This window comes from Silene latifolia, chromosome 5 (assembly GCF_048544455.1).
Source record: "Silene latifolia isolate original U9 population chromosome 5, ASM4854445v1, whole genome shotgun sequence".
Classification (NCBI taxonomy): Eukaryota; Viridiplantae; Streptophyta; class Magnoliopsida; order Caryophyllales; family Caryophyllaceae; genus Silene; species Silene latifolia.
The window spans coordinates 86,517,116-86,589,204 of NC_133530.1; the positions used below are offsets into that span (position 1 = coordinate 86,517,116).

A 72,089-nucleotide genomic window follows, 5' to 3' on the forward strand; every position below is an offset into this window, starting at 1 on the left:
GTTTACTTCGGTATTTGAAGGGTACTTTAAATCTTGGTATTCATCTGCTCCGTTCGTCCCCGTTGATTTTACATGCGTTTTGTGATGCCGATTGGGGAGGTGATACTCATGATTTTGTCTCCACTGGTGGTTACATTTTGTTTCTCGGTTCCAATCCCGTTTCCTGGTCCTCTAAGAAGCAGCGTGCTGTTTCCCTTTCCTCGACCGAAGCTGAGTTCAAGGCCGTCTCTGTTGCCACGGCTGAAATTCTTTGGCTTCGTGGTTTATTATCCGAAATTGGTGTTCCTCTTACTGTCACTCCTACCGTTTATTGTGACAATTTGGGAGCTACGCATTACTCGGCTAATCCGATCTTTCATTCCCGAATGAAACATTTAGCACTCTCTTTTCATTTCGTTCGCGAGCATGTTCAGCAAGGTTCCTTACGTGTGCAACACATTAATGGTTCTGATCAGCTCGCCGATACGCTTACAAAGCCGCTACCTCGTTCAAGGTTTCTTACTCTGATATCCAAGACTGGTCTTACTCTTCGACCGACTGTCTTGCGGGGGCGTGTCAATAATATCTCGTCTCCTTGCTCTCCAAGTAAATAATCTTCCGTAAATATTATGTGTATCTTGTATTTAGGAAATTGTAATTTCCTCTAGCTACTTTCCTTATTCTCGTCTTGTAATTAGGTCATTGCTTTCCATATCTCGTATCTTGTATTAGTATATAAACCGATGTATTCTTTGCAATAAAAACACACATTCAAACATAATCTTACATACTTGTGTTAACCAGTTGGCTTTTTCGTATGGTACTATGTGTCTTTTGGGTGAGTTTTACTACCTTAAAATTCATTTTTGCTTGGATAGCCAATAAAGAATGGACTGTTTACAAGAAAACCAGATACGGAATGAGAAAGTTGCAAGATTCCGTGATAGTTGCAATTTCTGCACCAAGTACAGGTCAGTTAAAGGTGTACACTCTTATTTCAAGCTTGTTAGTTCAATGTGATCCTTAATGCACACCCTGATAAACAGTTACAAATTGTTGGGCAATCCATTTCATAGCCGCGACATGGTGATTTTAAACCACGCGCTTTATAATAAAATACAAAAGAGAGCAGTGAACACCTTCACTATTACTCTCTATTATATATGAACACAAAGAAAGAAGGTAAGAAAAAAAAATGACAATAACACTAAAAAGAGATTCATTTATATCTCATACTTCCAACTTGTTATAATGTCTTTAAAAGTGGTCCTCAAACAAAAAGGAATATAAGATATGTCGTGTGTGGTCAAAAAGAGCATTTTTATGTCCTAGTCGTAAGAATTGTCACTATTATAATCATGTTGCATGATAAAACAGAGGAAAGACGAGAAAACATAAAGTTTATTATCATATACTTCCTCCATTCAACTCCACTCTACCACTTTCTTTTTTCACGTTTGCCAACGCGTGTTTTACGCGCTAAATATCGTTGACTACGTATTTGCAAAAATTATAAAAGTTAGATATTTTTAATGTACTCGTAAAGACGAATCAAACAAGATCCCACATGAATATATTACCGCTTACGTATCGAGAGAAAATCGAAATTGAATACACAATCGTGAATAGTGCACAAAAATGAAATAGGTAGATTGGAGTTGAATGGAGGAAGTACACACTTAAAAATTGTCACACATTCCAATAAATTGCGAACTTCAAGATTAGGCAATATGCCATAAAAGACAAAAAAAAAGAAATCAAGATATAAAGTTTATTCTCATGAAAACCACAAAACAACATGAAGGTCACAAGTCAGAAAATGTTGGTGAGATAAAATAGCATTCTAGTTCATTCTTCAGGAAATAATTTGCTACATTTACCCTTAACTGATTTGTGGATGAACTTAAAACTTAAAATGGCAATTTAAAAATTATGTACAAGATGGAACGGAACCCCTCTCATAGTGATATCGATGAATCGTATGACAGGCTTCACCACATGATGTAACGAAAACTTGTTACTCATAACACACAAAAGCTAAATATAATAAGGAAACCCAAAGATAATTAGGGCCCCAATAATATGGGGGCCGAGTTCTTTGAGCCTAATTGAACACCCTGTTAAGTTGCCATACTGATTGTGTAGGATGTGGAAACTCACCGTGCTAGAGATGCCATAGTAGCTTAGCACAAATACAGATGGCAGGAAGTATACACTGACAATATTAAACTCATGGCTCATCCTTACTGTAGTCAAAGCAATGTATCACAGTTATACAGCTCATGTCAGTTCACTAGATTACTATTGGCCCTACATAGACGGTATAGAGATTTACAAGTAGGCTATGATCCGTATTGCTTCAATGCAATTGATCAAAGTTGTTTTATACTCCTCCCCAAATTCGTTATAATGTTAAAAAACTTTGATATGGGCGCGTCTTGGGAAAAGTATTAAAATATTAGTAAAAGAGTTGTGTGGGGTTGGTGGTAGGAGAGAGGGATGAATTATTAGTAGTTAAATAAAGAATTGTGGGGCAAAACATAAAGGAAAGTAATAAAATAGGAGTAAAAGAGTTGTGTGGGGTTTGGTGATAGGAGAGAGAAATGAATAAAATAAGAGTAAAAGTTTCTAAAAATAGAAAGGGGAACATTACTTGAATAATCCGTTTTGGGAAAGAGGGAACATTATAGTGACTGGGAGGGAGTAGTTATTTAGCCTTATAAATTGTGGAATATAATTTTAATTCTAGACCTTGCATAACAATATAGAGGTTTGAAAGCAAGAGAGTGACCTTAGCTAACAAGTCTATACGACATTTTTCATAGCCTTGAAGCCCTTGATGGTTCGACATAGTGTGCATTTGTGCTATACCATTTTGGAATCTTTTTATGAAATGTAGATATGAAGAACATGTAGAGAGAGATATGAGAGAAATTAAATTGTAGTATTCTGAATTGTGTGTATTACCATGACATATGATTTGTTTATATAGTACTTTGTTACACCGACATATGCTCAATTATGGTTAGGTAGAATTCTCTAACTAACTCAACTAACTGGTTGTTACAACTATAACAACCTTAACCAACTATATATGTCTATAGCCCCCCTTCAAGCTAGACTGGTTGTTAACAACAGTCCTAGCTTGAAAGAAAGTGCCTTGTGTTGCTCAGCTCCTAATGGCTTAGTCATCAAGTCTGCAAGCTGAAACTTGGACTGTACATGTTTAGTTTGTAAGAACCCTTCATGTTGCTTATCCCTCACAAAATGACAGTCAATGCTCAAATGCTTTGTTCTTTCGTGAATCACTGGATTCAAGGAGATGTGTTCTGCAGCTTTGTTGTCACATAGTAAGGGTATAGGCTTAGGAACTGCTGCTACCTTCAAATATGCTAACAGCCTGTCTAACCATACCAATTTTGAAGTAGTGTAAGACATGGATCTATACTCTGACTCTGCAGAGCTTTTGCTCACTGTTTGTTGCTTCTTGGTCTTCCAAGATACTAAAGATTGTCTAAGGAATATGCAATATCCACTTAGTGACCGACAACTAAAAGCACATTGCCCCCAGACTGCATCACTGTATGCAGTCAGGGGTAAATCAGAGGAATAACTGTAGAAAAGACATGTGTTAATGGTAGACTTCAGATATTTCACTACATGGACAGCTGCAGCAAGGTGTGGAGCACGTGGTTGGCTCAAAAATTGATTTAGGTGCTGAACTGCATAGGAGATGTCTAGTCTGAATATATTAAGATAGAGTAATGTTCCCACCAATCTCCTATACTGTTCAGGTTTCTCAAGTAAATCACCATTGTCAGTGGATAACTTCAGACCTCTTGGCAATGGAAAATGGACTGTGGAACAATTCTCTTTGCATATCCTTGAGTATATCCAAAATATATTTCCTCTGGTTTATGAGCAACCAAAGTGTGATTCCTAGATATTTCTAATCCCAAAAAATATCTCATCAACCCAAAATCCTTGATTGTAAAGGTACTATTCAGGCCTGCCTTTACACTTTTGATCTCTTCTTATGAATTACCAGTCAAAAGGACATCATCCACATATACTAAAGCAATGGTGAATGTGTTGGTGATGTTATCAGTTTTGGTAAAAAGGGAATAATCTTGCTTGGATTGAACAAATCTTAAACTTTGCAAGTATTTGGTTAATTCTTTATTCCATTGCCTTGAGGCTTGCTTAAGTCCATATAAGGATCTCTTGAGCTTGTAATATTTACCATCTATTAATGAATAGCCCTCAGGTGCTTTCATATAAATGTCTTTATCCAAAAAACCATGGAGAAATGCGTTATTAATGTCTAATTGATGGAGATTCCATCCTTTTGCAGTAGCCAAAGCAAGAAGTGTTCTGACTGTAGTTAACTTGGCAACAGAAGAAAATGTATCTGTGTAATCTTTGCCTTTAACTTGAGTAAACCCATTTGCTACCAAACGAGCTTTAAACCTTTCAACAGTCCCATTTGCCTTATACTTGATTTTATACACCCATTTTGACCATATAGGCTTCTTACCAGGAGGCAAATCTACTAATTCCCAAGTCTGGTTTTCTTCTAATGCTTGAATTTCTTTATTCATGGCTTCAACCCACCTAGGATCATTCTTAGCCTCTTTATAATTGTATGGTTCATATTCTTATAAAACTGTGGCAATGGCTGCTACATAAGAATCACCAAAATCATGCAGATCCCTCAGTATAGAAGCATGAAACACATCTGAATCAGAAGCAATAAAATGATGTGTAACACCCCCACACTCCAAGTGCCTTACCAGGACCACTCGGGTATAAGGATGCCACCATCTCGGTTACCCGGGCATGATATTCATAAGACAATAACGAAACAACTTTAAAAGTAAATAAAGTTTAAAGTGATTACATATCAATTCCAAACTGATAAAAAGAAATACAAGATTCTCAGACGGTCTACTGCTAAAACTATCAAAGCTATAAAACATCGTCGTCGACACAAATGAAGACTTCTAATCGCCACGTGATGACTCATCCCAGCTATCCCATACGCGTCATATCATACTCGCTCAATAATCGCTCACCACCTCCGAATGGATCACCACGATTTTTAAAACATTTAAACGGGGTCGGTTAATAATCACACAACTCAATATATCAACAATAAGATAAACAGACAACTTAACCGTCACACACACACAATCACACCAATCCCAACAATCTCAATCACCGGCTGTCCACTGGACCGGCTACGCGATGGGGACCGCAGCCGTACCCACCAAATCCCCGCTCCTCATAATGAGCGATAACCCTGTCCATTAATGTGCACATCCGTTCTGTGGCGGGTTCCACAGAAGGCGAAACTAGGGCGTGAAGCCACTCCCGCAATTGACTCCACTCAGCCGAGGACACGCCTCGAGAACCAGAGACAAACAATCACAATCAACAAACCATCACAATATAATTACTATATTATTCAATCAACCACAACACATCAACAAATCATCCCATTATGGGACTAATACGAGTAGGAAATCCTACACGGAAAGCACAACAATGATCGGTATCAACAAAACCGTATCAAAAGCCTCTTCTACAAAACCTCCTCCTATCATACAAACACATAAACACTACCAAATCACAATCTACACAAAACCCCCAAATCCCCATATTAGGGTTTAACCAACTTAAAGGAAAAACAGTAAAAAGGGTACATAGATCTTACCCTCGACGCAAGGATCTCAACGGTATAACAAACGATGAAAACAGACCTTCCAAACTCCGGGATTTGCTAACAATGCGATTAAAGGGATGAACGTACTTGCTTTCTCTCTTTGACAGTAATTTAGGTTTTGAAAAGTGTTTAGAATGATGACGGAAAAGATTATATACCTTAATCGCATAATTAACAAAACCCGAGAAATAACTCCTCAGAAACCGCTTACTCGATCGAGTAGCTAAGGTACTCGATCGAGTGCCCCCTTACTCGATCGAGTATCCTAGTTACTCGATCGAGTACCCAACGGGTCATAAACTATTTTAAAACGCAACTCACCCTTACTCGACAGAGTAAGGCCTACTCGATAGAGGACCCAAAGACTCATAAATACGGAGTATTACAGTCTTCCCTCCTTAAAAAGAACTTCGTCCCCGAAGTTCAACCCATACTCAAAAACAAACATACTAACTCGATCAAGACACAACAACGTGACTAAGAACTCAAAACAAAACTCCAACCCAAACATGAACTCGTAACACCAACTCCACTAACTATTCCTACCTCCACAACATGGCTCACGATATCGTATCGACTCCATTATATCTCTCTCAACACTAACTCCATACACTACCAACTAGCTCCGTAATACATCATCCAGAGCCAATCCAATATCAAAATACCCCTAACATCAAACGGAATGTTACATTCTACCACCCTTAACAGGAACTTCGTCCTCGAAGTTTACTTACACTCATAAACATCATCATGCCACTATCAAAACTCTCGAACTCCTAAACATCACACTACTACAAGCACGGCCATGGCCTTTTAACAACATCAACCACAAAACAAATCCCTCTTTTACGCTATGCTAACACTCTACTTCCAATTATTTTACAACACGCACAACCATGAAACTCACTTTTATCGCATCCTACTCCTCTTAAGACAAATGTTACGTCCTCGTAACTCACTAATACTAAATCCTTAGTTAAATCATCTCATCATCCTCATCACCACCACATGTCAAAGATAACCGCCTATAACCTCATTTCTATAACCGTTCCTATTTCTAAGGCTTTCTTACTTAAACAGTTCTCATACTTCAATTCACTCTGCACTCCATCTAACTAATACCGCAAAACCCATAGCATAACCAATACTCCAACTCTTCCACATTACCGCAACATGACATACCTCTCTATATAGACTATATAAAACTTCTATCGCCAAAAGCATAACTCACGATCCACACGCGTTACGTACACTCACACAAGATCTTCAAGTTCTTTTCTTTCATCACTGCAAAACTCATACATGACTTAACAAGACACTAAGTCCAAACACCCTTCCCTCACTGGCCCAACGAAAGATTAAAACCATCTGCCGCTTTCAGATCATTACCACACATGTTCTACGAATCACTTGCCATGACTATGTGCACCGATGTCTCATCTACAACAAGGTCAAATGTTCTGTACAACCTCTTACAACTGTGCCCTATCAACGAAAAATCACTATACCATCACAACAACAAAACATACACAACTTTCTCCCATATCATACTCTACCCTCACACCCAAGTTGAAACTGGTAAGAAACATCAACAAACAAAACAACAGTCAACATGTTCAACCAAAACTCACAAAGAACAACAGCAAACAAAACAACAATCTATGTATAACTGGTATTCACTTTCGAAAACTCGTATCATAATCATCCCGCCTACTCCACCACAACCGGTGACGGCATCACGACACCGTCACCAACAACCGCACCGCAGTGTGAAAATACCCGCATCACAACACGAAGTACCGTGCCCGGATCACCACCCGAGGCACCACAACCGCACCGATAGACATCACAACTTACTCAAACCCATAAACACTGACTCAGCATAACTTCTCAGACAAGAAAAACTTACTCAAATCCACATTATTAAATCACAACGCAACATATTATATGGATAAACAGATAAGCACCTCATGAACATCATCTCTACCATTTCACGGAATACGCATGTGTTATCAATACACATAAAATTATAACTAGCCATGCCAAATCAATCAAATTATTACCTTTTTAGCCTCATTCCATCAGATTGTCGTACCCTACATATATCACAAACATTCATATAACATCTTTATAACTATCACACCATACCGCTTCTCGTGAGGTCAGAACCTCACACAAACATTTATACACATCATAGACCCATAATCACATCCAACTAGTCAATTCTGATCACGTAAGTTACCACTCGATAAAGGTTACCTGTCGCCCGAGCTTAACTCATATGCCCCTCATAACATATTTTCCCATTCGCATGACCATCACCTCATGCCATACCATTAATATTCGACAACTAGCGCTTGCCTCGTATAACCACATCTTATACTCCTTTACAACCATACATATCAATCCGGCCTTTGTAAAATCAACCTCTCTAGGACTGCTGTCTTTCTTATCTATCATCACCCTTAACCACTAGTGACAACACCACAATACCACCACTGCTCGTATATCAAACCTCTTACACTCGTATCAAAACAACACGGTTTTTCTCCTATCTTTGGTTAACATCCCCAAATAAAGAACATCAAACCCATCAACAAAATTACCTCAACATTATTCCCAATACTATCTTAATTGTATCGTCATCTAACTTTCCACCAAAAATCTCATATCGTGTAAATACTCCACCAACTCTTACTCCCTTAATTCCTCGAAACTCATTATTAATCATGTTGTCCTGAAGCTCCCATATAACCATTAACTAACATCCTCATGATAATATCACACATTTCGATGATTCCTTACCTTTATATCACATAACTCCGGTGAAAATTTTTCTTAGCTTACTTTTTACTCTTCTTTTCTCTTCACATTCAACAATACCATTTAATAGCTCAACTCCTTATTACTTCTATCTAATTCTTTAGTGCTCCTAAGCATACCTTCTCATTCCGCCAAAGCTCAAATCTCATTATTTCATGTCGATATCATCTCACTCTTTCTTACCAGGGATCTTCTCTTATTATGCTATCGCTCACACTTGTCACTAACCTATCCATAAAATCAACGTTCACTGTTTAAACAACTTCATTTCATGCCGTTAAATGCCCAAAGAAATCACACGTAATTTCACCTCTTAATAAACCAAATCTCCCAAACTCACTCACTGTCTACAAATCCACCTCGCAACATGTCTCCATAAAGTTCACTATATACTACTCTTCTCAACCCCTTTAAAACGAACTTTCACTGTGTATATTCTTAACCCACACAACTCCTAACCATCTCACTCCATAATTCTTTACACATCTCAAGTTGCCACTATCCAAACCTTCCTTTCAATCTTTTCATTCTCACGTTCCTTAGACCCACATCATCCCTTACCCACTTTCACTTAATTTTACATCACTCAATTTCGCGAATATATCACTCACCACGTCTCACCAAAACTTGCACCATGCCTCAATCAGCTCATCAATATTCTTTTTCTTTTTCCACTTCTCAGCACAACCACATATAGCTCATCTCCTCCCACCAAACTCATACTCACCATAAGGTGCCACTCACCACCCCATAAGATTGGGTAACTTACGTATCAAGACCAACTTACATGTAAAACAATGCATAAAGAAGTAAAATAACAACTTTGAATTAAACATAATATGCAACGAATGTCAAAAGATAAGCATATGACCCAAAACAGGGGTCACTAGATCGAGTACAAGCCACTCAATCGAGTAAGGGACTTACTCGATCGAGTAGGTGAAGATCAGAAGCACGTAAAACAAATCACCAGGGCTACTCGATCTAGTAGCTAAGGTACTCGATCGAGTGCCCCCTTACTCGATCGAGTATCCTAGTTACTCGATCGAGTACCCCAATTCTCAAAGACTCCCGAGTTTTTCGTAAAAAAGTCATAACTCACTCATTACTTGGTCGTTTTGGGCGTGTGACCTATCATTAGAATCGTAAAAGGACAAGCTATCACCTCCAATTGGAATCACATCAAAATAATTTATGCATCTCAAGTTATAACAGTTTAAAGACAACTTCTTTATAATCGAAAAAAACACAACTACTTGATTTTACTTCCAAACAACTTAAACAACAACCAAGCAAACAAAACCAGTCCAAAACTCATAAAACCAGTATTCATAATCATATGTTACTATTTTCAAAAATCAAGCAACAACATCCATCATGCACATATATTATTTAACTCATTAGTCATGTACTAACCGCATACTTTAAATTTTATAACTTTTCGTAACACGACATTCTCATACATTACAAATCCTATTTCCATGTTACTAATACAACAACATTACAAATACACTTCGTCACTTAAACATATTCATAATCACAAAATTCATATTCTCATGCAATTGTTATCCCATCTTTTCCAACCAATTCATCCATTTCCAACACATTACTCATCATTCTCATACACTTTTCTAACAATTCCAACCAACATTGTAAACCAACTATCATGCAACATGCTTTCAATCAACAACATACGAAATCACATTATCACCATCTTTTCTACACATTCCCCATTCTCCACATACATACATCCACTGATTCATGCCACACATCACCATATAGGTACACAATTCACAGGATAAACACATAGCGATCCCGACTCATATCCCATGGTGACCGGTTCAAATTTGTAGGGCGAGTTCGCGACTTTAGGACGTCTCCCAAGTCTTTGCATTAGCTCCTACAACCTCTACCCCGGGTTCATTTTAATTGACTCCCTATATTCATTGGGTTCATTGGTTACAGGTTTTAGGATCGTCGCTCTGATACCATTTGTAACACCCCCACACTCCAAGTGCCTTACCAGGACCACTCGGGTATAAGGATGCCACCATCTCGGTTACCCGAGGCATGATATTCATAATACAATAACGAAACAACTTTAAAAGTAAATAAAGTTTAAAGTGATTACATAGAAATTCCAAACTGATAAAAAGAAATACAAGATTCTCAGACGGTCTACTGCTAAAACTATCAAAGCTATAAAACATCGTCTGACACATCGGAAGACTTCTAACTGCCACGTGATAACTCATCCCGGCTATCCCATACGCGTCATATCATAATCGCTCAATAATCGCTCACCACCCCGAATGGATCACCACGCTTTTAAAACATTTAAACGGGTCGATTAATCACACAACTCAATATATCAACAATAAGATAAACAGACGAAACAACCGTCACGCACACACAATCACGCCAATCCCAACAATCTCAATCACTCGGGTCCCACCGGACCAGACCACATGTCGGGGACCGCAATTAGTACCCCCACCAAATCGCCGCTCCTAATAATGAGCGATAACCCTGTCCATTAATGTACACATCCCTTCTGTGGCGGGTTCCACAGAAGGCAAAACTAGGGCGTGAAGCCACTCCCGCAAGTGACCCCACTCAGCCGAGGACACGCCTCGAGAACCAGAGACAAACAATCACAATCAACAAACCGTCACAATACAATTACTATATTATTCAATCAACCACAACACATCAACAATCATCCCATTATGGGACTAATACTTTGAGTAGGAAATCCTACCCGAAAGCACAACAAATGATCGAGACGGTATCAACAAATTTGTATCAAAAGCCTCTTCTACAAAACCTCCTCTTATCATACAAACACATAAACACTACCAAATCACAATCTACACAAAACCCCCAAATCCCCATATTAGGGTTTAACCAACTTAAAGGAAAAACATTAAAAAGGGTACATAGATCTTACCCTCGACGCAAGGATCTCAACGGTATAACAAACGATGAAAACCGACCTTCCAAACTCCGGGATTTGCTAACAATGCGATTAAAGGGATGAACGTACTTGCTTTCTCTCTTTGACAGTAATTTAGGTTTTGAAAAGTGTTTAGAATGATGACGGAAAAGATTATATACCTTAATCGCATAATTAACAAAACCCGAGAAATAAATCCCCGTAAACCGGCTACTCGATCGAGTAGCTAAGGTACTCGATCGAGTTCCCCCTTACTCGATCGAGTATCCTAGTTACTCGATCGAGTACCCAACAGGTCAGAAACTATTTTAAAACGCAACTCACCCTTACTCGACAGAGTAAGGCTTTTTCGATAGAGTACCCAAAGACTCATAAATACGGAGTATTACATGATGAACTGGCAATTTCAGAGAGCAATGAAAATCATTAAGCCATGTGGACACTTGTCTTGACCTTGTAGATTTGCGAGGCTGCTGAGCTACTGGAATAGATCGTGATCTTGCTGGCTGTCCTAGACCTGCAGTTACTGCAGGTGAATCTGCTAATGGAGTCATAGATGAACCAGTTGATATACTCTGCTCAGTATTCTGAGTGTCAACATCAGTTGCAGTTGCAGTAGTATTGTTATGTTGTTCTGTTGGTAATGACGTATGAAAAATAGCAGTACTGTCTGCAGGATTGACCATAGGAAACTCACAACCAGAACTGGTGCTGGATGTTTAAATGGGAAATCAAATTCCTTGAATAAGACATCTCTGCTGATGAAAACCTTATGAGTATTCAGGTCATAGAGCATGTAACCCTCGACATTATGAGGGTAACCAAGGAATACACATTTCCTTGCCCTTGAACCAAACTTATTCTTGAATGCAGGTGGCATGGTAGAATAGGCAGTACAACCAAATACCCTTAACATACTGAGATCAGGTGACTTGCCAAAGAGAAGCTCAAAAGGAGTTTTCATATTGATGACAGGAGATGGCATCAAATTAATAAGGTATGTGGCTGTGAGAATACAATCTCCCCAAAATTTAATGGGTAAACCAGCATAAAACTTTAATGCCCTTGCAGTGTCGAGAAGATGCCTATGCTTCCTCTCAACACGACCATTTTGCTGTGGCCTTCCAACTATACTTTTTTGATGGATGATACCTTTCTCTTTGAACAATGAATCACAAGTATCTTGGACAAATTCTGTCCCATTATCACTTCGAATAATCTTAACTACTTTGCCAAACTGAGTGAACACATAAGCTAAAAAATCTTTGATCAAGCTATAGACCCGATCTTTTGTTTGAAAAAGAATGGTCCAAGTATTCCTTGAATAGTCATCAAGCAAGGTCAAGAAATACTTGGCCCCAGACATAGCAGGAACCTTGTAAGGCCCCCAGACATCCAAATGCAACAAATCAAACAAAGCAGATGCCCTAGAAGAACTTCTAGGAAATGAAAACTGATGATGCTTAGCACGGACACAAGTTTCACAAAAATTATTGCCTTTTATTGATGACAAGAACCTGGTACAAATTTTAATCTATCAAAAGCTATATGGCCACATCTAGCATGCAGTAATTGAGCATTATTACAATTTGAAACAGTAGGAGAAACACTAGAGGTAGATGTTGTATTAACTAAGATTCGTTTAATTTCAGAAACAGCTTTATTAACTAAAGAATGCACATCAAAACTCCGAAATCTGTAAAGATCTCCAATCCTTTTCCCTTTGCCTATAACAGTCTTACTGGAAAGGTCCTGAAAAATGCAACATTGAGGATAAAATACAGCAGTTATATTAGCAGAATCAATCAACTTTGGTACTGATAATAAATTGTGTGAAACCAGGCACAAGAAACACATTGGTGGGTGTAATTTTATCAGTTAAATGCACCTTACCTACTTTAAAAACCTTTTTAGATGATCCATCTGGTAAACCAACCAGAATGGGTTTAGAAAGCACTACTATATCATGAAGCAAAAGCAAATTGAAAGTCACGTGATCTGATGCACCAGTATCAATGATCCAATCATGAATATGCAACATAGAATTGACAGAAAAAACATGAGAAAGTTCAGGAATTATACCTGCAAAATTGGAAGAAGAAATATGAGATTTATCATCAGAAATCCTCTTAATAACCTGATCAATCACTGATGAAACAATCCCATCAATCACAGAAGATGATCTTCAAAGTAATCAAAACCAGAAGACGTTGAAGTTACTGTGTCAGGCAAGATGAATTGATGTTTGGAAAAAGATGAAGAAATGGTGAAAAAGAAGAAAAAGATAAAGAATTATTGATTGATGACTTATGCGGAAACGAAAAAACTTTGAATCCTTGATCTTTGTCAAGAATTTTCACCAAAAAATGGCCAAGATTTTAGAACCTGGTAACTGATACCATATGAAATGTAGATATGAAGAACATGTAGAGAGAGATATGAGAGAAATTAAATTGTATTATTCTGAATTGTGTGTATTACAATGACATATGATTTGCTTATATAATACTTTGTTACACCGACATATGCTCAACTATGGTTAGGTAGAATTCTCTAACTAACTCAACTAACTGGTTGTTACAACTATAAAAACCTTAACCAACTATATATGTCTATACTTTTTGTACCATGTAATGGTCACGATCACAAAAGTAGGGATATGTGAATTAATCTCCACCAGGCTTAAGATTAGTTATTAAATATCCATGGGATATTTTCATCATTATAAGTTGAGTGAGCCTTAAGATTAGTTATTAAAGCAAATACAAACTAAGGTTCAAGTTTAGCTATTATGTTTCCAATTATAGATATAAATTCTACAAAGTAGTAAACTGGTGAAATATGAGTGCTTGACAAAGCAATTTGGATGTTTTCTTTGTATCTGATAATAGGAGCTACTGAATGGAAAAACCATAAGCTATTTCGAGTCTTTATACTCTTTGGGCTGTTTAAATGTTGCTGGCCTTGAGAATTTATTCTTGGTTTTACTGCTAACTAGTTCTATACCCGTGCAAAATATTGCACGGGAGTAAATATCAAACAATTTCACTATATCTACAAATAATTAACATTTGGAAAACGTGTCAGTTGGTGTTTGAATTATTCGGGTTTGCGAGAATTCGGGCCGGTATTTTTTTTCTTTTCATAAATGTATAGAACATATGTTCAATTTATTTATGAAAACTCTTTATTGATTGTTCATGAATTTTTGGATAATATTTTATTTTGGTTACAAAATTTGAATAATTTATACAACACCCATATGTTAAGTTGCAAAATAATTTTCCTCTAAGTTTAAGTTATATATTATGGAAATAATTTTTGGATGAAATTTGGGAAATTGTACAGATTAGATGGAATTCTAGAGTTCTATGCATTTTCATTTTCACGTACTTCGTATATATGTGTTGTATAATTAATGTAATGTAATGGCATAAACGGGAGAAATTGTAGAAATAGAAATTAATTGTTTCTTCAATTGGGTCATACGCTCCTACCATTATTATATCATCAGACTATATATATTGAAATTGATTTTTTCCGAATTCCATGCTTTTAATAATGAGGTTAAATAAATATGAGGGAAGTTTGTGGTGGGACCAACTTTAAAAAATAATATATTTTTCCCTTAAAACAGGGAACCAATAAAAAGTCTTTAAAAGACTTGGCTTTTATACTAAGGATATTGTTCGAGGGCAAGTGTATTTCCACGGAAGTAACGAACCCTTCCACTGAGAAGATGTCGAGAAAGGATGTGAGGCATTAATTTTTTTAGCTTACTCAAATCTTCCCCATCATCTCCGTCCGTTCCTGGCTCAAAGCACGCCTTAATCTTTTACTTTTAAGTTTATAACTTAACAATTCATTAATTGTTATATTCACTAGTATAGACCCCGTGCAATTTATACACGGTATATATGAAGCTTTACTTTTAAGTTTATAACTTGACAATTCATTAATTTTTTAGTGTGTCATCTTTATATTTTGATTTGAAAAAAAAAAGATCAATATTGAAAAAGTAATCAAGAGGATTAGGTAATGTTAGAAATGTTTATTTTAATGAGATTATTTTTCATAATCATTTTATTTTTAACATTTTATTTTATTAATATTTAATTTTGATCCACAATTTTTTTTATATTTTCATAGAAAATCAATGAATTTTTTATCATAAAAATCGTGGAGGCAAATCTTCTGCAGAAAATTTGTGCAGATTGTGAGTATTTCAATTTTATAAATATGTCTAATTAAAAGATAATATCCATTTATAGTGTTCAAAATATACCTATAGAATAAACTATAATAATAAACTCAATATTAGATTCTAAAAATTTTGGGCGGGAAAATTTGGAGATCCACCTATTCTTTTAGTAGATAAGGGGTTTCCAACAATGTTTAGAAAGAGAGAAGATACAAGGCAGATACAGTTGACTTCCTAGGTAACTATTCCATTGAGAACAAAATGGAGAGGAAAACCGAATTAAAGTAGTATCTTGAATACTTTGCAAGTCAAACTAGGAAGATTATTATGAGATGGAGGGAGCATTTATTTTAACAAATGATATAAGGTAAAGGAGTAGGATCCAAATACGAGTTAGGCATGGTTCTAGAGTTAAGGTTCAATGAGTGAGTTAAGAGAGCTCTTACCACTAAGCCAACTCTTATTTTCTTTTAAAAAAGCCTTGTGAAAAGTAAGTCTTCAAAGGGGAAGCTGATTTCGGCCATATGGTGATACTCTTATCGTAAAGTTATCATATTTTCCTTCCCGCTGTAAAGATTTTATTTTTGTAGAACACGTAGCGGCCTCAAATACAAAAAAATTGGCGTCAAAAGAAAATGCTTAAACCAAAGGAACACAAAATGAAGAATCCTTTTGTAGCAAGCAAATTCAACAATTTTATTCCTTAGTCGTTAAAAGCCACATAAAACACCATAACTAGTACAACCATTATGACAAATTACACCTTAGAATACAATAAATCACCTTTAAGACGACATTGTCTGCCTTGGGTTTCCTATTGTTCACCATCACAACCTCATCATGCTGCCCATGAGACATAACAAGGATTGGCCCAATGGGCTAATCTGTGAGAGGTAGTTTCATCTGCACCTTTTGTGATAGTTTAGGGCCCATGGCCCAATTGAGTTAGTGAGGAACAATGCATTATTGTCCCATGGCCTCCTACAAAAACAGGGCAACTTTTACAAATAAAAAGGTACTCTATATTATAAGAGAATTTAAGCTGAGAACCATTGCTTTATTCAAATTAATATATTACATATAAAAATAAAAAAGTACAATCCATATTACATCAATATAAGAGAAGTACAATCCATATAGGCTATAAAACTTTATGTTATAACATTTGCAACTATAAATGAGGTCGAATTTGTGAGGCGCTCCATTTTTCCAATGACATTACTTAGTCACGCAATCTGACACATCATCAAATATAACAAATAAGGCAACAAACAATAATAAAATTGTTTGTCAACAACAACAATAACATCGTCCTTAGATCTTACAGGTTATGCCGTTATGGTCAAAGACAGAAGTCTATATCCAAAAACAAGTTTATTTTTTAGGTCTTTGAGAAAAGGCGCACATTTTTAAAGGGAACACATAAAACAATTGGTTTAGTCAAAATACCAAAGTTATGAAGTTTGTTTCAAACCAACAAATAAAGCTAATCTTAATGCCAATATGAGAAGGATAAGTCAAGTCATATCCTAGATATTAATTAGAGGGCAGTCGAGGTCGGGAGTCGGGACACCCCTACTTAAGTACCTCCTTCGTCCCTATCAATAGTTATCATTGTTTGAACTGACCGGGATAGAAAAAGTAATGATTGGGGTACGAGCATAAATTAAGTACAGAATTGAACATGAAACAAGTGCTTATATAATACTTCCTACCACTGGATTAAGTACAGAATTGAACATGAAACAAGTATATATTATAAAAGCAAAAGGGAAGAGAATTTGCACAACCTCCTAGCAGTGGAACCAACCTCACGTTGGCAATTGTAGTAGACGGCAGCAACAGGCAAACCAAGATTGTAGAGCTCAGCAAAGTCTCTAGTGTTGAAGTTCTGACGCCAGCCTGGGGCATACACAGTTTGCCTACCCAATTGCCGGAACAACACAAATATGAATCGGTGAATCCCGACTGATGGGCGAGGGCTCTCATAGCAAACCACCTCCTGGCCTATATCGTGAAGTAGTCACAACAACAACAACAACAACAACAACAACAACAACAACAACAACAACAACAACAACAACAACAACAACAAAGTAACAAGAGTTTAGTCCCTATATAATCAATCAACAAAAATTCTCATTTGTGACGTGACACAAAGAGACTATATACACTACTCGAACATTTACAGCATTATACAAGTAAAAGACAGGATGATAAATACGATAACATCTATTGTTTGCCGCTACTTGTGGTTTGTTCATTTTTAGTAATAAATTGACTCACACGACTAAAATAGAATCATATTCACTCATATTATCAGTTTATCCCCCGGAATATGGGGACCCGCATGGGCATTTCATGATTTTTGTTGTCATAGAAACCTCGGGTGACACTTACCAGTTAAAAGTAGTAATTGTTTTATTTATATGTGTTACTACCTTTAAATTACAATACATAAAAGATTGGAGCGGCTAGACATGGCAAACGGGTAGGGTTAATTTCAGGTTTGAAATCATTCGAGTTAAGTCAATTCGTGTTCGAGTCATTTTTGAGCTTATTATTATCAAGTTCCTTATAGATATAATACATACTTAACAGTTTGCAACAATAAATATTCTACGAAATCACGCTTGTGTCATGCTCGGGTCCTCACTTCGAGTGTCGGGTTGGGTTTGGGTTGTATTATTCAGGTCAAGTCATTGGGGCCGAGTCTATTTGGCTAGGTCTAATTGAAGGGTTTCTCAAAAGATAAAAAGTTGTTTGTCTTTATGTGTTACTTCATTATTCCAAAACTTCGTAATCCTCAAATCACTTGATAATATCATGGTTATTATTAAAAAGGTTTTTACTGTTTTAAAACTAAAAACACGGTTTGAAAATTGTTTATTAATCAACCAAGTAAAAGTAACACAAAATATCATATTTCACGGTAACAAAAACATGTTCTACTCCCTATAATATAAAACTATCACAAATTCTCATTTGTGAAAGACAGTATCCGTCACAAGCTTATGACGAGCCAAATAAAACACACATGTGTAGATAAGGACAAATCATTTGTGACTTTCTACGCACTCTGATTTTGTCTTGTCTACCCATATGGATAATATTTGATCCATCATAAGCTTATGAGACTATACCCATCATAAAGGACTTACAGTAAAACTGTATGGTCTAGTTAGTGAACCAAGTATTGATTAGACTAATACAAGTACGAAGTATCAACCATTTAAGTGTCTTCCAAATAGTGTACTAGGTAAAGAAATGATTGATCATGACACCAGGAAAAAAGGACCCAACACAAACTTTTATTTGAAAAAAATTACTTTTGATACCCTATTGTTTATCTCTACACAGACCAAACACCTGTTTGTTGCGCTTTATCTTCAAAGCTCAAACTAACTTCCCCAAACTTTGAAGGTGTGACAAATTTTATTACTTTCACAGCATAAACCTGATATAAATCGTTCTAAAACAACTCTCACGAAGAACTTTTCATGGACGGGGCAACCCATTAAAACCCCAAGCCCGTTAACAAAGCAGGGCTTAGACAATGTATTTTCCAAAATTTACGAAGACAACCCGACCCACAAAACCGTCCAAAGCCAGCTAGCTAGCCCGCATGTCAGTGAGCCAAAACAATCACCTCTACCCTCCAGTCATGATATTGAATGGTCCCATTCCCACCGATGTCAAATTTGATTGTATTTGCAAGCAAGGGAAAGGTAGGAAGAAGAAATAATAATTCTAAAAGTTTTGATTGAAAGGTTTATGCACGTAAATTAGCTCCTATTGGGGTTACTGTATTTCAAATCCTAGTTACTCAAATGTTCAATATAATATGCGGGGAAGTGACAAATAAGCCCCAAACGTTTGCCACTACGTGCAAATTAGCCCCATAACTTTTTTCTAGTGCAAATTAACCCCATTAGTTATACCATATGTGCAATTCAGTCCAATTAGAAATTTCCGAGTAAATTTCTCGCCGGAAAACATTGACATGGCACCGGAAAGATTACTAGGATAGATTAAAATAGATAACAAATTAAAAAAAACATAAATATTGCGAAACTTCGTTTAATTTTCAATCGGTATCGTTGCGAAACTTCATTTAATTTTCGAGCTCGGATCACGTAATACTTCGTTTAATTTTATCACAGGAACTTCATTTAATTTATCACAACAAGAACAGTAAGATCAGCCTCAATTATCGCCATTGTTACAAAACTTCATTTAATTTTCGAGTTCAGATTGCATAAAAATGGCGGTATATAGTTAGACTGCATAAATTCAATTTTCCCCAAATATCATTTTTCTGTTTTTATGGTTCTGGAGTATACTTTCAATTATAAAAATGGCGGCGATATGTGGAGATAAGGGTAGGCTACATCAAACAAAATTGAATGAATGAATAGAGACACTGGATGGAGGTGTGAGGATTGGGGATTGAGGAAGGAGCTCAAAATGAGAGCTCAAACATAATCCATGTTTTTGTGTTTTTTTTTTTAATTTATTATTTAACTTAGTCTATTCTAGTTATCTTTTCGGTGCCATGTCAATGTTTTCCGGCGAGAAATTTACTCGGAAATCTCTAATTGGGCTGAATTGCACATCGGAGATAACTAATGGGGTTAATTTGCACTAGAAAAAAGTTACAGGGCTAATTTGCACGTAATGACAAACGTTTGGGGCTTATTTGCCATTTCCCCGAGCCCCGAATTTTGAACTACACGACGGCAGATCTATATTTTTTTATTTTGGATTTCTATTCCGGGGAAAAAATAAATCTGTTAATCTAAGTCACCCATAAACTACTCGTATGACATAAATGACAATAAAAATTCTGAAAAACGAAGAAAGGTCAATATATTGTGGGTTATGGTCTTATGGACTACGATATACTTGTATTACGTAGCTCGCTAGTAAATTTCTCTTTACCTTTAAATCTAAGTACCCTATGTTTAAAAAAAAAAACTATCACATAAACAGCGAGATCAGATGGAGCACTTGAATTTAAAGAGAGGGAACTCCGTAAAAACCAGCAGCTTAATGCGCATGTATATATGGAAGAAGAAAATGAAACGTGGGACTCACCGAAGGTTGCACCCGTGGTCCCAGGAATATCAGTCACCAACCTTCAACCCACGGAATACAAATGCATTAATTATTAACAATAGCGAAATATTCAAGAGAATTATAAACTCGATAGCATTTGCCGCCAGTCGCTAGCCACAAAAATAAAAATACATCACAAAGTTAATACGGAGTACTATTCTACTAACGGTATTAAATGTCGTTTCCAATTGTTATTGTCATGCCGTACAAACATGTTTAGTACCACATCATTATATGGTGAATGTAATTTTCAAATCCTTTAAATAATTGTTGTAATGATTTTAGTTAGTTATTAGGTCAGCAATTGTAGTCCAGCAAAAAAAAAAAAAAAAAAAAAAAAAAAAAAAAAAAAGTGGGGAGGGAAAACTCACTCTTTGGAGGAAATTAAAAGGTGATTACTGATTACGAACCTCCTCTTAAGATATAAAAAAAAAAGCCATAACTAGTGAAAAAGTGGTGCAGTGCCATAAGAAAAGGTAGGGGAAAACAAAAATAGTTGTAAACGGTATACCTACTTGTTATTCCTCGTACATGCACGTCAATATATATATATAAGTTGATAAGCTGCCTAAAGGATTCAAGAACCAAATCTCCCTCCATCAACATTTAAAAAACAAAATTTATAAGTTGATAAAAAAAAAACTCATCTTTATCAAACACCCTAGTACCGGAGAAATATAGTTGGAATACTTGGTCTAGTTGATTTGAGGTACCTGTTTAATGGTTGGCGTCATTACAAACATGGTATAATATCGGTTTTCTTGATCCAAAAATCAGTTGTCGCTCCCTGTTCTCAGTTGTTTCGCTAAAAAGAGTCGAATACCACCTCAAAATATGGTTACAATGGCCTTTAATACCATATTATAACCTGTCATTGATCTCAGTCTTATGTAAATGACGAGACGATCTATCATATAACACACATTGTAACGAAGCATATGGAATAGACGTGGGAAACCAAAGAGAATATTAACGATTAATAAAAAAATCAGAATCCTTTGAGCTGTTGAAGTGCCCTGTGATACAACTAGAAGCTTACCAGTGCAAGTATTCCCTAAGATTTGGATCACTTGGGCTTGGAGCATCCGGATCCACCATCACCTATATTATATACAAGAGGACTTTTGCTAATTATTATCAGTCTACCATAAGTGCATATGGCGAATTCATTACTTAAGGCATTTTAGGTGTACGCAGCCGAAAATTACATTGTAATTAATTAAGGCCTGTTTGTAATGGAAAGGAAAAGAAAAGGAAAAACGTTTAATAAGTGATTTTGTTTAACATACCAAAGTGTAGCAAGTTCTGAGGTCATCACCTCCAACCTGAACCCTAGGTTGGGTGACAACTTGGGAGGGCCTAAATTCACATCCATTATTAACATCCCTACCATTGTAGGTGACTCTTAAGGGAACAGTCCTGTTGAAGGGATGTAAGACATCCCCAATGACTCGACCTACCACAAGTGGATCTCTTGCAACCCTAGGCATGAGGACAAGTTTATTAATTTCTTTATTTCTTGGATGGATATAATGAGACAATAGGTCTTGGTATGGACGGGTGGGGCGAACAGACGGGTAAAGACCTCTAATAAAATGGGTAGGGGGACAAGGTGGGGCACTCTCTATGTGCTTCCCACTTTATGGCAAATGAATATTTTGTGAGGGAAAATGGTATCCGTCTATATGTATAGACGGATAGTGTCCGTCTATAATGAGAATTTGTGATAATGAGAATGACTAAATATGAAGATGATAAATGTGGAGAGCCTAGTTAAAGCTTTATATAGAGCATAGGTCTCTGAGCACCAGAATGCAACATCTTCTTTCGCATCCCATGTTGCATCAATAGCATCTGTTCCTCCTTATTTTCAGTGCAAAAAAACCAAGGATAAAAAACAGTCAAGTCCCACTTACTTTCTTAACTGTCAAGTGGCCCAGGGCATATAGAGATACTTACACTACTTTTTTTTTTTTTAATTTCCTCCAAAGAGTGAGTTTAGGATATTCTTACACAACTCTTTCAAGGTGGTTTTGGTTAGCTTTTTCTAGAAAACATTTCCAGAAGGAGAGGCTACGCAAGCAACAATAATAAGCAAGAATCTTGTTGCGAGGAAGAAAACTTTCAGACGGTTCTTAACTCATGGGCAAAAAAATCAGCTTAGAGCAAGAAATAAAAGACAAAACCATTTGGTCTTTCTTAAGACGGGTATATCGATCCGTACATAAGCTTGAAACTAGTCGAATTGTATCCCGTTTAGACAGATGAGACGAGCTATTTCCTAGTCCCTAGGCAATCTGCTCTTGTCACATCTATCTATTTTTCTCGTACTAAGTTTTAGACGGATATACTTATTTTAAATAAGAATTTATGAGACAAAAGAGTTTGCTTGATAATTGTCACTGTAATCTTTTCAATCCTCATTTCCACGCGCATAATTGTCATTCGGCACAAGTGTTTTTTTTTGGGGGAGTGCTAGGGCGACACCGGGTGTTACTGAGTTCGGTAACACCCTATTAAAAAAAATAGAAAAAAATAGAAAAAAATAAAAAACAGAAAAATAATTTTCGTTTTTGCGCCAATTTCTTAGGGATAAAACCGTAATTTGCAAATTTATTATATTAATAAAATAAAATATAAAAAATAATAATTAAAACTAAACTAAATCTAATATCTCCTATCTAATAGACAACAATAATCATAACAAACACATCATCTTCAACTCTTCTTGATCATCGATAGTTGTATTCATGTCAAACTAAGCTAGGTATACGTTTACCAATTATCAAAAAAAAAAAAAAAAAAAAAAAAAAAAAATTGTACTGTCAAACCTGAAGCAACAAAATACGTTACGCAAATTTCCTCCACTGGATCGATAGTTGTTAAGGTACGTATAATTGTTGAATGAAAGATGAAATATAATTTTGTCATTGAATTTGTTGTGTATAATTGTACAAACGAAAGATGAAATTTCTTCGATCATATATTTATGTGTGGGACGGGATGTATATGTGTGAAGCAACATATTGTAGTATACTATTCCAGCCAAGCAATAAAATTTGGCATTGCAATACTTCCCTTCCCCTTAAACCTTCAGTCTTCTCTAATATACACTAAACTCATAAAACACAAAGGCTGCAGCCAAGCAATACTATTCCAGTTTCTAAATTCCCAGCATAAATGAATGCTGTAGTTAAGAATTTTTTAAGGACTACAGACAGAGATTCAGTGTGTTTCACAAATACATAAGAGACCTTCATTGATAGCCGACACGAACACAGATGTCTTAACAGGCTAACAATTATCCTGTTCAGCTGTTCTAATTCGATAATGAGAACCTAACACCAGGAAAATAAAGGTACGTATGACACATATTAGAACGAGCATCAGCGAAAATATTCGCTGTTAACCTGTGCATTAGGGTACACAAACCAGTGAATGAGAAAATGAATTAGTTCAATGGAACAATAAAGTATCAGGTGGGTAAATTGGTTAGGTCGACAATTGAATTTGAAGGCCAACTAAGCATATGTTAGCCCTCTGATTTGAGACTTCATGCTGTCGCTCCTCCTGGCAGTGCTGATGTTATGTAAGGCTCTTATATCAATATGGAGGTAGGCTTTCCAGACTGGATTGGGTGAGACAGATAAGGTTAATGGGTTTCTTTGTCGTGTGTTAGGTCAGCAAAGTCACACAAGCTAGCTATTGAACAGAGCAAGTACCTTGGAGGTTTATACTCTTTCTCTGCACCTAAAGCATCTTGAAACTATATTGTGATATTCCTCTTTTGCTCTCAGTTACTCAGTGTCAATCGGATTGACATAGTGGTTAACATATAAATTATTGACCAATTGTCATCATTAGACGTACTATTCCATCTCATGTCCACTGAATTCGATGTTTGCCTGCCAACAGTAGTATAGCTTAGTCATTGATGAAATGGAATACATGTAACTGAAACATGGGAAACAATCTAACAAATGGGAATCAAGTGATTGAGAAACAGATAAGAGTAGGAATTATATGTATATGTGTGAAGCAACATTTCATTGTAAATATCCATGCTTTCAGTAGTTATAATCAAAGGACAAGGAATTGGTACGAATAGCCAACAAAGCACTGGGTTTTTCTTATAATCAGTATAAATGACAAACGTGATAGTACCTTATTAAAATTGATGAATGTTGATAATACTATTAAGTTATTAATTTTTCTTTTCTTTTGATAATGCAAGTTATGGACTCTCAAAGTTATTCAAATATTAACGAGACGCATGATAAAGTAAATGATGAAGCAACTCATTGGGAAGGACAAGATGGAGAAATTAATTTTGAAACCATTGACTTATTAGATGATGAAGAAGTTATTCCAGAAGATTATTTGACTAGTTTAGAAGAAAACATGAGTGATGACGGTGAAGAAAAAAACAGTCCAGCAACACCAAGATGAATTCGATGGTGATAATAATGATCATTCAGTTATTGAAAATGTGGAAGCACCACAAGATGGCATGGAATTTGAAACAGTAGAAGAGTTACGAAAACACCTCCGTAATTATGCTAAGCAATGTGGTTTTTCAATTCGACAGAGAAATGTGAAGCCGCCACCGAAAACAAAGTTACCACCTAAGCATATTTTATGGGTTTGTCACAAGGCTGGAAAACAAGTGAACAGGTCGCAAAATAAAATTAAACCTAGACCATCTCAAATGATCGGGTGCAACGCGAAATTCAATGCCAAGGAGTTTGAGGGTCGGTGGAGATATACGAAGGTAGAACTGGGTCATAATCATGACCTTAACCCCGAGGATGTGAGATATTTGCGAGCTTATAGAAAATTGCCAAAAGAAGTAGAGAGGAGAGTTTTGATAAATGATGAGGCTGGCATAAGGCCATCTCGATCGTATTTGGCAGAGGCTGTGAAAAATCATGGTTTTCAAAACCTTTCATATTTAGAAAAGGATGTGAGAAACTTTTTGCAGAAGAAAAGACAAGAGAAATTGACCGGGCCAGATTCCATCGCGATGTATCACTACTTTATGAAGTCCATGAAGGAGTCAGACAATTTTTTTTTCATGTTAGATTTGGAACGTGACGGCCGTCTTCTCAATGTAATGTGGGTGGATGCTAGGAGTAGAACGGCTTACAAAGATTTTTGTGATGCCGTTGGACTTGATACCACATATCTGAATAACAAGTGCGAGATGCCATTCGCTCCTTTTATAGGGATAAACCACCATGGTCAAACTATACTTTTAGGTTGTGCACTACTATCTAGAGAGGATACAGAGTCCTTTAGGTGGTTGCTCAGAACTTGGGTAGATTGCATGGGTGTGGCACCTAGAGCCATTATCACCGATCAGAGTATTCCTATAACGAAAGCTGTTGAGTTGGAAATGCCAAATACTAGGCATAGGTGGTGCCTTTGGCATATTATGGAAAAACAACACAAAAAATTGAAGAATTACAAGGACTTTGAGAAGATTAAAGCTGCAATGGCAAATTGCGTCTATGATTCAATGAGTGTTGGTGAGTTCGAAGTTGGCTGGAAAAATTTTGTTGATGAATTTGGATTGGCTAAAAATGCTTGGTTGTACACTTTATATAAAGACAGAAGACGCTGGGTTCCAGCTTTTGTGAATGATTGTTTTTGGGCCGGTATGTCTACTACTCAAAGAAATGAAGGCGTTAATGCTTTTTTCAAGCATTACGTTAATAGCAAGACATCGCTGAAACAATTTGTGCTCAAGTACGATCTTGCTCTTGGTGCAAAGTGTGACAAGGAGAGGCTTTTGGATCATCTGTCAAAAAACACCAGTTACAAAATTGTAACCAAATTTGCCGCCGAAAGAGTTTTCCAACCGATTTACACGCACTACGCATTCCAAAGGGTGATGGAAGAGGTAAGAGGTTGCTTGTATACCACTCCTAGTATCTTTGCGGATGAGGAAGACTATAGTGAGTACAAGGTGGAGGATACTCGTGAATTTGGGGACTTAGCTATAGAGAAGAGAGTTGAGTACATGGTCAGGTTAGACAAGAGGACTAATCATGTTCAGTGTAGTTGCAAGTTATTTGAAATGCGTGGTATCATGTGTAGGCATACGGTAAAATTCTTTACGATTGTGGTGTCCAACAAATTCCGGTTTATATATTGTTAGACGATGGAGGAAGGATATTGATAGACCATACACTAGGGTGAAAGTGCCTTACTATAATCCTGTAAAAAGTGAGATTGTAGCTAGGTATGAGAAAATGCAGGAGGAGTTTGAAAAGGTTGCCATCAAAGCTATGAATACTGAGGAAGAATTTGGTATTGTGATGAATGGTATTACCCTTCTTAACCAGAATCTTAAAAGGAGCAAAGAAATTTCTGGTAAGGAAGCTATGTCATCCGAGCAAGTCAACGAAAATGAAGAATCACAAGATGTCATATTTGTGTTCGATAATTCAGAAGGAACTCAAACTAAAGTTGCCTTACAAGATCCAAGCCAGGTGAAATCTGTTGGAAGGCCACGAATTCGAGTCAGGGGAAGGCAGAAAAATGTACCCAAGAAAACCACTTCCAGACGGACAAACAGCAACCATGATGCAGGAGAGGTAAGTCTTCACAGACTGCCATCTTTGTTATTTGCTTACAATGTCCTTAATGCAAGTCTACTTCATTCCTTGATGTACATTAATAGCTACTGGATGTAAACAATAGTTGCTCAATATATTTGTTTATTCGCATAGGGAAGCAAATCAAAGAGGAAAAAAGTTAATGACACCGTAAATTTACGCGATGAAGTTGATCCGGAAGCGGATGCCTTTTATTTGTCTCAAACAGAGATGACCACTGATTATTATCATCAAACAGGCGACCTGTTTAATAATACGGTTCATGCTGGTGGATATACGGAGATGATGGTATATTACTGAGTCCTGAAGTATTAAATTTGTTATTGAATTCTTGTGCAACTTATCATTTTTGCCTTTTTGTTGATATGTTTGCAGCAATATTTTGAACAGATGGGACAATCAAATAATCAGCCGACTGAAGGTGGTAACATATTTTCCTTTATTTTGTAAATATATATACTGGTAAAACAATGATTGTTTAACAGTGGTAACAGAGTCCAAAATCAATTTACTGTATGAACATGTTGATGATGTAACAAAGTGAACACTATATCGATCAGAGTAACAACAGCAAAAGAATAATCACATTTAATTTGCAAGATGACAGTGCATTACATGAACACAACAACATGAACAGAAAGAAAAAATTGCATAACTTGGGTATAAGCTCAGACGATACCTGTCTTATATGCATGAATGGTACTGAAATTTCGGCACACTTGTTCTTTGAATGTGAGTATAGCAGGAAACTTATCACTCTGATTGGGGACTGGATGGACATTTCAATACCATACCGAGATACCACTCAATGGAGACTGAGAAGGAAGGATTCTAAGCTGAGGAAGGGATTGATTAATGCTGGTGTGAATGCCTGTATACATCACGTAACCATAAAGTTTGCATCAATTGATTGAAGAGCATGATAGATCATATGATTGTTGGCATCAATTGATTGAAGATCACTACCAGCAGAAAAGGAGGGATAAATCTAGGTTTTAGTTATGTTTGTCGATGATTGCCTTCTGGTTTTGTTGTAAGCATAAAGTTTGGATAAGGTTGGCCTATCTTTTTTGTTGATGGTAAGAGTAGGCCTTGGACTGATCTCTCAAGAGCTGGCTCATTTTGGTTAGGTAGAAATGAGCCCATGCTAGTTTCCTATTGTATTGCTTTTACATATTTGACCTTAATAATACTTACAGTATACCAAAAAAATAATAGTGCAAGTGAAAAGGATTCAATTCAGAAGTGACCTGTCATCAAAGAAGGATGCACAACTCACAAACCAGAGGTCTATTTCAAGTGATTCTTTTTTTATATAAAACCTTTCATCATTAGCTTTCATTTGATATAACTTGAGCATTTTTATTTGCTCTAAGCTAAGAGATATGTGGTCTGCAAGAAGTTGCTGCTGCATTAGGTAATGATGAATTAGGTCGATATCATTTCTGTGGCTCATTTTGTTTGCTCCATATCTAGAGTTTTACCCGGTGAAAATTTATGTTCTTTATATGAATAAATTCTTGAAGAAGTCTACTTTCCCATGGCTTTGAAATCAGAAAGATTCATTGAGTAAATTGGTCACAATAGAGCTTCAAAGGCTGTCACAACTAATGCAATGCTGAACATTCAGTACTGACCTGTCAGTACTAAAATGCTCATATCTCCAAAACCAGGCTACATATTGGTGTGATTCTTTTTTTAGGAAGTATTTAACTCATTTATCTTTCATTTGAGGTATGTTGGGAACATTAGTTCAACCTGATAAAAAATATATGCATCCTCAAAGTTCCTGCTGGAACACGGCTGAATGCTGATTATTTCAGGCCTGACCTGCTAGTACTCAAGCTATCATATCTCGAGATTCAGGCAATGTTTTCAAGTGATTCTTGTTTGAGGTGAAAGTTAACTCATTTAGCTTTCATTTGGTACCTATGGGGCATTCTAATTCATCCTAAGGAGATAGATATAGAATCTGGAAGATAGGTTTGATGACATGAGAATTCCTGGAAGTTCTGATGCAAGTTCAATGTGTTCAAATTTTATTATTAACGAAATTCATAAGCATTATGCTAAGCATCTAACAAATACAGAAAAATAAAAATGAATCAAGTCTTTAAATCCAGCCTAATGCTTCAACAATCATCTAAATTTTAACCTAACCTAAAACAATGTCAAAAATTTATTCTCCGGTAAGATCAATGACCTCGATTCCGTCATCATTGGTCAGGTCAATGACCTCGATTCCGTCATCATTGGTCAGGTCGATAATCTCGACCGCTTTCACTTTCTTCTTCCTAGGCTTCTCGATCGTAAGATCAATAATATCTGGTTCACCTTTTGTAAGATCAATGAACTCGACTTCCTTAACCATTCTTTTCTTCTTCTTATTGTCTTCATTTCCCGGCAAGGGTGCGTATACACGTTGTCGAAATGCCGTCGATAATTTCCTTGCATCTTTAGCAACTTCATTGTGCAGCCTTTTGGATCCTATTACACAGAACAAAAAATAATCATGGAGTATTATAATTATGCATATATAAATATAAACTTGAACAATCGATCGCCATGCTTATACCTCCGTATATATTGCTGCATTGTTTCTTGTTGGGAAAAATGATGGTGACTTGTTTCTTGGCCTTCCTAGTAGAAGTAGTCATGGTACAGATGAGTAACGATGGATTGAACTTTGAATATGTAGTGTGACTGAGAGTTATGAATGCAAAAACTAGTGTATATATAGAAGTAGATAGGTTGCTAATGTATCTAGGTTAGATGATTTTGGCGCCAAATACTGTTTGTTACCGCATAAAACGTAAAGAGTGATAGAGTCTCATTCAAAGACATAACATTCAACAGATAAGATTCAACTGATAAGATTCAACAGATAAAAAAGACGATTTTGGCGCCAAAATATTGTTGATTAACTTGGGACTAAACCTGTCAAAGGGTTTGGTTGGTCGTGTTCCGAGTCGGGCCAGGTTAGAATACGGGTTGGGTCGAATACGATACGGTTCTCGTTATACGGGTCCCGGATCAGGCTAAAGTAAGAATATGGGTAAGAAAAAAGTTTATGACATCTTTTATTTATTATTTTTGCAACCGAAAAAACGTACTTTTTGAAATTAATTTTTTTTGATATTAATAATGTGATTATATTCATTAATTTAATAATTATTATATTATTAAATGATATACAAATTATATTTATTATTTCAAATATAATATAAAAATATTAATATTTTAATAATACTCTTAATTTATCTTTGATCCAACGGGTCGAATAGGTCGGGTCGAGTTTCGAGCCTAAAATAAAGGGTCATTTCGGGTTCAAGTTCTTTCGGGTCACAGGTCAAGATTTACTGGTCTTTGACCCTAAAAAACATGTCGGGTAATAATAATAATAATAATAATAATAATAATAATAATAATAATAATAATAATAATAATAATAATAATAATAATAATAATAATAATAATAATAATAATAATAATAATAATAATAATAATAATAATAATAATAATAATAATAATAATAATAATAATAATAAAATAATAATAATAATAATAATAAAATGTAAATTATAATTCAGTTTAACATAGTTCAATTCAGTTCAACGTTGTTCATTTTAATTAAATAATCCAACACACCTACGCTTACTCACAGATCATGTGGGCACACTAACGACACAGGATTTAATTCCGTCGATTTTGGGTTAAAGGGGTTCGTGATCCATTTACATGTGACACGAACACAAATATGACATGACCCCTCTGTAACTGGGTCGACACAACCACAACATGAGATTTAATTGGGTGGGGTTGAAGTTGAAGGGGTTCGTGACCCGCGTACATGTGACACGAACACAAATATGACACGGCTCGATTTGTAAGTGAGACGACACTAATACGACACGATATTTAATTGGATTAGGTTTAGGTTGAAGGGGTTCGTGACCCGTCCTAAACCCTCAAACCCGCTTGTCTGTAACCGAGAAATTTAACGTTAGCCCGCTCATGTCCGGCCCAACGCACTTGTCCACCTTTACTATTTACTTGTTATACGAGCACGAACTCGACACAACCCTATTAGTTTGCCTTGTCTATGTGTAGGCATGTAGCTCATCAATTTATCTAAACTCAATTTGGTCTAATTCAATTAAATTTAGTTAGTTAAGAATAACTTAGTTCAACACTCTTCAAAAGTGAGAGTTTAACTTAACTTAGCTCAATTGTTTAGCTCAATTTAGTATAGCTCAACTTTACTTATTTCAGCTTAGTTCACTAAAATTTGTAAATTATCGTTATATATTTTAAACAACGATACACTAAAATATATTTGAACATATACTTTTGTCATCAATATAAAGTATAAAATAAAAAATTGTCAAAATGAAAGTTTAGCATATGATATTTGCTTCTTTAGGCCCTGTTCTTTTGAACTTAATTTCAGTTCATATAAGTTCTATTCTGTTCAGTTCAGCTCTATTAAGTTCAGTTCAGTTCAGTTCAGCTTCATTCAATTTAGTTTAGTTCAGTTCAGTTTCAACATTTATAATACTATTCTTATTTTATATTCTTACTGTTATCATATTATTATATTAATCTATTTAATATTTTTATTATTATATTAATTTATATTTTTTATATTTATTATATTACTATTGTTTTTATTATTATTTTTATAATTATTTTGTTTATATTTATGATATTTATTTATTATTATATTATTATGATTTATGGCAATATTGGTAGTATAAATTATTATTATTATTATTATTTATTATTATTATTATTATTATTATTATTGTTGTTGTTGTTGTTGTTGTTGTTGTTGTTATTTTTACTTTTATTACTATTATAATTACTATTATTATTATTATTGTTATATTATTATTATTATTATTATTATTATTATTTATTAATATATTCATTTTGATTAATATTATTAATAACATATTTATTATTTTTATTTTTATTTTTATTATATTAAATATATTATTATTATTTATATTAATTTTTAAAATTATTTATAATATTTATATTATATTATACTTATCTTATTATAGTCTTTTATTTTTATTTCAGTACAGTTTAGTTCAGTTGAGTTCATATCAGATCAGATCAGTTTACCTACTTTATTTTTGAGTGTCTTAATGAATTGTTTAACTTTCTATTTTGGGAATGTGTTTAATGAACAATTTGAAGATACGTGGACAATTTCATCCACTTGTTATCTAATAATTGTCCCTTTACAAAGGCATACAAATGATCGAGACGGAGGGAGTAATACATAAACAAATGACCACACAAAGAGTGTGTATAAGATAAAGTATGCTTTAAATCTTTTGTTTTTTGGATTCCTATAAAACAATAAGTCACTCTAATATGAATATCGGTTTCAATTACTTAAATACGTAAACCCATATTAATATCCAAAATTTAACAAAAATAATTTTTTTAAAAGAACAAAATAATAAGTTAACTAGTCTCTCCAAGTACTCCCTATTGACTAGTCAGTAGTCACTACCTAACATAAATCAATACCACAATGACATGTGTTTTATGTGCTCTTAATTGAATCATCTATTGCTAAGTTTAAGTTAAATCATGGTCTTGCCAAAGACTAGGAAAGATCAGTAATTATGCACGTGATAATGAACATGTATTCCCAGTAGCGGACCTATGATTTGTATACCAGAGGGGTACATTTTTTTTTAATAATTATTTTTCAGTTAAAAACTTTTATTTTAGAATTGTTTACGTAAAATAACATTGAAGAGTAAAACAAATAGGAAAAAAAAACGAAATTATTGACAAATAATATTTCTAAAAAGTGGATAGATATAACCTTTTTTTTAATAAACTTTCTAACAATTAACTCTAGTTGTTCAATGGTTTAGAGTTTTATATATTGTTAAGAGGTCTGAGGATCAAATCTTCTTTCAAACATTTTTTTACTCTAAATAAGTAAATAAATGGAGCTTGTCTGAAAATGCAAATAAATGCTTGATAAAATCAAAAAATGCTGCTAACTGGATTCGAACCGCTGACCACTCAATCACATGGAGAGACAACTACCAACTGAACAAGAAGACTATACTGCTTATGTAAGATTATATTAGATATTTATTTCGAAAATGATTACAGGGCACGTTCCTCCCTGGCGCCTCCCCTCCCCCCCTCCCCCCCAGGTCCGCACGTAACGCTTAATCAGTTTTTTTTTTTTTTTTTTTTTTTTGGAAGGGATTTTTTTAAATTTATTATTATTATCTTAAATTAATTAATGTTAGTTTCCTAAACTACCCTTTACCACCAATAAGTTTAAAATTTGAATGTTGATGGAGGGAACACAAAATACATGAGTAAATTACAATAATACCCCGGGTGTCGCTCACTTTGAGTAACACCCGGTGTCGCCAAATCATTTTCCTTTTTTTTGCTTTTGTTTTGTACGTATGAAGAAGGAGATAGGTCATCGTTAGACGTAAGCAAAAATGCGCCTATATAAAATTTTGAACTACTTTGACGTAATTAGGTAGGAGTATTATTTTTGTCACAAAGAAAATAGGGAAGCAAATCCGAATAAACGAATAAGGAAATAGAGTGAGTATTGAATATGAGTGAGTATTATTTTCTTAAATAACCACTTTTTCTTAAATAACTACTTTTTCTTAAATAACCACTTTTTTCTTATGTTTACATCTATATGGATCAGAGTGAGTATTGAATATGAGTGAGTATTATTTTTGCCACAAAGATTAAGGGAAAAAAATAGATAAATTTGGACCACACAAATCACTCCTACCCACTTAATGTTGACTGTTGACCTATGGGATTGAATTGAGACGAATATTTGAAGGAAACTCTAGACGACATTTAGTTTGTGATTGATCTGAATGAAAGAAGAATCTATGGTGACAAATAAACACCCATAGATATTGGTACGAGTATATAACCCAATAGAAAAGCGCAAAACGAAAAGCATAGCCCAGCAAGGTATCTTCTTGCCTCTTGGTCCATAGGCCACACCACTCTTTCCACTTCTTAATTTATATTCCCACTCATCAGTTACCTTGTCCCTTTTGCGTAACAAATTTGCCAAGTATTCTATATCAATTGGTCTCTCTTGTGACGGGTTACCATTTGTGACGGATATTTTGTGAGATAAAATGGTAATAAAATGGGTTAGTGGAAGAAAGGGGACCACATGAATAGTGTTGCAGAGAGAGAAAAAGTGGGTATATTGTGAGGTAAAATGGTATCCGTCTTCAGCTTGTGACGGATATGTCATGTCTTCAATGAGAATTTGTGATTCTATATAAGATTAATTTTTCAACATTAAAATTTATTTATTATCCTTGTAGTAATGTACTGCAATATAAGGCTATCTCAAGCCTTATGTCAAAACTTAAATGTCTAAAGCTTGAATAGTGAGTGGATATCCTTGTAGTAATGTAGTAATGTACTGCAACATACATACTTAAATCACATCTTAGTTAAAGTCATGAGTTTAATACTCATGACTTGAGTTAAAACCCATTCAACATTATATTAGTATAGATCCCGCGCGAATGCGCGGTTTTTTAGATATGAATATTAAAGAAAATAACAATTATACAACTGATATTTAACTCAATTTGAAATTTAATTGTAAAATTTATTATTAATAATGGTTTGCATTAATCGGTGGAAAAGATCAAGTTCAGCATAATCCAGTTGTAGATATAATATAATGAAAGTCCAATTACAGATATGATATAATAAAAATACAATTAAAGATATGATATAGTGAAAACCCAATTATAGCCAAATTTATTTAGGCTGGAAAATTTTGGAGATTTATTATTCTTTTAGTATAAGGGGGATTCACCCTTACACCTCCCTTCACACACAAGAAAAAAGAAATATTATTACTCATATTTGAAAGCTCCCAAAATACAAACTGAGGACATTAGCATTATTAAGCTCTTATATCATGTGAGAGAACCATCTCAGTCAAAATACTTAAGCTGAAAATTGAAACTCAATCAATACTTTTATACCTAAATAATATATAATATAACATATTATTTTACATCCTAGTCCTAGACTCATAGTGAATTAAAATAATCTTTTCATTACTACTACTTACGAGATTTGAATTGTTCTAAACTCGGAATCTCCCATCAGCTGAAATGTACAATAATGTGGTACGAAAAATACTTGTATCCTTTAGAAGGACGTCCTCTTTACACTCAAAGGAGGAGGATCAAAATGAAAATGAGGAGGATGGTCACAAGTATTTCTCAATGTGATACACCCAAAAACCCAATGCATCAATCTCTAAGTAGTGTAAGACAAAATCTTAGTTATGGTAAATGCATCAAAAGCAATTAAAATGAAAGGAGTTTTTTTTCCTTAAATATAAGATGTACAATAATGTCATAAATTTGAGTATAAGAACTCATCCAAGTGGGAAGTCGGAGGTTCTTTTGAAAATTTCTTCTATAATTGTTAATATTAGAATTAAACTTCCTTTAATTAGGAAAATAAAGTATACTTATTATTTTCGTGAGTTAATAAAGTAGCGCCTTACACCTAATTTGAGGCATTAACTTTCACTATTCTTCCTCATCTAGAAATATGTTTGGCCCAAACCCATTACTAATCACCTCTAATTTGTGGGGGTCACAATTCAATGTTGAGAACGTGAGACCTACCATCTACTTATACCAACTTACTTTCTTATTTTTTGGAGTAATAAAAAAGTTGAGATGAAGTACTGATGAAGAGGAAATGAACCTCAAGAGATAAAAAGTTGGACACAAGTCCCACAAGGCCACAACCCACAACCCACGTGGTATCTATACTACTTATAAAAGAGGATAGCATCCTGACACTTATTTACATGGCTCAAGTCCTCATATGACGTCATTATTTACTTTTTTGCCACTCTTCATTTTTTAATATCACAAATTCTTGTTTGTGACAGCACATATCCGTCACTCTTGAGTGACGGATACCATTTTACCTCACAAAGTACCCACTTTTTCTCTCTCTGCAACACTATTCATGTGGTCCCCTTTCTCCACTAACCCATTTTATTACCATTTTATCTCACAAAATATCCGCCACAAATGGTAACCCGTCACAAGGGAGACCAATTGTTTTAATATATATGCTTTTCTGAGATTCCTTTTGATTGTCAGATAGAAACAGATAAGGGAAGGAGAATGACGTGTGTAGGTAAATGTGTGACAGAGAAGAGTGTACTCCGTAGTAAATTAAGACCAGAGTCCATGAATGTAGACGGAAGACTACTCTGCTTGTATTCTACAGTATTGTTCATTTTGGACCATGCATTATATTGTCCTCTTATTATTGAGTCTCCCTAATCCGTATTCATTATATAATCATATTATTAAGTCCCCTAATGCCCCTATTCATTACATAATCCAACAATAAAAAAATGGAGAGTACTCTAACTGCATTTTATGCTATCTATCTCATTTATTTATAATTCTAAAATGAGAACAATAACATGAACAGTTTATTGTTTTAATTTGTTTAATTGATTTATTTGTCGAAAACATTAGTTTAATTTTATTAGTTATTAGTTGTTCAATTAACAATTAGTTGCTTCATTTTAGTTATTAGTAGTTTGATCATAATGGATTTACTTTTGAACATAATCATGTTTTATATTCATAATTATTTAATATTAACTTATTGTTTAGTCATCGAGTCAAGCGGTCTAGCTATGTTGGGTCGGTTTTAGACCCTAAACTTACATATCATTTCAGGTTTGAATTAATCGGGTCGTGGGGTGAAATTTACTTGTTTTTTTTTTGTACGCAAAATTTACATGTGTTTTATTCCTCGAAAAAACACGTTGGGTCGAGTACTCGAGTGCACTCAATTATTTTCCTTTAATTAAAATAGTTTCGCAAAAAATAAAAAAATAAACAAATCATTGAGACGGAGGGAGTACTTTATAGTTTAGAGTGTAACACCAAGATTATTTTATTTTATTTTTGTATTTTCATATGTTAACTTTGTTAGGATATAGTTTCATGCGGAATGTATTCTTAAAATCACTATATATCCTTATAGTTAGAGAAGTCTTGCTTTAAGTCACTTTTCAATTTGACACCCAAAAAAAAATAACTTGCCTGAAGAATTCAGTCTATTTGTCATTATTGATTCGAGGAGATTATGTTTCTCATTCAAGCTTTGGAATATTATATGAGTAATCGTAACTGGTTTACTCTATTAATAACAAGTTTGCTCCGCAGCTGAAAACAGTTTTTAAAATTATATGGATTTTCTAAAATCAATGGAAATATAATTCTGCGAGTTTATAGTTCTCAACGATTTACATAATACTCATAAAGTTTTACAAAATCGTCATGTTATTATGATGATAATTCAAAAGCGCAACTAACATATTTAAAAGGAAACACCATATAAATGCATCCCACACACACTAATTGTATAGTATATCCCTTTTGTGTTTTAAAATTGTTTACAAGAGTGTTTTGCAACAAGAGTTTAATTTGAAATGCCGACCTCATTTTAAATTTTTCAAATCAAAATAAAGATTTGGAATTTGGAAATTAGAGAAGTTAGAGAGTGAATTTCAAATGAGTTTATTTTAGCCTTATTTGAATTTGGTAGGCATTTGGAAATCCAAATCTAATAGGTTTGCCAAACATGCAAATTAGTCCTAATCTGAATTTGAGAATAAAATCTTTGTACCCAAACACACCATAACTGTATTTATAAATCGGTTTTTCTAACCTATGCCCACTAGGCATAGGATAAGAAACTAAAAAAATGAAAGAACTAAATGATGGTTTTATGAGAAATTATAATATCCCATCACTTTTACTTTTCTTTACAAGAAATACATTTATTTCTTTCCTATTTAGTTTTCTTAGAGCACCCACAATAGAGAGGGATAAGCATCCTCTTAGCACTCTCTCTCTTCTTTAAGAGGAGGCCCTTTATATTGTGGAGATGTATGGAACATCCTCTTGCTGCTCTTAGCAAGAGGATATTCTCTACTTCCTCTAATTTTAGAGGGAGTATAGCATTGGTCATCCATTCAACTTCACTTTACCTGTTTTCATTTCCTATACTATTCACAAGTACACATTCATTCTCGATTTTCTCTTAATACATAAGTGAAAATATATTCATGTGGGATCTTATTTAATTCGTCTTTACGGGTACATTAAAAATATCTAACTTTTATAATTTTTGCAAATACGTAGCTAATGATATTTATCGCGTAAAACACGCGTTGGCGAACGTGAAAAAACAAAGTGGTAGAGTGGAGTTGAATAGAGGAAATAATATTTTTCCAAGTGAATTATTTTCCTTTATTTTTTTTCTTTTGTAAAAAGTTAAAATGTTCATAAATGGGTAGAGAATGGATAAGAGGATCCTCTCTATTTTGGACAAAAATATAGAAAGGAGGATAAACATAGCGAAAATAAAGGTGGGTCATAGTAAAAGTGATATGTCAAAAAATGAGATGGTGAAAGAACAAATAAGAGGATCATACCATCCTCTCTATTGCTCATGCTCTTATCCTATGTCTACTCGACCTAGGTTAAAAAAATCATAAATAACGTAAAGTTCTTTTACATTTTTTTATATCAAATTTAAACAGTTTTCTATATTATTTAGCCGATTAAACAATAGTTGTACAATCGTCCACAACCACAACCGCTACAAACGAAAAACGTTGGATGCCGCGTGCGGAGCACGCGGCGTTCCAACTAGTATTCTAAAAGAGATCAAAGCTATTTGGTGACATATTAGATAGGTGAATGTGTTTAATTCAAGGGAATTGAGTTTAAAGATTTGAGTATTGTATTTTGCGTTTCTAAATTAAATTTATTTTGAATATAAAACTTTTAATTCTTAGGCTATTAATTTTTAATTTGTTCTAAAAGATTTCAAGATTAATATAATCTTCTATGTAATGTAACTTAGATTAAACTAAATAAGAATAAGCTAAATATAACAAAACGGAGCTAGCATAATACTTTCCGTCCTGATCAATAATTATGTATTATTTTTGAAAGAAAGACCAAGGTAAGACAAATGAGTGATTTAGGACCACATGAAATACAACTCCACTTGCATGTGGATTATGACATGCCAAAAATAAAAATGGATAACTATTGAATAGTATATCTCAAAACAAAAATAAATTATTTTTCAACGGGACAAAGAGAATATGTCTTATGTATAAGTCAAGAATATTATCAAGTGACGCATGTTCAATCACATTATCAACATAAAAATATAAAGGACCACCTCTATATCTTTTAGAGAAATCAAATACTTGGTAGATATATCACCAGAATCATCATTTTCCTTATGTGAAATCAAACCCCTTGATACATATCACACATGAAATCAATGACTATAAGCTAAATCAAATACTTGGTAGACATAACCCCAGAAATCATTATCTCTCAAAGCGGAATCAAATACTTGGTAGATACTCCCTCCTATTCAAAATCTCTCCCTATTTCCTTTTTCGTCTATTCACAATACTCTCCCTTCTTATTTGACAAACTTTTATACTTATTTTAATCACCCACCCCCACAACAATACCCCTACAAGGCCACAATACTCATACTTTATCTTATTTTAATCAAATTACTCCAGAACAATACTTATTTTAAACACCTTACCCCACAACAATACTTATTTGGCAAACTTTTATATTTATTTTAATCATCTCACCCCACAACAATACCCGCACAATACTAATACTTTATCTTATTTTAATCACATTACCCCACAACAATACTTATTTTAATCACACAATACTTTCTCTCTCTCCAATCTCCTACCCCACACAAATATTTTACCATATAATACTCCCTTCCTTAATTCTTGTACCCCTGAATAGGGAGGGTTATTTAGAATAGAAGGGAGTATAACACTAGAAATCAATCTCTTATGCGAAATCAAATTATATGAGTAAGAATCAATAATTTATTCGACCAATAAAAAATGACTGTTAAAAGTGAAAACTGAAAAGGTGCAAAGAAAAGTGCAATGCAAATACAAAACAAAGCGTCTTGCTTGTGACGGACAATATCCATCACAAGCTGAAGACTTCTCACAATAAAGTAAGTGGGTTGGCAAGTGGGAGGAAAATGGAGCACCCATACATATTACCACTTGCATCTTGTGAGATGGGCACTATCCGTCTTTAGCTTGTGACGGATAGTGCCCGTCTTCAATGAGATTTTGTGAATACAAAATTATCAAGATTTTGGATCAAGATTTAGATTCTACGTACCAAAATCTCCAACTAGAAGCGCTATGGTGATATAATTCTCTGTCATCAACTGGGACAACTATTCATTTTTTTCCTGGAAAAGAAATAAGAAAAGTGTTAATAATTTATGCAAATTCTCACAAGTTCTTTTTATCGTCGCAAATTATGACAAATCTAAATGTGACTATTTTAATGAAAAAATGTGACATTGTTTAATAGATAATATTTTATTTTTTTATTAGGTAAGTAAACTAGGTTGATCCTCTAGGGTATGACCAACCTATCTCATCCTTTCGAATGAGGGAGGTAAGTTGCAGCCACCGGCTATCAAACCACCTCAAAAGAGTTGGATATGAATGTCCAACTGAAGCCATGAAGTCAGCAACCTTGTTGGCTTCACGAAAGCAATGTTTAATTATCACTTCCTCAAAAAAATGAAGGTCTAATTTCACATCTTTGATAATACTAGAAATTTCCCACGGAATTTGCCAAGTATCTCGAATTGAGTTAATAACAAATAAGTTATCACCCTCCACAATTAACTTTGAGATTCCTAAGTATTTAGCTGCTAAAATACCTTCTTTTAAAGCAAGTGCTTCCGCAACAAGGATACTATTGGATCCGCACTTTTTTGCTCCCAACAAAACGACTTTACCATTGTGATCTCTTATAGAATATCCTAAAGCAGCTTTATTACCTTCTATTCTCGATCCGTCAAAATTTAGTTTTAGGAAACCGTTTGTAGGTTTTTCCCACCAAATCTCTTCCTTACTAGAATTGTTTCTAACTGACTCTTCTACCTCGGGATTGTTGAGATCCTTAAATCTAGTCACATTCCATGTCTTAGTGCTATTATTACATAAAATAATAAGTTTGTTGATACTTAAATTAACATTATTAAAGATAATATCATTTCTATGGAACCATGCATTCCACCAAATAAAAATAATCTTTATAAAGTCATCGTTTGGAATTAAATTCTTGAGATAATTAAGTTTCGTTAGAAAACTTTGACTTGTAATAGTATCATAATTTGACAAAAACTCGTTGAAACTAATAATGTTCAGGTCTTGGATGACAGACCCAATCAAGGGACATTCGTAAAAGAAATGATCTTTGTTTTCAATAGCATTGTTGCACAGAACACAATGAGGTAGGACATCAATATGACTCTTGAGAAGTCTACTTTTAGTTGGAAGGCCGTCAACACAGGCTTTCCAAAGAAAAAAATTTAATTTTGGAGGAATATTCAATTTCCAAATCCACTGAAATTCACATTTGACAAGAGTTTGATCGAACAAACCTTGCGCTAACCAAGTTGCTGTTTTGGTAGAGAAATTTTCATCTACGAACAACCCCCAAATAAGGGTATCTGGAATATCATTATGTGGCACTGGAATGTTAGTAATCTGATTAACAATATCGTTATTCACTAAACTAGATAATTTACAAACATCTCATTGCTTGTCTGAGGTTATGAAATCGTTAACCAAAAGATTAAGATCGCGGTTACTATCATCATCAACCATACTGCTTGTAAGTGGGTGTGAAAAAACTCAATTATCAGACCAAAATTTAATGTTACTACCATTACCTACCTGCCATCTCAGTCCTTTTCTAAATAGAGTTCGAAGACTCATTAGTTTACGCCATTGCCAAGAGGAGGCTGAATTAGACTTATGATCAAAGAGTGAACAATTTCTCAAGTATTTTTTAGATACCACTTTGACCCAAATACTTTCCTTATCCATAAGAATTTTCCATAAAAGTTTCATTTGAAGAGCTTTATTAGCTGCTTTAGAAGATTTAATTCCTAAACCACCAACCGACTTTGGTAAACAAACTTTATGCCAACCAACCAAATTAGGAGAACGCTGGGAAGGATTCTTATTCCAAAGAAAGTCTCTATTAATTTTATCTAATCTATTATGGATTGATGAAGGGAGGAGGAAGCTTTGCATATAAAAAGTTCCCTTCGCGGCTAAATTAGCATTGACTAGAACTAGTTTACCTGCTTGAGATAGTCGCTTTCCATTTCGATAATTGAGTGCAAGAAGATTGAATAATGTTCTCGAAAGTATTTTTAGTCACTCTACTATCAATTATAGGACATCCTAAATACTTACCCAAATGGGCTTCCTCGTTCATATGGAGAATGCCTCTAAATGATTCACGAAGAGAACGCTCAATATTTCTAGTGCATTGAAAAGTGGATTTGTCAAAATTAACAAATTGTTCGGAAATCGTGCAAAATTTATCTAAAATAGACTTAATAGTTCTACAACTCTGATTAGAGGCTTTAGCGAAAATTATAGTGTCATCCGCAAAAGTGAGAAACGGAATTTTCTCCACCATGGATCCAATTCTAACACCAATATCACTAGAGCTAACATCACTATTATTTTGCAGAGATCTTGCTAAAATCTCGGCGCACATAATAAATATGTATGGCGAAAGTGGGTCTCCTTGTCGAATACCTCGAGTGGGTCTAAAAATGTCTCCCGGTGTTCCATTTACTAACACTGAGTAAGAAACAGTGTTTATACATGCCATAATCCATGAAATCCACTTAGCATTAAAACCCATTTGTTTAAAATTTTCCTCGATAAAATTCCATTCTAGTCTGTCGTATGCTTTCTCCATATCAAGTTTGATTGCAATCCAACCTCCTTTGCCTTTTTTACGTTTAAACGAGTTAAAAATCTCGTGAGCTAAAAGAATATTATCTTGAATGAAGCGATTAGGTGTAAAAGCACCTTGAAACGGGTGTATAATCTTATGCAAGACATTTCGAAGACGATTAGCCAAGATTTTTGCAATAATTTTATAAATTGTTGAACAAAGACTAATCGGGCGAAAATGGTTTGCTGTTTGAGGATTTTCAATTTTAGGAATCAATGCTATGAAAGTATGATTCATTTCTTTTAGTAATTTCTCGAGAATGGAAAAATGCTAAAACGACTTTAGTGACGGAATTTCCTACAATATCCCGGTATTTTTGAAAAAACTCTGCAGAAACCCATCGGGACTGGCATTTATCTGCGGCTAAACTAAACACAGTTTGTTTAACCTCTTCCCTACTGATATTACCGGTAAGAAATCTGTTATCTTCATCTGTAATTAAGCCACTAATAGACTTAAAATCCTCATTCTTGTCGAAATTACAAAGTTGATTTTTTGTAAACCTAAGTGTAAACTCGTCAGAAATTTCTTGTTTAATAAGTTCTTGATCAGTAATACAAGCACCATTCTTATTAATAAATTGCTTAATACCATTTCTATTACGTCTAATCGTGGCATAATTTTGAAAAAACTTGGTATTATTATCTCCAAAATTTACTTTGGTTATACGAGATTTTTGTTGCCAATAGACACGTTTATAGTCAAGAAGAGCATCACGCTTTTTTAGCCATCTCAATTGTGCGTTTTCTAAATGGGCAATATGAGAAGAGCCTAGCTGTTTTTGAATATTTTCTAACTTTTTTTCAGCAATTGAAAGTTGTCTAAAAATATTACCAAATGTAGACTGATTCCATGTCTTAGCCTTTTGTTTTAAAAATTTGCATTTTTGAGAAAGACAGAACATATATGATCCTTGAAACTGATATTGCCAACAACTTTTGACCATTTTACTAAAATCATCCCGGAGAGTCCACATGAGTTCAAAACGAAAAGGAGGGGCTTTTCTGTGAATTTGGTTATAAAACTTCACAGAAATCGGACAATGGTCTGAGCTAGTGAAAGCATGGTGGACAAACTGCATGTTTGGATATATACTCATCCAATTAGGAGAGGCTAAGGCTTTATCAAGGATTTCAAAAACATTTTCAGACCCCGTTTTCTTTTTCCTCCAAGTAAAAAAATTACCGGAAAAAGGGAGATCTACACAGCTAGTATTACTTAAGAAACTATTTAATCTTAAACAACGCGCATTGGTAACTTTTGCACCCCCTTCTTTTTCACTAGGATTCTTAATCTCGTTAAGATCTCCTAGTACTAAGAAAGGCAAATCAAGATTGAGGACAAAATTTTGAAATTCATTCCAAAAGTCCGACTTCTCAGCCAGTTGAGCTGGAGCATAAACAAAAATAAGGTAAAACTTGACATTGTTCGTTAAATCACACACTTCACAAGCAATGAATCTACTCGACTTAAATGGGACATTTAACGAAAAAGTCATAGAGACAGTTTCTTTCCAAAATAACCAAATCCCCCCAGAAAATCCATCACTGGGAATGAAGTCGCAATTATTAAACCCATAACTAGTTATAAGGTAAGGGTCAGGCTTAGTAGACGATTTAGTGTCACATATAGCTAAAATTTTAATTCCATTCGAAGAGCTAAAGAAATTAAGTTCTTCGGCAAAATTCTTTCGTTTGGTACCCCTAACATTCCAAAAGGTAATATTCATGAAAAAAATTTTTGAACATCATTGGATGCAGCAGAGCATTATCTGGCATTATCTGCTGGATGTAGTATAGCAATATCTGGATGCAGAATAGCATTATCAACATCAACAGTGGCATGTAGTTACATGCGGCATAGCAAAAAATTCGGGCGAAAAGAAGCCTAATTGACTTAATAACTTCGCATAAAACAAAACTCATTAAAGCTAAACATAACCGATGTGCTATGATACATGTGCAAAGGGTTGTAAGAAAAAACGTACATGATCCAACAATAAATTTGGTTATACTTGAGACGACACGAGCCCAATGAAGCTTAAGAAAACCATAGAACTGAAATTCTACCTTAATCAAATGATGAAGGTGTTCCGGGTGTAATTCCGGAGCAGGATTTGTGACCACGTAAGCTTGTAGAATGACGTCTTTGCTTGTCTCTTCCTTTCGCTCTCTCCTGTAAAGATGAACAAACTGAGGGCTCGGCTTGGTACCGAGCGTACTCACTCCGACGCTTAAGTCAGTAAACTTAAAGAGATAAGTTGTGTGTTAACTTGGCAAAGTATATTGTAGAGAGATAAGGGAGTTTATACCAGATTTTCGGTTAGTTTTTGGGATCCTTTTCTCAATGAGAGAAGTGGAGTATTTATAGGATTTCATCTTTTGTCACGTAGTGGCCAAGTGGCTAGCAGGTGGAAAGACTATCTTACCCTCGGCCGAGGGACCCATGGCAGGCCGGCTGGCCTGGTTGACTCCATGCCGTGGGGACTGGATGCAAGTACGCGGATATGCCTCTCGGCCGGCTAGGTGCCGAGACCGAGACCCAAGTGACAGGCTGCATCGGTTAGGCTGTCTAATACGTTGACTTGCTGTCTTTTGGCTTTGACCTTCCTCAATATGTTGACTCGGTCAGCGGGTGCAGAATATGCCCCATCAATTTGCCCCTAGCGTAGTCTATGCCGTGGTATGGACCTTCAATGAGTGTTGAGCGTATTCTGCGCATGTTGAGCTTCTTCCTCGGCTTCTTCTTCCTCGGCTTGGTTCTGTTCAGGCCGTACCATATCCCCCCTCCACATGGTTGTGTAATGGACATCCAATGTGGAAAAGAGAAAATGGCGCTGGCCGAGACCAAGGTTGAGAGTGCCGTGTGCTTTTGATTTCCCTCAGCCGGTGCTGCCAAGCTTGGTTGATCAGCTAGCCGTTAGCAAGTAGATACCAAGGAGCGTGTCGAAGAAGATTTGTTACTGTATGTCAATTGACATTTCGTGGCTGCATGCTTGACACGTGGCTTGGCGCTGATTGGTGGACGCTTCATGGGCTTTGCTCTGATTGGTCCACTGAATGGGCTTTGCTCTATAAATAGAGCAGTTATCCCCTCATTGTGGCCATCAAACTTCATTTTCTCAAAAAAATTCCTCTCTATTAGCTTTTTCGAAGAAATTTCTCTCTAGTCTTCAAAGCGTTACTCGGCGTAACACTTTCTTCCAAGGTAAACAAACAAATTTTTCCCAACTTTTTACTTGTTTAAATAATTGTTGTCGCCATGTCTTCTGCCGATGCTCAACCCAGTACCTCTGCGCCGGGTGCGAACCGTCGCGTCCTGATGAACAGGAGCCACTGGTTGTCACCCCGATAGGGTTTGGGGGTCCCAAGTCGCCTTCTCCTGAAATTGAGGAGAAATTTTTGGAGGGTTTCGATGATGATGATGATGAAGAGACCCAATCCGACTCAGAGAGGCCGCGTTATTCGTGGCACGGCGAAGCCTGCTCGATCAATCCTGATCGTGTTTGGACGAATAAGTTCGCTAGTTGTTCCGGTCCTGATCTTTTTGAAGACCATTACTCCTTCGGCAGGGGGTATAGAATTGTTGTCCCCGAGGGTGATCGAGGCGTCTGTTGCCCTCCCGAAGGTCAGACGGCGTGTACATCAGACATCTGGAGTATGGGCTCCGATTTCCTCTTAATGAGCACGTCGCCGCCATAATCAAAGCCATGAACGTCGCCGTGGCACAACTGCATCCGTTGGCTTTTAGGACTATTATTGGCTTTGTGTGGCTTTGTCTCTTTAAGGGGGAGGCCCCAACGGTTAACCTGTTCCGCCGGCTTCATCATCTTCGGCAGACTACCCTAGGTGGCACGGGGTGGTACAGCGTGCAGATGGAGCCGGGTTACGTGACCGTCTCTAAGCTGACCTCTTGCAAGGACTGGAAGGGGCGGTGGGTATATGTTGAGGTGCCGGAGGACTATCCACTGCCCCGGTTCTTCCAGAGCCGCGTCAACTTGCGGTGTGAGAGTCAGGGGGAGCATGATAGATATGTCTCCCGGAATAAGCTTAAGATGGACGCCAAGAAGGTCTATCTTAAGGAGGACGAAGAGCGGGCAATGAGCGTGTTCGAGGCTGAGAAGGATGGCACGCCGAAGGGATGGATGCCCCCGACGCAGATCGTCCTTCAAGACGAGCTACGTTGCCACGTCGGCCTCATACCGGCTCTCGGCCAGGGTGAGTGGGGTCGGTGTGAGGCCCACTTTTTCTTTTTATGCTTCTGTATTTGCCCCGGTTTACTTCTTTTACTTAACTCTTGCTTTGTTTCTTGCAGATCGATTCGGTCGGGATCTCTCCATCTCTGTCCTAAATAGGTTGGGACTCGACCAGGGCGGGAGAGTTTTTGAGCTGCATCCTATGGCCGTGCCACGTGATCGCAGACCGGCCCCGCACGAGCTTATAGAGCAGGCGATGAAGGCGATGGATGTGGCGGCGGCTCGAGCGGAGATCGGCGGTAACGTGCCGCGCCGGAGACCAAAAACAACGTCTACGGCGGCAACTCTAGCTCAATCTTCAATCCCCGTAGTCCAAAAGGAGCAGGTGGTCGTCGATGTTGAAGAGGAGGTCACCGTTGTGGAGGGTCCTCCTCCTTCAAATAAGAGGAAGGAAAAGACACCTGCTGCTGCTGTTACCGAGGCAGGGAAAGAGAAAGGGTCAGCCGGCCCTCTGCCCAAGAAGGCTAGGAGCGGTAGGGATCTAACCCATGGCTCGGATTTAGCAGGTTCCCTAGGCATCCCTGATGACAGGCTTTCTGATATGTCGATGAATGTTAACATGGATGCTTTGTCTGGATTTTTTGTAGATCAGCCGCGCAAATTGTCGTTCTCCGAACGAACGCAATTGGAGAAGCAGCCTGTGCAGACGGGCGATAGAAATGTCATTGTCGACTCCTCATCCCAGAAGGTTTCCCCCGCTCACCTTACGGCGGAAGGCATAAGGTTGTCCAAGAGGCTGGTGAAGTGGGCTGTACTAGCTGGCGCTCATATTATGGAGCAAGAAAAGGTCATGGCTCGAGCTGCCCCTGCGCTTGAACGGCTGAGGCTCGAGCTTGCCGCTGCTAAGAAAGAGGCCGAGAGGTCGAAGGAGGACTTCCTCGCTGAGCGAAAGCTTAGGGAGGACGCTGAGAAGGCGGTCCTAGCCGAGAGAGCCAAGGTTGAGGTTGCGGAGGCTGACGCCGCTAAGCTGCGGGAGGAGAGAGAGAAACTTCAGGGCGGTTATAATACCATGGTTGAGCAGAGGGAAAGATGGAAGTACCTGCATCTGGCCAAGGCGAAGGAGCATAAGAACACAAAGGCTATCCTTGCTCAGAGGGAGAAAGACATTGAGACGCTGAAGACCGTCATCATCCCTGACATGTGTGCCCAGTACCGGGACCAAGCTGAAGATGCTACCAGGGATGCAATTAAAGAGCTCGTTCATGAAGGCTCCTTCCCGTGGCAAGATTTTGACCGGCTTCTGGATGAGATGGCCGCTGCTGCGGAGGCCAAGGCCACGGATGAGGCGAAGACGGCGAAGGCCGCTCAGGAGGCTGCGGAGAAGGCGGCCCGGGATGCTAAGGTGAAGGAGGCCAGAGAGGAGGCTGAGAGGGCAAAGGCAAGTGAAGCTGCCAAGCTTTCCTCTGGGCCGCCCACCGTTGGTGATCTTCTGCTACTGCTGGGTGGCGAGCAAGAACAAGCATAGGGAGACGGGTGGTCGTCACCAAATTCACCCGGCCCTTCGACGGCCTTCAATTTGTTCGGGGGCCAACTATTGAGCCTTTCCTCCCTGCCATCCTTTTGGCGCTTCAAGTCTTATGTTTGTAACCTTTTGTTGTACCTTCTTTTTTTTTTTTGATAAACTTTGGTAGGTTGTGTTTAGGCTATCCCTATGGGGACGGCCGTCGACTTTGTTTTGCCTAGTAAACATTTTTCAATAAAGTTTGTTTATTTGCCTCCGGCTTGGCCGAGGCTTTGATCTCATTCTCCATTGAGTTGTCTTCTTACGTTTTTAACATATTGAGCGCTTTTTCGTTTTTACCTTCGATCTGGCCGAGGCAGTTAGATTGCGTATCTCAATTGTACTTAAACGTTTTTAAACATGTTGGCATGTCGGTCGCTTCCTCCTCCACTCCCGGTCTTAGCCGAGGCGGTCAGATTTGCGCTTCCCAACTGCCGTTGTGAACATGTTAGCGTATCGGTCGTTGTTCCCCGTCTCTCCCGGCTTTGGCCGAGGCAATCGAGGTTACGGCTCGACAGCGTTCGTATCTATAGACATATTGATCGCTTCCTCTGCCACTCCCGGATTGGCGGGCGATCGATTGCGTTCTCAACTGTACTCATACGTTCTTAAGCATGTTGGTCGCTTTCGCGAGTATCAACTGCATTTCTAGTGACTGCCCGGCTGGCGTCTACTAAGCATGTTGGTCGCTTTCGCGAGTATCAACTGCCATTGCGGTGACTGCCCGGCTTTGGCCGTGGCGTCTACCTTGGTACGACTACGGAGGGGACTTTTCATTTTGATGGAAAACTTGGATCACTCTTCATTAGATATAATCACGCGTTGGGGTGCTTACAACGGTCTCGGACACCTCCGCCGCTATATGAAGTATTTTCTAAGGTTGTCTGTGTTCCAGTGGCTCATTAGAGGCGCACTCCTCCATGTCTGTCGGCCCGGTATGTCCCGGCCTCATTTCTTCAACCACTTTGTAGGGTCCTTCCCAGTTGGCCGTCATTTTACCATGGATGTTTCCTTTGTTTGTTGCGGCCGACTTTCTTAGGACTAGATCTCCTACTCTTAAGTCCCTTTTGTGGACCCTACGGTTGTATGCTCTTCTCATTCGGTTTTGATATACTGCCAAGTTGAGTCATGCCGTATCTCGACTTTCTTCGACCAGGTCTAGGGAGGCTCTCAGGCCTTCCTCATTTTCGACTGGGTCAAAAGTTTGCGTTCTGAATGTCGGCACCGCTGCTTCAATTGGTAGGACGGCCTCGGACCCATAGACTAGGTGGAATGGACCGACCCCCCGTTGCTTCTTTCTCCGTGGTTCGAAGGGACCACGGGGCGCGGGTAGTTCATCAGCCCATCTTCCCTTTAGACCTTCAACCTTCTTTTTCAGCCCGTTCGGTATTGTTTTATTAGCCGCCTCCGCCGCCCGTTGCTCGAGGGTGGCGGACGGAGGAGTATGCAAATTTGATACCGAGCTCTTCCAGGCCCGATTCATCACCATGTCACTCCAAAACTCTCGGCCGTGGTCAAATACCATGACTTGGGGTAACCCAAAACGAGTTATGATGTTCTCCCAAATCACCTTTCTTACGGCCGCCGTGGTCTTGGCAGGTACCGCGACAGCCTCGACCCATTTGGTGAAGTAGTCAACGGCGACGATCAGGTACTTCCTTCCTCCGGAGGTCGTCGGAAATGGTCCTAGTAAATCCATCCCCCATTGTGCAAATGGTAGGGGACTAAGTCTGGGTTGCGAGTCTCGGGAAGGTGCATGTATTACCGGAGCATGCATCTGACAATTCTTGCACTTCTTGGTCTTTGCTCTGGAATCTTTCAACATGGTAGGCCAGAAGTAGCCGGCTCGGAGAGCTTTGTGGGCTAGCGTTCTCGCCCCCATATGATGTCCACAGATGCCTTCGTGAATCTCTGTCAGTATGAGCTCCGCGTCGGCTGGGCCGACACATTTCAAGAGTGGTCTTATTACGGACCATCTGTACAATTCTCCTTCAAATACCAAGTACCTTGCGGCGATCCTTCTTATCTTCTGAGAGAGACTGCGGTCCTCCGGTAACTCTTTTGTTAGTTTGTATTTCATTATCGGAGTCATCCACGTCGTCTCGGCTTCGATGTCGCCCACCATGCCGACGGTCTCAGTGATGCTTTTAGCATTTCTGATATCCACTAGCACGGTTCGACTGACATTCTTGATGCTTGAACTGGCAAGTTTTGAGAGAGCGTCGGCTCGGTTGTTCTCAGACCTGGGGATGCACTTCATTTGAAAAGATTTCAATTTTGCGGTGTTGGCTTTTACCCTTTCCAGGTACCTCACCATCCCGTCGTCTCGAGCCTCATACTCTCCTCTAATTTGATTAGTCACTAAGAGTGAATCTGTCTTTAACACAATATGCTCCGCCCCGGCAGCTCTAGCTAACTCGACTCCAGTTATCACCGCCTCATATTCGGATTCGTTGTTTAAGGCCGAGAAGGTAAACTTCAAGGCGTACTCAAACTCGTCCCCGTTAGGGCTGGTGATAAGGATGCCGGCTCCTGAGTTGTTCGCCGTGGAGGACCCGTCGGTATACACTTCCCATACGCCGGGATGTGAATCTTCTTGATATGTGCACTCAGCCAGGAAGTCCGCAAGTGCTTGCCCCTTTATTGAAGGTCTCGGCTTGTACTGAATGCCAAAGCCGGAGAGCTCCACTGCCCATTTTATAAGTCTGCCGGATTTTTCGAATTTTTCCAACGCTTTCTCCAATGGCTGGTCGGTTAAGACCGTCACGGGATGTGCGTCGAAATAGGGTTTTAACTTCCTCGCGGCAACGATGACGGCGAGGGCTGCTTTTTCGATAAGTGGATAATTTCTTTCGGCCAGCGTGTATGGTCTGTAAAGTAGATTGGGTGTTCTTTGCTTGTTTTCTTCCCGACGATTACGACACCGACCGTGGCCGAGGTAATCGCTAAGTATAGATATAGCGTCTCCCCAGTCGGCGGCCTCGACAGGGTCGGGAGAGTTAGAAGGTGGGCTTTCAGTTGCTTGAAAGTCGTGCTCTGTTCCTCCCCCCAGCTAAAGTCTTTATTCCCCTTTAGCACTTTAAAGAATGGGGTGCTCTTGTCGGCCGACCGAGAGATCAAGCGGCCGAGAGCCGCCATCCTCCCGGTCAGCATCATAACCTCTTTTCGATTCCTCGGCTCCGGCAGGTCTAGTATTGCTTGGACTTTCTCTGGATTGGCATCAATTCCTCTGGCGCTGACAAGCACGCCGAGGAACTTGCCGGCCCGGACACCGAAGTTGCATTTCATTGGGTTAAGCTTCATCTTATATTTCCTTAGTGAACAAAATGTCTCGCTCAAATCGGCCAAGTGCTCGCTGTCAGACTTGCTTTTTACAATAGCATCGTCGACGTAAGCCTCGATGTTTCGCCCTTTTTTATCTTGAAACACTTTGTCCACCAGCCTAGTGTAAGTTGCGCCAGCGTTCTTCAAACCGAACGACATCATTTTATACATGTATGTGCCGTTACCGGTGATGAATGCGCACTTAGGCATGTCTTCTTCGGCCATAAACACCTGATGATACCCTGAGAAGGCGTCTAGCAGGCTTAGCATGGTGTAGCCTGCCGTTGCGTCAATTAAACTACCTATTCGAGGCAAGGGATAACAATCTTTAGGGAACGCTTTATTAAGATTGGTGAAATCAACACACATCCTCCACGCCCCTGATGACTTCCTCACCATTACAACATTTGCTAGCCACTCAGGGTAAGTACAAGGCATGATAAAGCCTGCCTCTAATAGTTTGTCTACTTCAGGTTTGATGGCCTCATCTTTCTCGGCCGAAGAGTTCCTCATCTTCTGCTTGACAGGGCGAGCGGTGGAGAGTACGTTCAGCTTGTGAACGATCACCTCCCGGCTCACGCCTGGCATCTCGGCGGCTGAGTATGCGAAGACATCTTTGTTCTTCCTCAGCGGTCTAGGAGATCGGCTCTAAATTTTGGCTCCGGGCCGACACCAACGATTCTGTGCCCGGGTCAATTTCCACTTCCTCGGTCTCGACTCCTTCGACCATGCCGACGTTGGTGTGCATCGGATCGCCCTCCCTGCTGTAAGGATGGGCTCTTCCCTTTCTCTGATTTTTTCGCCACTTTGAGGGATTGCATGTTGCACCCTCTGGCAGATACTTGGACATTGACAATTTCGTCTATTTCGTCCTTTGAGACAAGCTTTTGTGCTTCCCCCCGGTCCGAGACATACATCAATGTCAGGGCCCGGATGGACATCACTGCATCGGCCTCGCTCAAAGTGACCCGGCCTATGAGAACATTGTAGGCGGACGAACCATCAATAACCACGAACTCAGATAAAACATCCTACCCTTCTCTCAAGTTTATTATATTAAGGTCAAGTGATTTCTAAGTGGGGTGCACAAACGTGCGTCGAGAGCAATAGGCTCTGATACCAACTGTGACACCCTTAAAAAAATAGCGTTATCTAATTACTTAAATGCGTAATTTCTACGGAAAAACTGGTAGGATATGTTTGTAAATGGTTCAACTAGTCAAAAACCTGCAATTTCAAAAAAAATTCTTCCTAAACCATTCACAACCATTCCAACTCAAGAAGAGTGTCATAACCCTGCAACAGCTGATAAACTAACTTACATATATAACTAAAGACGCGGAAATATAAGGATACAAACCAAAAATAGAAAGGGAGACATATGTCCCTTCAAATTATATACAAACCAAAAGTATAAAAGGTTTACTAATAGAATAGCCAAAACTAGGTCCAAGGTTCCTTGCTCACTAGCCCGTCTGTGACCCCCAACAAAGCATCAACAACCTGTCAATCGCATTTTATACAAACACGAAAGCCACAATTCAGTCGGGAGTAACTTCGAGTCCTCCCAGCCACGAATCGTCAAAATTTATGTAACATGTAATAAAACATGTAAACAAGATGATAAAATATTCAATTATCAATTATTCTAACATATGAGCCCTAAACTGACCAAACTAAACTAACATGTGAAACATTTAGCAAATTGTAATCCAAACTCTATCAACCATAGCCGGCTTGCATCTCACCTTCTATGATTCATAGAATCATCAAACAAGAAAGGGCAATATATCAAAGACAGGCATAAGTTCTTAGTACCGTCAATAGTCACTTTGTAACTCGAGTCTATACCACGAGGTAGGGAAGGTAATCGAACCGGTATCTTGGCTCGGCGATTTACTATTAAGAAAACATGGCCAAGAGACAACACAACCCTAGCCTAAAATCTGCGCAGACCTAGACATGCGGATACACACCACCGCACCCAAGACCCACAACTTTTTTTTAAAACAAAGTGAAGTGAGTACCCTAAGGACACCACCGAAGGGTTGGCTAGTACTTAAGCTGACCCCATACTATCAAAATAAGTACCTGAGGTCATGCCCCAACTTGGATATAAATCCACTAGTCAGGAACACAAAGGCTATCAATCAGTGAACATATACTCGTCAGAGACTATAAAGACCTATCTATGATGAAGGCCGAAATAATGTCTATTTACAGCATACAATCCCAACAGAATCCTCAATAAGTATTCAATACTAATTTCTAATTCTAACAATAATAACCATATTAAAGGCTTCAGAAGAAACTAGGGCCATTTCTACAATACAAGTCACTATTAAATTCAATAAGCTATACATGTGAACAAAAGCTTGATAAATGGCCTAAAACAAGAAAAAGGCCGATTATCTAAATCATTCAACCGAATTTTTACCCGCAACCCCACCTGCGACAGTGCGGGTCAAATTGCGGTGACCAATCACTCAATTAATCGACATCGCATCGATCAAAGGGACTAAGGCTCGATTTTGACAATCAACAAAACATTCCAATTATAGCTATAAAATTCATTTTGAGCCTATTAATTACAATTTCCTTTTGTAAACTACCCTAACATGTGATAACTATTAATATAAGCACAATTTTACCAATAACATAATTTTTGTTACTATCAAAATACTACCCATTTGTTACTTATACTATTCTAACCTTAATTAACCCGAAATGACCAATATTGTACGAAAAACCGCAAAACAAGCACGGACCAACCCGGCAGCCGTAGTAGCCACGCAGACTGCCACGACCTGCTTTGCCCGTCCCCTACACCACCTTATTTTTCCATTTTTGTTTAGTAAAAGACCGTCTGAAAACTAATTAATCGTCCCCAATTCAACTTTGATAATTTAAACTAATAAAAGGCACAATTTAAGCTAACAATTGACATGCATGCAACCATTCTAAACATGTGAAAACTAATTCTCAAACAAAAATTCACCAAACATACAAAAATCAAAAACATGTGACGATCTTTCGTCGAGTAACTCGAAATATGTTACCTTAAGCTAGGAAATAAGCAATTAGCACCTCAAAACCCAAACCCTAACGACACTAGCCGCTATATTCAATAATATACGAGTCCCCAAACTCGTCTTCCAATCCTTCACCTAAATAAACAATTAAAACACAATAATAAGCATATAAATCGAAAATTCCGAAATTTGGTCTTAAAACAACTTAATGAAAACTGAAATTAGAGCATACTAAGTTGTAGATCTCGGCGAGGGGATTCCGGAAAGGTAAATTTCGTGAAAAACCGCTAAGAAACGAAGAATTTATGGCCTAAACAGCTTGAAATTTTGTTGAAAATGGTGATTGGAAGGTTATGGAAGGTGATGGAAGGGAAAAACCAGAAAAATGAAAGGTAGGGGGAAGGGATGCGCGTGAGGGAGGAAGGAAAGGAGGAAAAAGGAAGTGCGGGATTTTTAGTCGGGATTTTCACGAGTCGGGTTTGACTTGTTTCAATAATAATTAAATCCGTAAGTTAAATGCAAATTCCGTCAAGACCAAAGTCTTTAAACACAAGATTACAATAAAATTGAGTATTCATACGACCCATTTCCAAATTCGTTTACCCAACGTTCAAACGAATTGTCATTTTCCCCCCCCCCCGATACGCCCTTATTTCGAAATAAAAGATTTTACACGGTTTAAACTATTTTTAAACATTTCAAAACTATCAAAATAAATACTTTTCTTCAAAATATAATAAAATTATATTTCTTTGAATTATTTTTACTTTAAATACATTATTGTCAAATTTTACTTGATTAATTAATTATTTTCAAATATATTAACGGTCCAAATTTACGGGCGTTACAATCACCCTCCTTTTAAAAAGTTTCGCCCTCGAAACTTAGAAGGAGAAATTATAGTTATAAGAAAATATAGGTATCTTTTCAATGAAACGGTGATACTCTTGTTGATCAGACAAGAACATCCATATTCATATCAAGATATAAAAATATTTCTACACCAACAAATGAGAAAATCCATTATTGGGGACGTCACCAACAACGAGATTTAACATTCACTAATGTTAAAACCATTGCAAATCATAAAAGCATTTTCAAACTTTTAGTTTAAAGTTCTATAATAAGAATACTATCTTTACTAATTATGATTTAAACACGGCTTAGTAACTCGGAACAAAAGTAAGAAAAAGGAATACCTTACGGAAATAAATCAAAATTTCATTTTCAAATCCTTAAAAATAGGTTAGGTTTGCAGAAGTGACATAAACTTTCAAGAATGAATCGAAACTGGTAGCTTGAAATATTTAGAAATTCCCCGAAGTGAAAAGTAACTTAGACATCATAGGAGTAGGTATGCTAAAAGGATTCAAGCTTAACTGATCAAAAAGAGCTATGATGAATTTTCTGGGGTAAGAATTGAAGTCATAATTACAAGGATGTCAAAGATAGAGTTTCATAGGTTACCAACATCAAACTTACGAGAGGAGTATGATGATGTAAGGAAGAGAGATATGAGCGGTAACGCTCATGATCAAGGAAGAAGGGAGATTAGACACCAAGGAAACGCCAGACACTCATATCTCCAATAACAACATCACTCCCAAGAGTCTCCTCAATCGCTTATGTTACTTCTTCCTAACATATTCCCTGGAACAAGATATTTCACTATAAGTGTGATCTCAACGCTCCAAATTCTCAAACATCCCGAAACGACTTTCACAAGCCTAAGGTCAAGACTTCCAACAAAGCTGTATTTGTATCACACTAGTGTCAACTATGGGTTCCTCAAAAAAGTAAATCTTCAATCAAGAGTCCCAATACCATGCTCTAAACTCCAAGAGAAGGTTCCTCAAATATTCCACAAGGTTCTCATTTCAAAACAAGGTAGTAACATACCAACCTCAAATTATGAAAAATCAATAGGATCTCAAGTTTCTCTATCCTTTTACTTATTAAGGATTCTCAAAAGCAGAACTACACCCGGCTCCAACATTGTCTCATCATCTCAAGCACTCAATGCGACCTCAAGGTCTATAAAACTATAGGATTAACAAATTCTTCTCAACACTAAGTCTCTCTAAACTCAAGAACTCTCAAGAGTCAACTAGAATGCCAAATCACAACACCAAACCATTCTGGTCATCAACATCCCAAGGAGTATTCTTTCAAATTTGATATCCTAAACTTACTTACCATCAAATTCTCAAGGTACAAGGTCATAATTGTAACAACACTTTATCACCTCAGAGTTTCTAAAACCATAAATTGAAATTAGGTTCCTTAGCCTAACAATTGGTGTCATCCATACCATTACCCTTTCTAGTTACCAAAACAAGTGCTACGACTTCCCAACAATGTAGCTTACTCTCACTCTCATAACATACTTCAAGTAGTAATCAATATCACCCTCTAAAACCAACAAATAATCCCACATTTAACATTTCCCACATGATAACATATACACTATCAAACCCTCATATCCAAAATGATTATGGAAGCCCAACCCAAACTCGGCTACTTAGTCAAACCTATATCCTCAAATCACATCTTACAAACTCTGTAAACATGGTCAACAGGGTACCAACAATACTAAGGAGGTAAGGAGTGATAACGGAATAGAGAAACAAGAAAACATTTCGAAGGGTGCATGCATCGACAAGTTAGGAAACTAAGGAGTCGTAAAAAGATAACGGTTGACAAAAATAAGAGGTATTCGAGTTAAGAAGATATCTCGGGAAAGAAGAAGATACGTAAAATTTAGCATAAAGACAAGGTTCAACGATCGTTAAAGAGAAGGAAAGGAGAATAGAAGCGGCACAATGAAAGGGTTACCGCTTACTAAACACTCATCAAAGCTTATGATCGATATGATAAGGTTACTTCACTAAGGTGCTCAACAAAGCCCTAAATGTCTACTACATCGTAGGACTAACAAGGATTCCACAATGGTAAGTATTCCTCAACTCAATTGATTCTAAGAGCCAAAATCAATTCACCACACAAATTCATTTGTTACCATCCATGTCCCAAAGTATCTCCTTTACAATTCTCGTCATTGAACTTCACTTACTATGTCATCTCCAAGTACCCTGGCTTGTTTATACTCCATCATCTCACCACTTAATACTTCTAGTTTCCGATACCATAAATTGGAATCACATCCTTGAACTCACGAACTATATCGAACAACATTCCACCAAAATTCCCAAATTCAGATATGTTTCATAAGGTCAACAAGGGCTACTCTATACTAGATTTGGTCAACTTAAAAGGTTTAACAGACTAACTAATTCCAAAGTATAATACCAATCCATTAATCAACATCAATGTCCTATTGTATTCCTTTCAAGGCCCACAAGGATTAGGGCTAACTATCATACCTTTAATTCTCCACAAGAAATATCGAGACTCTCAAATGAAGTAGCTTAGGTTCATTCCATCCTATGTGCTAAGGTAGTACCCATGCTTAATCATCTATAACAAACAAGCTCTCTATAGACATAAATCCCAAGGTATTTCTCAATTCACTAAATTCTCATATCAAGCACAACTAACAAGACTAACCAAAGGATCCCAAATTATATTCTCCTATACAACTCAAACCTTAAACAATCAATTTCTCTACTCGTTCACGCCCTCCAATGATACATTCTCTCAAAACTGGGTTCTCTTGAACAAGGGAACTATCCTGCGGTATAAAAGGAAGGTGTCCACATGGACTTTATTATAAGAAGAAAACGAACCTAAGATAAAACGGGAGAAAGAATTGAAAGGTAGTTACCTAGGCGAGATAAGAGGAATTTGAAAGACGAATGACCAACGAAAATGGAAGATTAAGGTAAGATACACTGAATACGAAAAGAAATATCAAGAAAGTGGAAGCATTCTACATTTGGCATAACCAACCTTTAGTGGCACCAAAACTAATAACTAACAATCAACAAACCTAACAATTAGCAATCACAAACAGACTACCACATAAAATCCTAATTCTACCCATCCTACCCTTCTCTCAAGTTTATTATATTAAGGTCAAGTGATTTCTAAGTGGGGTGCACAAACGTGCGTCGAGAGCAATAGGCTCTGATACCAACTGTGACACCCTTAAAAAAATAGCGTTATCTAATTACTTAAATGCGTAATTTCTACGGAAAAACTGGTAGGATATGTTTGTAAATGGTTCAACTAGTCAAAAACCTGCAATTTCAAAAAAAATTCTTCCTAAACCATTCACAACCATTCCAACTCAAGAAGAGTGTCATAACCCTGCAACAGCTGATAAACTAACTTACATATATAACTAAAGACGCGGAAATATAAGGATACAAACCAAAAATAGAAAGGGAGACATATGTCCCTTCAAATTATATACAAACCAAAAGTATAAAAGGTTTACTAATAGAATAGCCAAAACTAGGTCCAAGGTTCCTTGCTCACTAGCCCGTCTGTGACCCCCAACAAAGCATCAACAACCCACAATCGCATTTTATACAAACACGAAAGCCACAATTCGGTGGGGAGTAACTTCGAGTCCTCCCGACCACGAATCGTCAAAATTTATGTAACATGTAATAAAACATGTAAACAAGATGATAAAATATTCAATTATCAATTATTCTAACATATGAGCCCTAAACTGACCAAACTAAACTAACATGTGAAACATTTAGCAAATTGTAATCCAAACTCTATCAACCATAGCCGGCTTGCATCTCACCTTCTATGATTCATAGAATCATCAAACAAGAAAGGGCAATATATCAAAGACAGGCATAAGTTCTTAGTACCGTCAATAGTCACTTTGTAACTCGAGTCTATACCACGAGGTAGGGAAGGTAATCGAACCGGTATCTTGGCTCAGCGGTTACTATTAAGAAAACATGGCCAAGAGACAACACAACCCTAGCCTAAAATCTGCGCAGACCTAGACATGCGGATACACACCACCGCACCCAAGACCCACAACTTTTTTTTAAAACAAAGTGAAGTGAGTACCCTAAGGACACCACCGAAGGGTTGGCTAGTACTTAAGCTGACCCCATACTATCAAAATAAGTACCTGAGGTCATGCCCCAACTTGGATATAAATCCACTAGTCAGGAACACAAAGGCTATCAATCAGTGAACATATACTCGTCAGAGATTATAAAGACCTATCTATGATGAAGGCCGAAATACTCACATAGGACCTAGTCCCAGCTTGAATATTTTAGCCCACACCACACATGACTCACCACACAAGTCAAGTAAGACACCCACTTAACCTTAAGAGGGCAAAAAGTCCTACTTATCAATATAAATTCTAGCATTCTATCATGTGAAAGGCTTATAATGTCTATTTACAGCATACAATCCCAACAGAATCCTCAATAAGTATTCAATACTAATTTCTAATTTCTAAGAATAATAACCATATTAAAGGCTTCAGGGGAAACTAGGGCCATTTCTACAATACAAGTCACTATTAAATTCAATAAGCTATACATGTGAACAAAAGCTTGATAAATGGCCTAAAACAAGAAAAAGGCCGATTATCTAAATCATTCAACCGAATTTTTACCCGCAACCCCACCTGCGATAGGTACGGGTCAAATTGCGGTGACCAATCACTCAATTAACATCGACATCGCATCGAAAAGGGACTAAGGCTCGGTTTGCACAATCAACAAAACATTACAATTATAGCTATAAAATTCATTTTGAGCCTATTAATTACAATTTCCTTTTGTAAACTACCCTAACATGTGATAACTATTAATATAAGCACAATTTTACCAATAACATAATTTTTGTTACTATCAAAATACTACCCATTTGTTACTTATACTATTCTAACCTTAATTAACCCGAAATGACCAATATTGTACGAAAAAATCGCAAAACAAGCACGGACCAACCCGGGCGTGGTGGCTGAGGCCTTGCCACGCCCTGCCACGACCTGCTGCCCCGTCCCCTACACCACCTTATTTTTCCATTTTTGTTTAGTAAAAGACCGTCTGAAAACTAATTAATCGTCCCCAATTCAACTTTGATAATTTAAACTAACAAAAGGCACAATTTAAGCTAACAATTGACATGCATGCAACCATTCTAAACATGTGAAAACTAATTCTCAAACAAAAATTCACCAAACATACAAAAATCAAAAACATGTGACGATCTTTCGTCGAGTAACTCGAAATATGTTACCTTAAGCTAGGAAATAAGCAATTAGCACCTCAAAACCCAAACCCTAACGACACTAGCCGCTATCTTCAATAATATACGAGTCCCCAAACTCGTCTTCCAATCCTTCACCTAAATAAACAATTAAAACACAATAATAAGCATATAAATCGAAAATTCCGAAATTTGGTCTTACAACAACTTAATGAAAACTGAAATTAGAACATACTAAGTTGTAGATCTCGGCGAGGGGATTCCGGAAAGGTAAATTTCGTGAAAAACCGCTAAGAAACGAAGAATTTATGGCCTAAACAGCTTGAAATTTTGTTGAAAATGGTGATTGGAAGGTTATGGAAGGTGATGGAAGAGAAAAACCAGAAAAATGAAAGATAGGGGGAAGGGATGCGCGTGAGGGAGGAAGGAAAGGAGGAAAAAGGAAGTGCGGGATTTTTAGTCGGGATTTTCACGAGTCGGGTTTGACTTGTTTCAATAATAATTAAATCCGTAAGTCAAATGCAAATTCCGTCATGACTAAAGTCTTTAAACACAAGATTACAATAAAATTGAGTATTCATACGACCCATTTCCAAATTCGTTTACCCAACGTTCAAACGAATTGTCATTTTCCCCCCCGATACGCCCTTATTTCGAAATAAAAGATTTTACACGGTTTAAACTATTTTTAAACATTTCAAAACTATCAAAATAAATACTTTTCTTCAAAATATAATAAAATTATATTTCTTTGAATTATTTTTACTTTAAATACATTATTGTCAAATTTTACTTGATTAATTAATTATTTTCGAAATATATTAACGGTCCAAAATTTACGGGGCGTTACAGAATACCTCGTGTCATGTCAAGACACAAAGTAGAGACATGAACACTAAGCAATCGTTACCCTTAGCATTCTATGTCTAGAATGACTCTCGTGGATGCCAATGAACACGGGTGTTCACAGATATCTGGAGTAAGGGGTGAGGGTACGTATTAGGAAGCTCTTTTGATCGAACACCTAATCCCGCCCGCCTCGATAGCGGCCTCTACTAATGATTAGGGAAGTTATTCATACTTGATATATCGTCGGCTATATGCATGCAATGCAACATCCAAGTTTTAATCCTAGCATGTGAGAATTAATACTAAGTCGGTGAACAATTAATTAGCAAACAATTGGGTCGAAGTAGGATTTAATGCTCATTTACATGTGAAAACATACAAGCAATAAAAGAAATACGATAATTATGAATTACAATAATGAAAATTACAATAATTACAAAGGAATAGGTGATTTATGTCGAAAATACCTTTAAAACGGATAATTTGAGAAAACGAATAAAAGAAAGAAAGAAAGAATCAAATAAATTAACGAACAAGAATTAGCGTGATAATACGAATAATAGTCAATTAATATGTAAACTATTTAAACTAGGTCAAGGCAGAAACGGAGTTCGAGACGAACGCGGCCGAAACGGCGCAATGAAATCCTTTGAATAGGCGCAACGATTCTTTGCGTCTTCCTTTGGCTCGATTAAATTTTGTGAAGCCGTAATTGCAAGTCGTTAATGTTAATTGGTGAATTTAATGATCGATTGGTATTATTTACTCGGATGAAAGTGATTAACATGTTATTTAACATATGAATAGGTCATGAAAACAGTAAAACATGAATAAGACGGAATTTAAACGAATTAACATAAGATGGATTAATTACAGGAGTGAAAAATATTAACAAGCTAAACGAATTAAATCAATTAAGTTAAATATGACGGATTAATGACGAATATGCGATGAATATGACAAAAGGCAGATGAAAACTATATCAAAGACGAATTCCAGAAACTCAATATTGATGAATTGAATCTCTACAACCCGGAATTGAATTTAATGACGAAAACCCGTAAATATTGGATTATTAGGGATTTAAGTCGGATTTGTGACGATCAAAACATATTAATGATGAATAATAAATATACATGGGAATTATATGCTATCATGATGAAGAATTAACAAACAAACGAAACAAAAGAAAGAAATGTGACGAATAACAGAGGACGAACGAAGAAGAAAGGAAGCGAGAATCTGGCGGCCTCACGAAGAGGCGCAGCTAGAAATCGCGCGACCTCACGAAGAGGCGGGAGCTGCGCTCCTTCAAGAGGCGCAGCGATTCTTGCGTCCTTTCTCGACGGTTATCTACTGGAAATCCGTAAAAAGAGGTTTTAAAGCATGGTTTTAGAAATCGGTTTTAATGGTATTTTCGACATAAACCTTACAATTGATGATGATACAATAATAAAATACAATAAATAAAAAGAGAGATAGCACCCTCAGACTTACATGTTGACGAAACGAGAAGGACTAAGATATCGATTAGTGATGCTCGACGCGAATGCAAAGAAAGTGCCCTCGTAAGAGGAAAACGATTAAGTTAATTAAGTTGATTGATGTGTAGTTGGTTAAATTGGTCGGTCATGCAAACGGGGAGGCTGGTACTCAGAAGGATCCGAGCTTACGTGGTCGAAAGTTCAAGCACATAGACGCCAAAAAAGTAAGAACAAAGTCTAGAATGCAAAGGGAGAAGAGAAGGGCGGACACTCGCGTGAGAAATATGAGGAGCGAAGGCTCCTATTTATACTAATCACGTGAAGGAATTAGGGTTTCGGAGACTCTTTATAAGTGAATCTCGGAAAGATATGAAAAAGATACGATAAATACGCAGAAAAGGGCCTGGGAAGAGGCGCAGCAGTCACTGCGTCTCTTGGAAGAGGCGCAGCACCTGCTGCGTCTGTTCCCAAGTAGTTTCCTCCTGTTGAAGAAAGATTTCCGTGTTTAAGTTATGGTAGGACGGAAGAATTTGATTTTCCTTAATATCTTATGTGAATATTACGGGAAATTGTTTACCAAAGAATAAAAATTATGAAATATGGAATAGAAATATCCGGAACATTCCAGAACATTCTGACTCGGGATTTAACGGTTATCAGAAAATGGAGACGGTTTTAGGCCCGGACTCCAAATGTACTCTAATTACTGTCAAAACGACCGTATCGGGACGTAGATGACAACTAAGAGGTAGACATTAATATTTGAACAATCACTTGACGATAATCTTACGAATTGTCACAAATCGTTCCGCGTAGCAAACATGCGGCCCAATCATCACCGGGTGGTTTGCGAGAGGTGCAGAAATGAGGTATCTACAAGATCCGATGTCTCCACGGCCCTTCTCTTGTTGCAAGCATACTGGGCTATGAAGTTGTCTCTCAGGTCGGCATAGCAGTATACCGAGCCATTAGGTAGCCCCTTGTACCAACTCTGGGCCATCCTAAGAAGGGTTGTCGGGAAGACTCGGCACCATACCTCATCAGGCTGCTCCCATACCGACATGTACGACTCGAAAGCCTCGACATGGTCGGTTGGGTCGCTATCCCCTTTGTATGATAGGGGCGGCAGCTTCAGTTTAGTCGGCAAAGAGACTTCGAGGACATAGGCACTGAGGGGCTGTCTGACCACGTGTCGAATGACACGCGGCGATCGGCTCCTCGCAACCTTAGTCCGGCTTCTCTCCATCTGGCGTGAAGGGCTTCTTGTTATACGACTTTGGAGAGTCGGACTTCTTTCATTTCTTCGGGGCGGGCCTCGTTGTTGCCGCGGCGACGCTGTCCTCCCGCGAGTGGGGGAAGGACTTTGGTCTGCCACTGGAACCACGGGCTCCGCCGGCGTCCTAGCATGCCTAGCTCCTTGTATTACTCCGTTCAAGTTGTTCGGAGTCACTTTGTGGGCCCTGGTCACCTGTGGAGGCGCTGCCGCCCCTGTCGTCGTGACAGGGGTAACCGGCGTACCACCCATCAGGTCTAGGAATAGCTTTAATTTGGCCGCATCGACCACATGTCCCATGACAGTGACTTGGCCGGTCGGCAGCGGTGTTTCTGGCTCTCTTGGCATCCCGTACTTCACCGGCTCAATGACTCGGCCGGTGGGGGACTGCCCGATCTCAGAATTAGGGAACGCGTCATCCTGGTAGAATGCAGTTTCGTCACTCACAATTATTTCTTGTTGTTTTGACATCTTCTTAGCTCTTTGAATGGTTTTTGGTTTGTTTTTTTTTTTTGTAAGGGAGATGACTAGCTTTTAGTATCTATTCCCCACAGACGGCGCCAATTGTTCCGGGTGTAATTCCGGAGCAGGATTTGTGACCACGTAAGCTTGTAGAATGACGTCTTTGCTTGTCTCTTCCTTTCGCTCTCTCCTGTAAAGATGAACAAACTGAGGGCTCGGCTTGGTACCGAGCGTACTCACTCCGACGCTCAAGTCAGTAAACTTAAAGAGATAAGTTGTGTGTTAACTTGGCAAAGTATATTGTAGAGAGATAAGGGAGTTTATACCAGATTTTCGGTTAGTTTTTGGGATCCTTTTCTCAATGAGAGAAGTGGAGTATTTATAGGCTTTCACCTTTTGTCACGTAGTGGCCAAGTGGCTAGCAGGTGGAAAGACTATCTTACCCTCGGCCGAGGGACCCATGGCAGGCCGACTGGCCTGGTTGACTCCATGCCGAGGGGACTGGATGCGAGTACGCGGATATGCCTCTCGGCCGGCTAGGTGCCGAGACCAAGACCCAAGTGACAGGCCGACAGGCTGCGTCGGTTAGGCTGTCTAATACGTTTACTTGCTGTCTTTTGGCTTTGACCTTGCTCAATATGTTGACTCGATCAGCGGGTGCAGAATATGCCCCATCAGAAGGTAGAAACTAAACCAACCAACAAAGTAAATTTGACGGCAGTATAACTCATCCAAACTGATAAAGATCAGTATAGATTGCGCACACAGATATAGACAATTCTGAAAGAGAAAAAAATCATTCTCAACACAAAAAAAGTGCGAAAAAAATCTGCCAATTTACATGGGGCAAAACCAGATCCATAGCATACAAGAATGCCATCTTAATGTCAAGATTAAAACAGACATTCTTACTCGAAAACATACTGGTAAAAGAACTTTTGACATGGGGAGACCACCTACCGAAAATACCAGTGCAAAATAGGAAACAAGAGTTCAAAGGGTTAGCTATTGCTAAGGCTAGGAACAACTTAAAACTTGAGGACAATCCATATGGTCTGTCAATTGGACGATTCATAACAACAACACAGAACAAAGTTACAGCAGTTCTAAGGTGAAAGAAAGGGCTAACAGAGCAATTGCTATTGAAGATGATCAAAGGACACCAAATAGCTAAAAGACTAGTACAACACGAGGCTAAGGAAAGCTTAGCAACGTAACTGGTAATAGGCTGATAGCTCTCGGAGAAGCTAAACAAAGAATGCAGTTGGATTGCGAACAAAGAAACTTTACTGGTAAAAGAGCAAATGTAACTCGTACAGAAGCTAACCAATAAAACCATACTAATCCTCAACAATAAGTCTGTTACAAAAATATGGCACATCGAGAATAAATGAGTGTGACAAAATAAATGTAGAGCCAAACTAGAAAAGTATCTAGCATAAAAACTCATAAGAGGAGCTAGAGAGCCTGTGACTGAAAAAGACTCTTGATCGACACTTTTTTCGAAATAGACACAGTTCTGGATAGAGCTTTCCATGGCTAGACTGGAAAGCAACCAAGTGTCCATTAAGAAGGAAAGATATAGATCAAGACAATTGACTGGGCAAATGACGAAATTAATCACACACGAGGGTAAAACGGGAGAAAAACGATTTACCCCAGACCGAAAAACAGGAGGAGAGCAACCCCAAGACTCACCTCGGTTCCAAGAAAGAAAAGAGGAAAGTGATCTAGGAAACCCGACAAACCGGTTCTTTAGCAAAAACGGAGCATCGAGATGCACGAGATCGACACAATGGATCGAAAGGATCGACAGTGGCAGGCCAATTCGAAAGGTTGAAACCTTTGTACTCCAGAGCCCCAGCAAGAGCAGCGAAAGCAGCTGGTGGAAAAACTGGTCATCGTTACCATCGTTTGAAACTCTAAAGGCCCACGACCCGACAAAAGGAACGACCTTTAAGGGAGAAGTAGAGCACCAACACCATGGTGAAACACCAAAAGGGGCATTCGAACAAGAGACAGTCCAGATCTCACCATAAATTTCCTCAATCGACAGAAGAAAATGAGATCTGAACGGAGAAACAATGATGTTAAACAAATAAGAGAACTTGGGCAAAGACGAATCTTTTGCAAAATAAACAATCTTGGATTGATTTTGTGCTAATATTAAGGCCATTTTGTGCTGAAGAAAATCGGAATGATTTTGTGCTGAAGAAAGATGGATTGGAGACGATTGGAAGTGACGAAGCTTGTATTTGGTTTGAGGTTTCCAATCGTCTGATTTTCTTTTTTTTAGATTTCTCATTATTTGAGAGAGAATTCTCTCACTAGTCTCTCTCTCATTTGTTGGATCAATAGATAATAGTTTATGTGTGATTACTTTTTATTTTAAAGTAGTCCCATTTAAGTCCGTAACAATTTGTGAGCGTTAGATTGGTTGAAGCTTTTGGAATGAATTGGAATGGATTCAATCTATTCTAGTGTTTGGTTGGAGGTTTTTGGAATGGAGTTAGATACCCAATGGATTCTAACTCCATTCCAAATTTCCAACCCCTTGGAATCTCATACCCATGCTTCCACTCAAGTTTTTAACTCAATTCCATATTATTACTACCTCTATATACATTTCAAGGTCGAACCAAACACTAATGAGCAAATATGGGGTTCTAACTCTATACCACCATGGTACCCCAATCCATTCCAATACTTCGAACCAAACAACCCAGAATAATTTATGCCTTTATCCATATACCCAAACAATACGAGCAAACACGAGTGGCTCATAACACTACATATATCAGTGGATTGGAAGTCATAGGAAGTCATTGGTCAAGTGACTTTAGTGCCACCTTATGTAACAATTTATTAAGGATAATATTAAATAATCTTCTATTGTATATTGTTATATCTTGTTATCTCCTGTTTATAGGTTTCTTGTAACTTTGGTTTGTAATCTTTTAGTTTATACGTTTCTTGTAGTTTTGTAAACTCTCTAGGTTTTTGTATTTAAGCTTTCCTTTGTCAATAATAATAATCATCCTTTTCTAAAATCTCTACATGGTATCGAGCCAAAACCGATTCTAAACCTATTTTTTTCTCTCTTCCGCAACTATGGCTTTTTCCTCTGCCACCCTCCCTAATCCTCTTGAACCTTTGATTCCATTCATCGTTATCAATCTCAATAACTGTATCAAGCTTACTCCTTCCACATACCGTTCATGGGCATACCAAATTGAGAATACCCTTGATGGCTATGACCTATTCAAGTATCTCAATGGAACTTTTCCCAAACCATCGTCCACTCTCACTCAAGACTCCAAATCAGTGGCCAACCCTGCTCACTCGACATGGGTTCGTCAAGACAAACTTCTGCGAGGTGCCCTCGTTGGCACTCTTGATGTCTCTATTTCTCCTCTAGTTCTTAGTGCCACAACTGCTCGTGAAGTGTGGCAGATTCTTGCCTCGACCTACGCCAATCCTTCGCGTGGTCATATACTTCAAATCAAAAATCGTCTTCGCTCTATGACCAAAGGTGATCTTCCTCTTGCTGATTATATGCAAGCAATAAAATATTGCACTGACGAACTGGCACATATGGGAAAACCTCTTGATGCAGAAGATATCATTGCACATGTCCTTCATGGCCTAGATTACAATACTTATCGTCCTGTAATAGAAGCGGTGCAAGCTCGTGACACACCTATTTCTTTTGAGGCGCTCCACGAAAAGTTGCTCAACCACGACCTTAACCCAATTAACAAAACCCCAACCACCCCTACTGCTGACTTTCCCACCTCTGTCCACTATGCATCCCATCGCTCATCTCGCCCTCCACCCAAATCCCAGACCACTGCTGGTCTACTCCCTCTTCCCACAACCCGTATGAGTGTATGACCTCAGACACCAACACTGATCGTCCCCCTGCTCCTTTCAAAGGACGCTGTCAGTGGTGTCGTTACTCGGGTCACTACCTTTCTGACTGTCGAGACTTCAAACGTCTCTTTCCCAACATCCGTTTTCCCAACCCCCCACCATCTACCTCTCACCGCAACACTACATCTCAGGCACATACTGCTGCTGCCTCCACCTCAAACAACCCACCTAGCTACCTTCTAGACAGCGGAGCCACCCACCATATCACAAATGACCTCAACAATCTTGCCCTTCACCCCCCCTATGACGGAGTCGATGATCTAATTATTGGAGACGGTTCATCTCTATCAATTCACAATATTGGTTCATTCTCTATCTCTTCTTTTAAATTTAACAATGTTCTTCATGTTCCGTCTATATCTCGCAATATTATTTCTATCTCGAAACTTTGTGCTGACAATAATGCTTACATTGTTTTTTTTCCTACTTCTTTTCATGTAAAGGATCAGACGACCCACAAAATTCTTCTTCAAGGCACTAGTAGCAATGGAGTCTACGAGTGGAATCCTACCCGTCCTTCCGCATACTCTAGCACCTTAGGCCTCGCTTCATGGCACCACAAGCTTGGTCATCCGTCTTTTAAAATTATGCATCAAATTAGTTCTCAATTTTCTTTACCTATTTCTTTTAATTCTGATCAGCATTGTAGTGCCTGCAATATTAATAAAGCTCATAAGCTACCTTTCTCTATATCTACATTTTCTACTTCTTCACCTCTTGAATTAATTTTCTCTGATGTATGGTCTTCGCCCATTCTCTCCATTGACAATTACAAGTATTACGTCATTTTTGTGGATCATTATACTAAATACACTTGGCTTTACCCCTTAAAACGCAAATCTGACACCTTCTCTACCTTCAATCGCTTTCGTGCCCTTGCCGAAAAATATTTTAATAAGCCAATTTTACAACTTTTTTCCGACAATGGGGGCGAATACTTGAAGCTTAAACCTACAATCACATCTGCCGGTATCTCCCATCTCACTTCCCCCCCGCATACTCCTGAACATAACGGCTATGCCGAACGTCGTCATCGACACATTGTCGAAACAGGTCTTTCTCTTCTCACACACGGTCATCTACCCACCACTTATTGGCCCCACGCTTTCACCACTGCCGTCTATCTAATCAATCGGATGCCTACTACCACTTTACAAATTGAATCTCCTTATTCCAAACTATTTTCCAAACCACCTAATTACAATAAATTACGAAGCTTTGGATGCCTCTGTTATCCTTGGCTTCGACCCTACTCCTCAAATAAACTTTCTCCCCGTTCCATTCCATGTGTTTTTGTTGGCTACTCCGCCACACAAAGTGCTTATCATTGCTTAGACCCGACTACAAATAAAATCTACACTTCTCGTCATGTAAAATTCTTTGAAAATCATTTCCCTTTTCCTGACTTGTGCTCCTGTAGACACCTCGTTTCTGCACCTCCCGCAAACCACCCGGTGATGATTGGGCCGCATGTTTGGTACGCGGAACGATTTGTGACAGTTCGTAAGTTTATCGTCAAGTGATTGCTCAAACATTAATGTCGACCTCTTAGTTGTCATCTACGTCCCGATACGGTCGTTTTGGCAGTAATTAGAGTACATTCGGAGTCCGGGTCAAAAACCGCCTCTATTTTCTGATAACTGTTAAATCCCGAGTCGGAATATTCTGGAATGTTCCGGGTATTTCTATTCCATATTCCATAAATTTTATCTTTTGGCAAATAATATCCCGTAATATTCATAAGATAATCGAATTATTTCCGTCCTACCATAACTCAAACGCGGAAATCTTTCTTCAAATAGAGGAAACCTCCACGGGAATAGACGCAACGTGGCAGTCTGCGCCTCTTCCAAGAGACGCAGTGGGCTGCTGCGCGCTTTTCCCAGCCCTTCTTTGCATATCTTACGTATCTTTTTCATATCTTTCCGAGATTCACTTCCAAAGAGTCTCCGAAACCCTATTCCTCCGTGTGATTAGTATAAATAGGAGCCTTCGCTCCTCATATTTCTCACGCGAGTGTCCGCCCTTCTCTTCTCCCTTTGCATTCTAGACTTTGTTCTTACTAATTGGCGCCTACGTGCTTGGACTTCCGACCACGTAAGCTCGGATCTTTCCGGGTACCAGCCTCTCCGTTTGCATGACCGACCAATTTGACCAACTACACCAATAATCAACTTAATTAATCAATCGTTTTCCTCTTACGAGGGCACTCTCTTTGCAATCGCGTCGAGCATTCACTAGTCGATATCTTAGTTCATCTCGTTTCGTCAACATGTAAGTCTGAGGGTGTATAATCCTTATTCATTTATTATATTTTATTTATCGTATCACCATTGTAAGATTTATGTCGAAAACACCGTTAAAACCGATTTCTAAAACCGTGCTTTAAAACTCTGTTTTTGCGGATTTCCAGTAGACAGA

The 72,089-nt window shown here is 37.7% G+C and overlaps 3 protein-coding genes across 3 annotated transcripts; 1 reads left to right on the forward strand and 2 right to left on the reverse strand.

The window, feature by feature from the left end:
• Positions 1-16,373: 16,373 nt before the first annotated feature.
• LOC141657745 (protein VERNALIZATION 3-like) lies at positions 16,374-22,546 on the reverse strand. Its single transcript, XM_074465079.1, has 6 exons — positions 22,530-22,546; positions 22,092-22,336; positions 21,842-21,903; positions 20,782-20,822; positions 17,475-17,691; positions 16,374-16,665 (listed from the first exon to the last, which is right to left on the reverse strand). Exons 2-6 carry the CDS (start codon positions 22,290-22,292, stop codon positions 16,584-16,586), a joined length of 603 nt encoding a protein of 200 aa, XP_074321180.1. The 5' UTR covers positions 22,293-22,336; positions 22,530-22,546; the 3' UTR covers positions 16,374-16,583.
• A 2,664-nt stretch (positions 22,547-25,210) lies between these two features.
• LOC141655706 (protein FAR1-RELATED SEQUENCE 6-like) lies at positions 25,211-28,336 on the forward strand. Its single transcript, XM_074462772.1, has 5 exons — positions 25,211-26,832; positions 26,963-27,401; positions 27,537-27,710; positions 27,798-27,868; positions 27,964-28,336. The coding sequence occupies exons 1-5, from the start codon at positions 25,211-25,213 to the stop codon at positions 28,334-28,336; spliced, it is 2,679 nt and encodes an 892-aa protein (XP_074318873.1).
• Positions 28,337-43,598: 15,262 nt separating this feature from the next.
• LOC141655707 (uncharacterized) lies at positions 43,599-45,122 on the reverse strand. The gene has a single exon (XM_074462773.1). The coding sequence runs from the start codon at positions 45,120-45,122 to the stop codon at positions 43,599-43,601; it is 1,524 nt and encodes a 507-aa protein (XP_074318874.1).
• Positions 45,123-72,089: the final 26,967 nt, after the last annotated feature.

Coding starts and splice junctions, on each gene's coding strand:
- LOC141657745 (XM_074465079.1), bottom strand. CDS start 22,292: ATGCCTAGGGTTGCAAGAGATCCACTTGTGGTAGGTCGAGTCATTGGG. Junction 20,823..21,841: donor CTTAGGGAATACTTGCACTG/GTAAGCTTCTAG, acceptor CGTGGGTTGAAG/GTTGGTGACTGATATTCCTG. Junction 16,666..17,474: donor GTTGGTTCCACTGCTAGGAG/GTTGTGCAAATT, acceptor CTGTTTTTGTAG/GAGGCCATGGGACAATAATG.
- LOC141655706 (XM_074462772.1), top strand. CDS start 25,211: ATGACGGTGAAGAAAAAAACAGTCCAGCAACACCAAGATGAATTCGAT. Junction 27,711..27,797: donor GTGGATATACGGAGATGATG/GTATATTACTGA, acceptor ATATGTTTGCAG/CAATATTTTGAACAGATGGG. Junction 27,869..27,963: donor AACATATTTTCCTTTATTTT/GTAAATATATAT, acceptor GATGTAACAAAG/TGAACACTATATCGATCAGA.
- LOC141655707 (XM_074462773.1), bottom strand. CDS start 45,122: ATGAATATTACCTTTTGGAATGTTAGGGGTACCAAACGAAAGAATTTT.